Raw genomic sequence first — 72089 nt, 5'->3', positions numbered from 1 at the left:
ACTCAGACACTGGTGGTCTCTGCTCCTCAAGCCGTCTCCCAGGGCTCCTGAGAGTGACTGGCAGGGAGCAGAGCCATCCTGTGGGACCTGCAAGGACCTTACTTGTCCCCAGGCACAAGTCCCACTAGCAGCTCCTGAGTGTTGGCTCTTGGCTCGCCAGCAGCAAGTTCAATTCATCAGCAGTTTGGGTTCAATGCCAGCTGGAGAGATTCAGAGGGCCACCAAGGGACCAAAGGATCACGCTGATGAAATGACATGCGTCAGAAAGGAAATCAAAATGAATGAGTGCTGCAGAATGGTGAGATCTTGGCTTGAGAAAGAAAGAAATGGACAGGATGCTCCTGCAGGTGAGAGGCTTGCATGTTTTGAATAAAGGGAAACAGGAATGGACTCCCACCTCCAGATGGCTAGTAAGGTCATCACACAGCCTGCGTGCTCTGGCAGTGGTCCCTGCCCCAGGATTGCTGATTAAGACTTACCAGTAGATACAGGCACTGCTAGAGTAAGATAGAAATGCCAGAAAGACTCCAGTTTCTGCAGAAAAGTTAAAAGCTCAGCTAAGAATTTGCAAGCAAGGGAGCTAGGATAAGGAAGGTGAGCCTGGAAGGGATTCAGAAACAAGTCAGGAATGCCCGGCCTGGCTTGAGCTGAGTGAGCAGAAGAGCAGGAAGAGAGAACATAGAGAAGGCAAGGCCCTGAGTCCTGGGACAGGGAAGTTCCCAGGGCGGGAGACAACTCACTTACTGACTGAGAACCAAATGCCCACCTGACCGCGGCCTTGCCCTGGTATGGAGCTTTACAGTTGGCCAAAGCCTCCACAAGTGCACAGTCACTGGGTCTGGTCTTCACAGTCACCCTGTGACGTAGGAATGTAGTGGTCTCCCCTCTACATGGGCGACAGCAAGAGAAACGCTCCCATAGCAGCAGCGATGAGCCCCCCTGAAAAATCAAGTGTAGTTGGAAGCGTTGGAGAGGTCACTGCCCACCGTGGCCAGCATCATGTCAGCCCCTCCTCTTCCATTACACTGTGACAGTGGCTTGTCCCAGCTGCCTGAATTTTCCATTCTCGTCTGCAAAAGCTTCAAAAATCCACCCTACCCTGCCCCTTATCCTTAAAGTAAAAACATAATCACTGAAGTATAGATTGCTCAGATTCGTGGGAGAACTTGGGGACAGTGTGACTAAAATGAAGAAAAAGAGGTTGACTTCAGCCTAAAAATCGTTAGGGGCCTTGAAGCCTAGCAGAGGATGCACTTTTGGCTTTTCTTGTCAACAGATTTCTACAGACTGACTGGACACCTGCTACAAGCCAGACCCTGGAGAGACACGGAAATGAGTAAGACGCACATCATAGCTGCAGGAGTCTTCCTGTCCAGAGGGGAGGCAGACACATGATAGACAGAGTCACAGTAAGGACTAATACCGTATTTATGGGCAGTTGGCCGACGTGTGTGCCGACGCTGCGCAAGCAGTGTGTCATCTCATTTAACTCTCCCCACAACCTGATGAGAAGGTGCTGTGATCAATGAAGCCCTGGGCTTGGGCGACCATGAGCAGTTGATCAGTGCTAGCTAGAGTTTAAAATAACCATCAGGGGACGGCCCCCTGGCGTAGTGGTTAAGTGCGCGCGCTCCGCTGCTGGCGGCCCAGGGTTCGGATCCGCGGCGCACACCGACGCACTGCTTGTCAGGCCGTGCTGTGGCAGTGTCCCATTTAAAGTGGAAGAAGATGGGCACAGATGTTAGCCCAGGGTCAGTCTTCCTCAGGAAAAAGAGGAGGATTGGAATGGATGTTAGCTCAGGGCTGATCTTCCTCACAAAAAAATAAATAAATAAATAACCATCAATCCTGTTTTAGAGAAGAAAGAAACGAGGCTTAACGGGGTTAAATGATATACTCACGATCCCCCACTCTGTGCTGTTTGATTCCAAAGTCCCTTCATCTTGACCACTGATATCAGTGGTTCTTAAACGAATGTGTTTGTTTAAAACGCAGCTTCTTGGGCACTGCTGTTGGAGATTTAGATTTCGTCAGTTTGGTAGCTAGGCTGTGACGATGAGAAGGAGGTATAACTAGTGTTGAAGAGCAAGGGCTTTGGAGTCCAACAGCTTTGGTTTGAGATCCAACTCTGGTCCTTACTTGCCTTGTGACCTTGCTTCATCTCACCAAGACTCAGTTTCTTGACCTGTAAAATGGGGTAATAACATTATCCGTTATGTTGATACACACTAAAGGCAGTCCAATAAAATGGTTGAGAACATGAACTCCGGAGTCAGACCACCCAAGTTCACATCTGGTTCCACTGCTTACCAGCTCTATGACCCTGTGCTTAACCTCTGTGCGCCTCAGTTTCTTCCTCTATAAAACGAGAGTGACACTAGGACCTCCCCCAAAGGGCTGTTAGGTTTTCAAGTGCTCATACTTGTAACGTTGAGAATAGGGCCTGATGAGGGGGAATGGCTCAATTAGCGTCAGCTTCTGCTATTATTGATATTGTTATCACCATCCTGGCAAGATGGCTTTGACGAAGGCAGTGGTACTAGGAACACAGCTACAAAATCGAAAAGCTGAATTCTGAGAGACAGCAAGAATGAGAAAGAGAGAGCGTCTTGACCTTCATCCAAAAGCTGGTGGTGAGGGCGGGTGGGGGGACTTGGGGCTGGTCATGGTTGTGCCACTGGCTTGTGGGTTGACCCAGAGCAAGGCCCTCCCCTCTCTTGACTTTGGTCTTATCATCTGTAAAATGAGAGGCTCAGATCAGCTCAGTTTGTCGATCTCCTCTCATTTTAACACACTGAGATTCTAAGAGATTTCATGCTGATGTTTTTTAAAAATTCCCTTGTTTGCTGGTGAGTTAGGGCATCCTCCTGTATTTCCAAGTTGTCATATTTTAGGCTTTCTGAAGGATGGGTTGATTTTCAACACCACACTGGCACAGATCTATGGAGCCTGGGCACAGGAGGGTGTTTCCGTGGCTGAAAGAGAAGCCCAAAGGCTACTGGTTGACACACCCTGCAGATCCTATGTTGGCAACCCAGACCAGAAAGCTCATCTGACCTTCCTTTCAAGAAATGTCAGTGTGGCCTCTGAGAAGCTGTGAAAGAAAACCAAGTGCAAGAAGTTTGGCCTTTTCCCCATCTCCTGCCACCTAAATGGGGACCAAGTATCTAGGACTGAGGGATCCCAGCCCATTGGAGATGGCCATCTCGAGTTGGCTGCATGCTCAGTTAGCTCCTGCAGAGCTGAACAAGGATGGGAGGAACTACAGCCCACTGTAGCAGAGACAGATCCAGAATCCTGCCTCCTGACTCCCAGTCATTCCTTCAAAGCAAGAACACAGAGGGGTCGGCCTGGTGGTGCAAGCGGTTAAGTGCGCACGCTCCACTTCCGCGGCCCGGGGTTCACCGGTTCGGATCCCGGGCGCGCACCGACGCACCACATGTTAAGCCATGCTGTGGCGGCGTCCCATATAAGGTAGAGGAAGATAGGCACGGATGTTAGCCCAGGGCCAGTCTTCCTCAGCAAAAAAGAGGAGGATTGGTATCGGATGTTAGCTCAGGGCTGGTCTTCTTCACACACACAAAAAAGCAAGAACACAGAGATGTTCATAGCAGCCAGCATTCAGCAATGAACGCTCACTCTGCAGTGAACACTGCCTTTGCTCCTGAGTGGGCTAATTTAGCATTAGACTTCCAGCTGACACTGAGAGATAGTGAAATCTCTCACTCCTGCTACAGCTGCTGATGCCACTGGGAGACCGGGCCCTCCCTGTGTCCTGGGACATGCTCCACAGAGAAGGAAAATTCTCTTTCCATGGTGGGAAATCTCCCTTGCCTAAAAAATTTATATTAAAAACAAAGCAAAACAAAATCTACAGAGTCAAAGCTTATTGCCAGTTCTTTGTGAGGCTAAATGTAGATCCTGAGGAGACTGACACATGTTTCTCAGAGCCTCTTTATGCATTTTGAACTGTGAAAATGGATCCAGAGCTTGATGTAGAATTGGGTTGGAGAGCTGGAAATGACTAGAATTTTGGGTTGAAATCTGGCATCTAGAGAGGAAAGAGTTGTGAAGTGGATGTGGAGGGTCCAAGAAGATGGTAGTAAGCTGAGGCCAAAGAGAACAGTGAGCAAGAAGCCCCTTGGTGAGAAATGGCAAGTGAATTTTAGGACTGTGTGTCTTAGAGTTTGTCAAGAACTTACTCATTGTCAAGAACTTACTTATTGTTAAGAACTTACTTTCAAAACAAATGTGTGTAGCTGAGTCCACTTTTATCAGAGTCCACTGTATTACTGGGAGTTCTCAAAATTAAATTCTATGTAGCACATACTATTTATTAAAAGATAAGTACAGTCAGCACTCTGGTTCTGGTGGTTCGCATCCCCAGATTCAACCAACTGCAAATCAAAAGGCCTACGCTAGTGGTGTCTGTACTGAACACATACAGACTTTTTCTTCTTGTCACCATTCCCTAAACAATACAGTATAGCAACTATTTACATAGTATTTGTATTGTATTAGGTATTATAATTACTCTAGAGATGATTTAAAGTATATGGTAAGATATCCATAGGTTATATGCAAATACTCCACCATTTTATATAAAGGACTTGAGCATTCATGGATTTCGGTATCCTTGGGAGGGGGGAGTCCTGGAATCAATCCCCCGTGGATCCCGAGGGACAACTGTAATACAAAAGTGATAATTTGGAGCTTATGTATACAATATTAAAACTCAACAAAGCCACAGCAATTGCTTAGAACTTGGACTCACAGAGATTTTTTTGTGGGGAAAGGAATATTTCATGTCGAGCAAACACAAGAGAAGGCAAAGTCAAGGTCGAGGCTAAGTGATTCCACCAGCACAAATATGGAGAGCTGGGGCTGGCTCGGTGGTGTAGTGGTTGGGTTCACACACACTGCTTTGGAGGCCCAGGGTTCACAAGTTTGGATCCTGGGCGTGGACCCACACACCTCTTATCAAGCCATGCTGTGGCAGGCATCCCACGTATAAAGTAGAGGAAGATGGGCACAGATGTTAGCTCAGGGCTAATCTTCCTCACCAGAAAAAAAAAAAAATACGGAGAGCCACTTTTAGATTCAGACAGTTCATCACTTACACGGATAGTGAGAGAATAGACAGAGGTGCCAGCTGCCCCATGATCCTTGCCCTGAGCACCAAAAAGGATGACACTAAAATAAAGGGGCCAGATGACTAGAACATGAGTTGCAGGGTATACTGTTGCTGAGGAGCCAATTCTAGACTGCCGCTAAGAAAGTCTTATACTCTCTGCAGGTCTGTTCTGAGAGGGGCAGGGCAGAAAGCCCCACACCTCATCAGAATCTGAAGGTAGTGAGAAACTGTCTCATGACAGCCTTCCAGGGGAGACGAGGAGGATAGTGGGAGATGCCTCAAGGCAGCTCCCCATGCCTCTCATTCTCCTGTGTTCCAGGAGGATCACAAAACTTTCTTTCAATACTTAGAGTAGCTGCTGAGGCCTTTGCCTGCATGGCCTATGTGGATACTTGCAAGGTTGCCAGGCTGTCGTGGCGGAGCATGGTGCACTTTATCATCGATAGTGTGTAGAATGGCTCGTGTGTGGTGATAAGGAGAAGCGGACCACCTTTTACCTGGTTTTATTACCATCTGGGGTCGCAGCTCCTCTCCACAAAGCACTCTCTGTCTCCAGGTTCTGGTAAATGCTCCTTCCCCTTCCCTTTCTAGGCTAAGGGAAATAATGGTGTCCCTGCTGTTACTTGCCCTGGTACACTGCACTCTTCTTTGTGGTTTCCCTGCCCATATCTTTGTAAAAGTTTCTTTATTAACTCTTCTCAAATTATCTAAATTGAGAGTACCATCTGTTTCCCTGAGTGGTATGGAATATGGCCCCAAGGAACAGACCCTCAAAGTGGGATTCCAGGATTGGATTGCTCACACATTTGAGGAGCACAAGATATACTCCCTGCCTGGGAGAGGCGGTGAAGCAGTAATCCATGGCATATGGTGGCATCATAAGTACTCACATTATCACGGATGTGGCACAGTGTACATCAGAAGGTGCTGTCATGCTACTTCCTTTCAGCCCATCTCTGATGTCAGCCTCCCATCTCAGATACCTGCCTTGTTCTCACCACTCTTCTCTCAAGGCTTTCTCCTAAACTGGCAGAGCGTGCTCAGCCCACAGGGAATGCACAGCCTGGAATTGCAAGGGAGCTGCCCTCCACAGATGGGGGACAAGCATGGTTGTAAAAGACTCTGCCACTCCTCCTCCAGGGGCACAATTCTGAGGAGCATACCTCATGACTTGTCAGAGGGTTCCCAGAGTTATTCAACCCCAGTTGCTCAGAGATACTAGCTCAAAAATACTTATACATTTCCTGTTTTTCTCTCCAAACTCCTTCATCCTTGCTCTCTCAAATCACTTTCCAAATAAACTTCCTGCATCCATGTCTTTGTCATAGACTCTGCTATCTGGGGGAAGCCAAATGAACATACCTGCTGCCAGGAATGGCCCTAGAAAGGAGTCCCCTTGGCAGGAGATTCTGGAACTGGATCATTCAGTCAGATGGCAGCAAGCACCTCATTGCTGGTAGTAACTGGGGTGGTTGCAATCCCTGGAATGCTGAAGCTTCATAATTGTTAAGACTTTCCTGTGTGGTGGGTTAGGAGGAGGTATAAGAGGCAGGGGAAGTACTGGGATATGCAAGAGCTCTACACTTGAATGGTGTGAGGCCATCACAGCTGGGCCAGGACTCGGGTGAGGCAAGTAAGATGCCTGGCACAGCATTCAAGGAGGTACTCACTCTCAGGGTCGTGTGAATGCAGGGTTGGCATCTAAGCATGTTTCCTTGAAATCTGCACCGTAGATCCTGGCCCTGTATCACGGCTCCTGGTTAGAGTGGGGATTCAAGGAGGCCAGATGATAAACTGAGTCCCCACTCACGTCTGTTTCATGGTGGCTCCAAAGGGTCTGTACATCACCCTCTGGTTATTTCGTCATCCTTGAGTGCATAATTGAGACAGGTTTTCTTAGCAGCTTCTAGTCCTCACGTTGTTTTCCTGACCTGCAGAATCATAATGACGATATGGAAGGGCAAGTGAAAGCTCCTGAATTAAAACCCTCCCCCCACAACCAAGATGGCAAATCAATAGAAATAATGAATCTTTGTATATTTGCTGAGTGAGCCACTCTCGAAAATTTAAAGGATGCTGAGGTGGTAATCCCCATCATATCCCCCATTCAACTCACTTGTATGGACCCTGCAAAAACCGAACAGATTATGGCGGATAACGGTGGGCTACTGAAAACTCAACCAAGTGGTAGGTCCAATTATAGCCACTGTGCCAGGTGTTACAGGTTTACTACCACAGATCTAATACTTGTATGTGACTAATGTTTTGGCAAACGCAATATTTTCAATCTCCATCAATGAAGAAGAGCAAATGAGGATCATATTTACATGGAAATGACAGAAGTACACGCTTATTGTCTTGCCCCAGGGTTATGTCCTGTGTCATAGTACAGTCCATGGGGACTTTGATCATTTTAATATTCTACAGAATATCCTCCTGGTCCACTACAAAACGTCATGTTAATCAAATTAGGTGAAAAACAAGTGAGACATTCTAAGGAAATGTACCAGAGGGTAGGAGACAAACCCTACCAAGATTCGGAGACCTGTCATACCAGTGAATAGTCTGGCTGTGCCAGCTCATCCTTTCACAAGATCAATTTTTTGTACCTCTCATCTCTTATCACTAAGAAAGAGATGCAGCACCTGATGGGTCTCTGGATTTGGGGGACAACATATACTTCATTTGGGAATATTGCTTCAACATATTTATTAGGTAACTCAGACTGCTATCAATTTTGAGTGGGGCCCAGAGTAAGAGAGGGCTCTATTGCAGGTCCAGGCTGTGAGCAGTGCTGACATTTAGACCATATGACTCAGCTTATCTGAGATGCTAGAGATATCCATGGTAGATGAATACACTGTGAGGAGTCCCTGGCAAGCTCTGACGAGAAACCCATGATTCAGACCTCTAGGGTTCTGAAGCAAAGCCATGCCTTCTGCAGAAAACAACTTTCCGTTTGAAAAGGAGGCCTTGAATGAACCTTAATAGAGCCTGAGCACCTGACCACGGAACATCAAGTGACTGTGAAGCTGGAGCTGCCCATCGTGAGGTGTATACTGTCAGATCCACCATGTCAAAAGATGGGCAGATGCACAGTAATCCATCGTATGGTGGAAATGATGTATGCAGGATTGGGTTCAATAGGCACAGAAGGCACAGAGAAGCTATATAAACAAGGGATCCAAACCTCCAAGACTCCCACATCTGTTGCAGAAACACCTCACTGCAAACTTTGTGGGGGTTCCCTACAACAAGATAAAGGAAGAAGAAAAAACTTAGGTCTAATTCATGATTGTCCAGCTTGGTACATTGGTGTGAACCAGTAAGGACTGCTGCTTCAGGACATGCCCACTCAGGAGGGTACCTACAGGATGGTGTGGGGTGATGGCAGGGAACCCTCTCAGTGGGTAGAGCTATGAGAAGAACACTTAGTCGTCAGTTTTGTATGGAGGAAGGAATGACATAAAGTAAAGATATACATGGGTGCCTGCATAGTGACAAATGGAAAGGAGAAAGAGTGGGGACTAGGAGCTCTGGGAAAGAGACATGTAGATGACCTATGAAGGGTGGGCGTAAGTGTGTGCAACTTTGCCTCTCAATCAATGCCTACTGAGGGGATCACTTCAAAGGGGCACTGAGAAACCCACTGAATAGGATGATTCATCCAGTGCATGTCAGCTAGCCTCTGTCTCTGGCTACCTCAGTGTTTGCAAAATGACTCGATGAGAAGCATAGCCGTCATGGCAGGGGCAAGGCCATGTGTCGACCCAACAGTATAAGCTCCATTTCACTAAGGCTGATCTTGTTATTGCCACTGCTGACTGCCTGATTGTAGAGCAGCATAGATTGAACCAAAGTGGTCAAATAGGGTACCGTCTCTTGAATAGAACAGCCAGCTAATTACATCGAACCCCTTCATCATGGAGGAGGCAGTTATTCATCCTTCCTGGGACTGGCATCTTTTTGGATAAGGGCTTTTCTTTCCTGCCCACGGTATCTCTGCCAACACTGCCATCTGAGGGCTTACAGAATGCCTGCTTTACAAAAATGGGATCCTGTCTAACATCACCTTGGACTAAGGCACCTACTTTATGGTGAAGGAGGGGTGACAATGGGCCCACGACCATAGGACACACTGGTCCTAACATATCCCTGGAAACAACTGAATTCATTGACTTGAGTGCACTCACCCAAGATTTAGGACTTAATGTGGTAGCTTAAGCCCTCTGTGGTGGCATTAATAGTCTGCTAGATTGTCTAAATGAAGCCTGACCTCAACAGTGGCCAGTACTGCCCTTAGACCTGCTCCTCTTCCGGGCCCTCACCCATGGAGCAGGACCACCATGCTCCTGAGTGGAATTTCAAAGAGTCTTGGAAAATTCTAAATCTTTACCTTCTAGATTATTGTATTTTTTGAGGTAGGAAGACAAAATTTATTTAACTTTTTTTAGCTTGATTTACAAATATTTGTATATATTAAATATTTAGACATAATGTATGTGGCCTCCATCTTTACCCCTTTCCTGGTCTTCACAAATGTTAGAGGCAAGTTTAATAGTGGCCTGTAGTTAATGAGAAGTCTCCTGGCATACACAAGGGGTCCAAAGATTCAGAATGGATCTGCGATTGGCACCCTGTGTAGTGTCCCCTGTTCCCCATAAACTGCATCCTCTGGGATAGCCTAGAACACATTCCTTTCACCGAGGCATTAGGATATACCTTGAGGAGGGAGGTACCAGCATCCTTGAAGTGTTTTGCCTTGGCTGTACTCTCCAGGCTGCTAATGTTAGTGGGAGATATACCACAGTGGAATTAGATTCTCTGTTCATGGTGGGTATAGTGGGATTCTGAAGTAGCGGAGGCCAGGTGGCAGCTTAACTATCGCTGACCAGGTGGGCACAATTACCACAATAAGCATGGGGATGGACTGGTAAACAGAGGGCTCTGTCCTACATAGATCTGTGGCAATGCAGAATTTATCACAAGATCCCAAAAAGTGAACCAGACAGGCAGTCTGCTAAAAGGCTGTTTGACACGTATAGGCAGGAAAACCCCTGGTGGGCAGATATCCGACTTGAGTCACTGTATGGGGATTTATAGCCTCTTATTCAGGTCCCAGACCTAAGCTCCTTGGCTGAGGGACAGACCATGCCTTTTTGAGAAAAGACCCTGCAACGTGAGCATAGATGTATTCCATGAATCTCCTCCAGGTCTTCTCCAGAGGGGCCTGTAGCCATTTCCCAGGGTGACTGTGGAAAATTTTCTTTTTCCATTTTCTTTTATGGAAAAGAAAATGCCCTCTTTTTCTTTTTCCATTTTCTTTTATGGAAAAGAAAATGCCCACCGCTTCTAAGATTTTTTAGAGACTGGCCCTGAGTGATGCCAGTCCCCAGACACCTAAAATGCCACTGTGATCTGCCTGTCAGAGTGAGACTTAAGTAGAGCTAGGAAGGGCCAGATGGAAGCCTCATAATTGTAACCCACACCAAGACAGTAAACTAATAACAATACCATATCCCTAGAATTCCAGAGATTAGTGCCACCATCAGAAACTTGAAAGATGTAGGGATAGTGGTTGCTAACGTACCCCCATTTGGTCAGTGTAAAACGCCAGATGGGTTGTGGAAGATGACCATAGATCATCACACACTTTATCAGACGGTGATGCCACTTACAGCTGGAAGTCCAGGTACAGTATGTTTACCAGAGCAAATCAACACAGCCCCTACTTTCCTAGTGGTCTTGACCAAGCAAATGGATTTTCCCCCTTCTCTATTAGTTAAGAAAAACTCAGAAGCAGTTTGCCTTCACATAGCAGAGACTATGGCACATTGTAATAATAGAGCCCAGAAGGATCCTGACCATCTTGATATCCCAGAGGACAGCATGCTGGCCCATTACTCTGGTGACAGAATGCTCAGTGGACCTGTGAGCGGAGGGTAGCAAGAACTCTGGATGTCTTAGTATGACATGTGTGCACCAGCAGGTGGAAATAAACTCTCCCAAAGTTCAGGGGCCTGTCACATCAGTGAAGTCTCCAGGAGGCCTGGCGTATATTGGGATATTGCCTTTAAAGTAAGACAGAGTTGCACGGCCATCATAAAGGACACAGCACAAAATGTGGTGGCCTCTTTGGACTTTGGAGGCCAACCTATATCACCCTTGGGCCTGCTGCTGCAGCCGATTTAGTGGGTAAAAGAAAGGCTGCCCCACGTCATGACAAAGAAAATCCCAAGGAATCTCCAAAATCCTCCTAGAACTAATAAGTGAGCACAGTAAGCTCACAAGATACAAGATCAACATACAAAAATCAATCACATTTCTATATACTGACAACGAACAAATGGAAACCAAAACTAAAAACTCAATACTACTTAAAATTCCTTCAAAGAAAAAATATGTAGGCACGAATCTAACAAAACATGTACAGCATCTGTGTGATAAAAATTACAAAACGCTGATGAAAGAAATCAAAGACTTAAATACTTGGAGAGACATACTGTGTTCATGGATTGGAAGACTCACATAGTAAAGATGTCAATTTTCCCCAAATTAATCTATATGTTTAATGCAAATTATATCAAAGTCTCAGCAAGATTTTTTTTGTACACCTAGACAAGCTCATTCTAAAATTTATATGGGAAGGATACAACTCTAGAATAGCCCAAACAATATTGATAAGGAAGAAGAAAGTGGGAGGAATCACCCTTCCCAGTGTTATGGCTTATTATGTAGCTACAACAATCGAGACAGCGTGGTACTTGCCATGGGATAAATACATAGACCAATGGAGAACCCAGAATTGGATGTACACAATACATCCAATTAATGTTTTACAAAGGAGTAAAGCATTTCAATGGAGGAGGGATAGAGTTTTCAATAAATAGTGCTGGAGCAAATGAACACCCATAGGTTAAAAAACAAACAAGCGGGCCACCCCCGTGGCCTAGTAGTTAAGTTCGGCATGCTCTGCTTCGGCTGCCTGAGTTTGCAGGTACAGATCCTGGGTGCGGACCTATATCACTCGTCAGCCATGCTGTGGCGGCGACCCACATATGAAATAGAGGAAGATTGGTACAGATCTTAGCTCAGGGCTAATTTTCCTCAGCAAAAACAAACAAACGAAACAAAACCTTGACGTAAATCTCACATCTTATACAAATATTAACTTAAATTGATCATGGACTTAAATATAAAATATAAAACTCCAAAACTTTTAGAAAAATATGATAGGAGAAATCTTCAGGATCTAAGACTAGGTAAAGAGTTCTTAGACTTAACACCAAAAGCACAATCCATAAAAGAAAAAAATTGACAAGTTGGCCTTCACCAAAATTAAAAACTTTTGCTCTGCAAAAGGTCCTGTTAAGAAAAAGAAAAGACAATTACAAACTGGGAGAAAATATTTGAAAATCTCACAACCTACAAAGGACATACATAGAAAAAAAAAAAAAGAAAAGAGGATTCTAAAATTCAACATTAAAAAAACAAACAACACAATTGGAAAGTGAGCAAAAGACATACACAAACATTTCACCAAAGAAGATACACAGGAGTAAAATAAGCCTATGAAAATATGTTCAACATCATTAGCCATAGAGAAACGCAAACTAAGGCTGCAATGAGCTATCACCACACAGCTATCAGAATGAGTAAAAGAAAAATAATGACAACACCAAATGCTACCAAGGATGCAGAGAAACTGGATCACTCATACATTGCTGGTGGGATGTAAAATGGCACAGCAACTGAGGAAAACAGTCTGGCAGTTTCTTATAAAACTAAACACGCAACTACCATACAATCCAGCAATTGCAGTCTTGGGCATTTATCCCAGAGAAATGAAAAAACACTTACATTCACACAAAAACCTTCACACAAGTGTTCATAGCAGTTTTATTTATAATAGCTAAAAAATAGAAATTATCCAAATGTCCTTCAGACAGCGAATGGTTAAACAAACTGGTAATTCCATACCATGGAATACTACACAACAATAAAAAGGAACAAGCTATTGACACATGTGGCAACTCAGATGAATCTGAAAGAAATTATGCGGAGTGGAAAAAAAGCCAACCTCAGAAAGATACATACTGCAAGCTTCCATCACATGGCACTCATGAAATAATAGAATTATAGAGATGAAAAACAGGTTAGTGGTTGCCAGGGGTTAAGGATGGGGCAGGGGAGGAGGTGGCTGTGGCTGTAAAGAAGCAGCACGAGGGAGTTTTGTGGTGATGAAACAGTGAAGCATCTTGATTGTGGTGGTGGTTATATGAAGCTACACATGTGATAGAACTGCATAGAGCTACACAGACACGCTCAAATGAGTTCATGTATAATGTGAAATCTGAATACAAACTCTGTGGATTGTACCAATGTCAATTTCTTATTTTGATATTGTACTATAATTATGCCAGACATCAACATTCGGGGAGGTTGGATGAAAGGTTTCACAGAAATTCTCTTTACATTTCTTGACAACTTCCTGTGAACCTATAATTATTTCAAAATTTAAAAATAAAAGTAAAAAAAAAGTAACAGTTTTGAGTGGGGCCTGGAATAAGCAAGGATTCTGTAGCAGGTCCAAAAAACCTCTTTTACCTTTTAACTCAGCAGACCCAATGATATTGGAAGTGTCTGTGGAGACAGAGATGCTATATAGAGACTTGGGCAAACCCATTAAGAAGCACAGAGCAGACCACACAAGTCATGGAGCAAGGCCACACCCTTCTCTGCCAACAGTATCCTCCATTTGAAGAGCAGAACCTGGCTTATGACTGGGCCCTGGTAGGGACTAAAGGACTGACCACAGGACACCAAGTGATGATGTGATCTGAACCATTCATCGTGGTTATGATCTAAAAATCATAAAATTGGATGTGCATAGCAGCGTCCCATTACAAAATGGAAATAGTTTACACAAGACCCAGCCCAAGCAGGTCTGAAATGCATAAGTAAACTCCATGAGCAGGTGGCTCAGACTTCCCTATGGTATCTGCTTCTACCTTTGGTGGGCAATTACTTAAGATCAATTAATGAAGGAAGAAAAACATGGGTCTGTTTTACAACTCTGTGTGCTGGCACCAGCCAGAAGTAGGCAGCCACTATACTGTTATGGGTTGAATTGTGTCCTCAAAAAAGCTACACTGGAGTCCTAACCCCTGGTACCTCAGAAGAGGTCCTTGTTTGGAGATAGGGTCTTTACAGAGGTAATCAAGTTAAAATGAGGTCATTAGGGTGGGCGCTAATCCAATATGACTGGTCTCCTTATAAAAAGGGGAAATTTGGACACACACACAGGGAGAACACCATGTGAAGCTGAAGGCACAGATTGGGGTGACGCTTCTATAAGCCAAGGAATGCCAAAGATTGCCAGTAAACTATCAGAAGCTAGGAGGGAGGTATAGAACAGGTTCTCCCTCACAGCCCTCAGAAGGAACTAGCCCTGCTGACACCTTAATTTTGGACTTTTAGCCTCCGGAACTGTGAGACAAATTTCTGTTGTTGAAGCCACCCAGTTTGTAGTGCTTTGTTACGACAGCCCTAGCTAACTAATACAAATCCCCTCCAGGATGGTCCTAAAAAGTAGTGGTGAAGGGAAATCCTCTCAGTGGGCAGAACTTTGAACAGCACATATGGTAATCCATTTTGTGCAGAAGGAGAGTGGCCTGAGGCTTGGATCTATACATAATCATCAGCAGTGACTCCCCATTAGGGATGGTTTTTAAAAAATGTTTTAATAAGATACGACCAAAGATAGAATCCTTTGCTTTTATCTTCACACATAATTCTAATTCACTCTGTTATCTGGGTTTCCTAGCCCAGCCCAGCCAACAGAGAGGTGGTCGGAGGTATGCATTACATGATGTGGAGGGAGAAAATAAACAAACAAAAATATCAACAAATAGTTTCAAAAAGTAAAGCATAATGCAGCCACTTAGCATGGTGATAAGCATCCTTTACATCTTACTAGCTCCAGATCCTGCTAGCTTTATAATCCCATATAATACATTGTTCAAGATAAGTTTTGAGAGCTCATTGTTCAGAACTGAGTTCTGAGTCAGGGAAAGATCAACTTCCGCTCAGCATACTTTTTTTAAGGAAGAGGAGTGTTTAATATACTTTGCTCATGAGTAAAATGCCTTTAAAATGGTCCAAATAAAAAAAAAAAACATGTGCTTAAAGGCATAGACTTTGGTTATCTGGAAAATTAAATTTTGATGGGACAGTCCAAAAAGCTTAATAAATGAGGCATAACTTTTTTTAGTTTTGCCACGAATCTCCAAATAAATTTACCTAGCTAAATTACAGTATAAGTTGAGAGATAGATGAATTAACATTTCATATTATTTATATGTTGTTTTAAATTCTCTTACTATTCCAGTCTTGAAATTGCTATCTTAACCAAGAATTTTTAAGTTTAAAAAATCAGAATACTATTGGAGATTTAATGATGTTCTTTTAACTTTATTTGGGATAGCTTTTGCTGTTACACACACTAATATGTTTATGAAACTAACTACAGTTATCCATCTAAAAGAACTACTCATATGTGAAGAAACACACCTTGTCTTTCACTTGTCAAAATTCTTACTCTTCATTGAATTAAGAAAACTTCTAGTTTTTTTTTCTTCTCTCAGCAACTTCACTGTTTGAGTAAGTTTTCAGAAATGCATAATAAAGCCTATTTGCTTCAGTTAGCTACTTCTATCTTATCTAGATTTTATTTTTGGAAGAAAAAGAGAACCATAGCAGAACATCAGTTGCTGACATTTTAACAACAGTCTATGATCTATGCATCTATGTATCTATCTTCCTTCCTTCTTTTCTTTTAAAAATATGACACATGTACATGTTTCCAGGTAAGGAAGCCTAAGTTCACTTTGTTCTATACATTACCTGTGAATGAAAGTTTGAAAACGGTTATCATAGTACAAAGATCAACAGTGAAAATGTAAAAATTAAATGGGTTATTTTCTGTGTATTTTTAAAATATTCTGTATTCTGCTATACTGTTGTCGTTGTCATAAAAAAGGAAAATAAGACTAGGAGATCTTAAACCTTATTAGCAGCAGGGATGGTAGAATTTTTGCTAGTGGAAAGGCTATTGGTACAACCTAATTGGAAAATAACTTGGAAAAGCATATTAATGGTCATGAGTTAATCTTTCTCCAGAGATTTGATCCTGAGAAATTATTTTTAAAAATTAAGAACTCAAACTATTAAAATTATTCAATATAGCTCTATCTATTGCTTTTAAAATTAGAAACAACCTAAATTTTTAATAATTAGAGCTTGGTTAAGTATATAATGATGTATAAACTCAATTGAGAATTATGCAAACATTAAAAATGATTACAAATATCTAGGTAGCAACACAAAAATTTGTAGTTGATGGAAAAAACAGCATTGCAATAATATGAGCAATGTAATTTGGTTTTGCAATAATGTACACATATAAGCAAGGACTAGGAGAAAGTAAAAATATTTTTATTGAGGTGGTAGGATCATTGTGAATTTTTCCTTATTAAATTTTCTTTAATGTTTTTATACTATGAATAAAAATTGAGGAATAGGAAATCTATTTTAGGAAAATAAGGGACTTTAAATCTAGATAGAAGAAAGAATGCTAGACTGGAAGTCATGACCTGTAGATTATCATCTTATCTCTACCATCACTTAGATTTGTGCCTTTGGATGAGTCACTTTAATTCCTTGAAACTTAGTTTTCCCTAACTACAAAATAAGGAGTTGGATTAGATCATTTCTCAGCTCCTTTTCAGTTTTCATATTCTCTGAACTTTTGATTTTAATCTGTATGCCTTAAAAGGGTATTGATCATTAACATTTACAAAATCTTTAAAAATCCTTGAATGTATATAATTCCAGAAGGATAAATACCTTGCTCTTCTTAACATTAAAAATGAATATGTTTGTTGTCAGCAAAATGGTGGAATAGGCACCTCCAAACTCCCATCACTCCACAGAAATATCAAAAAACAAGCAGAATTAACTTTGTCAGAACACCAGGAAATAGTCAAAGGTTTACAGCAACCAAGCAACTGCCAAATCAAGAAAAAGGCAACTTTAAAGTGGTAGGAAAGCTTTATGATGTTTTTATTTGCTCTTGTCCCACCCGCTCCCCAGCTCAGCCATGGTCTTGAAGACAGCAACACACATTTCCAGTGAGGGACTCTGGTTCCTGATTCCAGAGAGGGCAGAGCAGACCTTATTCACAAATTATTGTGTTTTTCTGTTCTAACCTATTTGGGGACTATCTGAAGGAGTGCTCTGCTCTACCTGAGAAAGCTCTTCTTTGCTTTGTTTAACTCAAAACTCATTCAGGGCAGAAGAGTGGTAAGCACTGCTCAAAAACATTGTAAGATAAATTAAAAATCTGACACTACCTGGGGCAAACAACATAACATAGGTCATCTAAAGCCTAAGAGGAAAAGATGAAAAGAATTTCTTTGGGAAATTAGGATATTCAAAAGTTTCTGTGTGTGTTGGGGAATTTAGAAAACCACACACGTGCTCAGAAAAGATCTGAGAAGATCCTAAGCCTTCACTTCTGGCAGATCTCTAGGCTTGGTACAAGCAAGACGTGAAGGCTAAGGCAGAGTTGTAAACAGCGTGGCTAAGCGTTGACGAAGTGCCCCAGCACAGAGTTAATCTGCAAAGACTAGGAGAGGTGGTTTTTTGTTTGTTTGTTTTTAGCTCCTGACAGTCAAGGAAATCTCTGTCAAAACACGAGATGAACATAAGCAAAAGGAACATAGACTTCAATGACCAAACATAACAAGGAATACAATCTTTGTAAAATCATTTGGAAAAGTCACTAAACAACAGATGACTGAAGGCTTCAACGATCAAAACTGGCAGATCTTGGGGAAGGAGAGATCTTATTTCCAGAGTTACCATGTTATAATATCCAAATGTCCAGTTCTCAACAAAAATCACAAGACATATAAAGAAACAGTAAATTCAGGCATTGGACATAAAGACAGACTTTATATCAATTATCTTAAATATGCTCAAAGAGCTAAAGGAAACCATGGGCAAACAACTAGGAAAAGAAAGTAAGAACAAAATGAGAATACCAATAAAGAGATACAAATTATGAAAAGGAACCAAATAGAAATTCTGGAGCTGAAAAGTACAATAACTTAAATGAGAAATTCATTAGAGGGGTTCAACAGCAGACCGGAGCAAGCAGAAGAAAGAATTAGTGAACTTGAAGACAGGATTATTAAAATTATGAGAGTCTGAGAAGTAGAAAGGAAAAGAATGAAGGAAAGTGAACAGAACCAAAGGGACACCATCAAGTGTACCAACATATGCATTTTGAGAGTCCTAGCAGGAAATGGGAGAGAGAAAGGAGTAGAAAGAATATTTGAAAAAATAATGGCTGAACACTCTCCAAATTTGATTAAAGATATAATCTTCATATCCAAGAAGCTCAATGACCTCCAAGTAGGATAAACTGAAAGAAATCCACACTCAGTGCTATAGATTGAATGTTTGCATCCCCCCCTCAAATTCATATGTTGAAATCCTAACCCCTAATGTGATGGTATTAGGATGTGGGGCCTATGGTAGGTGATTAAGTCGGGAGGGCAGAGCCCTCATGTATGGAATAAATGCCCTTATAAAAGAGACACCCAAGAGAACCCTCACCTCTTCCACCATGTGAGGGCACAGTGAGATGACGGCTAACTATGAACCAGGAAGCAGGCCCTCACCAGACACCAAATCTGCCAGCACCTTGATCTTGGACTTCCCAACCTCTATAACTGTGAGAAGTAAATTTCTGTTGTTTATAAGCCATACAATCTATGGTATTCTGCTACAGCAGCCCAAACAGACTAAGACACTGAGATACATTATAATCAAACTGTTGAAAGACAAAGAGAGAATGTTAAAAGCAGCAAAAGAGAAGTGACTTATTATGTGTAAGAGATCCTCAATAAGATTAGCAGCCTATTTCTCATAAGAAACCATGGAACCAAAGGCAGTGGGATGACATTTAAATTCTGAAAGAAAAAAACCTGTCAACCAAGAATTCTAAATGTGGCAAAACTATTCTTCAAAAATGAGGGAGAAATTGAGAAATTCACAGATAAACAAAAGCTGAGGGAGTTCATTATCAGTAGATGTTACCAACAAGAAATGCTACAGGGAGTCTTTCAGGGTGAAACAAAGGGATACTAGGTAGTTACACAAAGCTGTATGAAAACATATAGGTCTCCAGTAAAGTTAATTACATAGGTAAACATAAAAGCCAACATTATTTTATTTTTAGTTTCTAGCTCCACTTTTTACTTCTTATATGATTAGAAGACAATGCATTTAAAAATTATAAATCTCTTACTGGGCACACAATGTATAAAGATATAATTTGTGACAGCAACAACATAAAGTGGTGGGGACAGAGCTACACAGAAGCAGAGTTTTTAATATGTTATTGAATTTAAGTTGGTGACAATTCAAACTAGATCATTATAAATTTAAGATATATGTAATCCCTCTTGTAATTACTAAGAAAATATCTAAAAAGCATACACAAAGAGAAATAAGAAAGAAATCAAAATGGTTCACTACAAAAAATCAACTAAACACAAAAGGAGAGAGTAATAGAGGAATTGAGAGACAGAAAAGGTATTAGACATACAGAAAACAGCAAAATGGCATTAAGTAAGTCCTTCCTTATCAGTAATTATTTTAAATGTAAGTGGATTAAATTCTCCAACAAAAAGCAAAGATTAGTAAAATGAATAAAAACAAACAAACATGATCCAATTATATGCTGTCAAAAAAGATTCATTTTAGATCTAAAGACACAAATAGGTCAAAAGTAAAGAATATAAAAAGGTATTCCATGCAAAGAGTAACCAAAAGAGAGCTGGGTGACTGTACTAATATCAGACAAAATGAACTTTAAGTACAAACTGTTACAAGAGAAAAAGAAGAACATTACATATTCACAAAAGGGTCAATTAATCAAGAAGATACAACAATTATAAATATCATTCCAAATATCAGAGCCCCAAAATATATGAAGCAAATGTTGAAAGAATAGAAGGGATAAATAGTTCTATAATAGCAGACAGAGACTTCAACACCCCATTTTCAATAATGGATTAAGCATCTAAATAGAAGACCAACAAGGAAATAGAACAAAAAGGAAATTGAACAGCACTATAAACAAATTAGACCTAAGAGACATATATAAGACATTCCACCCAACAACAGCAAAATACACATTCTTCTCAAGGGCACATAGAACATTTACCAAAATAGACTATATGTTAGGCCACAAAAAAAGTCTCAGTAAATTTTAAAAGATTGAAATCATTTGAAGTATCCTCTCCAAATACAATGGAAAAACCTAGAAATCAGCAACAGAAGGAAAACTGGAAAATTCACAAATATGTGGAAATTAAACAATACACTATCAAACAACCAATGGGTCAAAGAAGAAATCACAGAGAAATTAGAAAATACTTAGAGACAAATGAAAATGAAAACACATGTACCAAAATGTATTGGATGCAGCAAAAGCAGTGCACAGAGGGAAATTTATAGCAGTTAATGTCTACATTAAAAAAGAAGAAATATCTTAAATAAATCATCTAACTACATCTTAAGGAAATAGACAAAGAAGAGCAAACTAAACACAAAGCTAGAAAAAGAAAGGAAATAAGGAAGATTAGAGTGGAGGTAAATGAAATACAGAATAGAAAGACAATAGAGAGAATCAATAAAAACAAAATTTGGTTCTTTGAAAAGATGAAGAAAATTGACAAATTTTTAGCTAGAATGACAAAGAAAAAGAATGAGAAGATTCAAATAACTAAAATCAGAAATTAAAATGAGAACATTACTACCTACTTTACAGAAATAAAAAAGGTCATAAGAGAATACTATGAACCATTGTATGCCAACAATGTAGACCTAGATGAAATGGACAAGTTCCTAGAAACACAGATACTAAAACCCACTCAAGAAGAAATAAAAAAATCTCGACAGATCTGTAACAAAGATATTGAATCAGTAATCATAAACTTCTCAAGAAAGAAAAGTGCAGAACCAGATGGCTTCACTGGTGAATTCTATCAAACATTTGAAGAAAAATTAACCAATCCTTCACAAACTCTTCCAAAAAATAGAAGAGGAGAGAATACTTTCTAACTTATTCTATGAGGTCACTATTACCCTGATAGCAAAGCCAGATAAATACATTACAAGAAAAGAAAATTTCAGCTCAATATCCCTTATGAACATAGACGCAAAAATTCTCAACAAAATACTAAAATACTTTAGATGTAAAATGAATCCAGCAGCATATTAAAAGGATTATACTCCATGACCATGTAGGATTTATCCCAGGAACGCATGGGTGTATCAACTTAAGAAAATCAATCAGTGTAATACATCACATTAATAGAATGAAGCGAAAAAACACATAATCATCTCAACTGCCACAAAAAAAGCATTTGACAAAATTCAATACCCTTTCATGATAAAACACTCAGAAAACTAGAAATAGAAGGGAACTTTCTCAACATGACAAAGGCTATTTATGAAAAACCTACAAGTAGCATCATACTCAATGGTGAAAGACGGAAATCTTTCCGCCTAAGATCAGGAACTAGATAAAGATGCTCACTGTCACTGTTGCTATTAAACATTGTACTGAAAGTTCTAGCCAGAGCAATTAGGCAAGAAAAAGAAATTAAATGCATCAAAAATGAAAGGGAGAAGTAAACTTCTCTCTATTTGCAGATGACATGATCCTATATATAGAAATTCCAAATAATCCACAAAAAAGCTACTAGAACTAACAAACAAATTCAGGAAAGTTGCACAGTACAAGATCAACACAAAAAAAATCAGTTGTGTTTTTATACAAACCAGCAATGAACAAGCTGAAAACAATTCCATTTACAAAAGCATCCAAAAAAAAAATAAAGTACCTAGGGACAAATTTAACCAAGGAGGTGAAAGGCTTATACACTGAAAAATACAAAACATTGTTGGAAGACATTAAAGAAGACCTAAATAAACAGAAAAATATCCTGTGTTCATGAAATATTGCTGTTTTAAGATAACAATACTACCCAAAGAAATCTACAGAATCAATGCAATCCCTATCAAAATTCCAATGGCATTTTTCACAGAAAGGGAAAAAACAATTCTTAAATTCATATTGGAACCACAAAAGACCCTGAATAGCTAAAGCAATCTTGAGCAAGAAGAGCAAAGCTGAAAGTACCACACTTCCTGATTTCAAACTATATTACAAAGCTAAAGTAATCAAAACAGTATGGTATTGACATAAAAACACATAGATCAATGGAACAGAATAGAGAGCCCAGAAATAAACCTATGCCTATATAGTCATTTAATTTTTGACAAAGGTGCCAAAAATACACAATGGGGAAAGGATAGTGTCTTCAATAAATGGTGTTGGGAAAACTGGACAGTCACATACAAAAGAATGAAATTTGAACCTTATCTTACATCATACATGAAAATCAACTCAAAATGATTAAAGTCTTGAACATAAGACCTGAAACTGTTAAGACTCCTAGAAGAAAACATAGAGGGTAGCTTCCTTGACATTGGTCTTGGCAATGACTTTTTATTTGACACCAAAAGCAAAGGCAACAAAAGTAAAAATAAAAATGGAACTACATCAAACTAAAAAGCTTCTGCACAGCACAGGAAACCATCAACAAAATGAAAAGGCAATCTATGGAATGGGAGAAAATACTTGTAAACCACATATCTGATAAGTGGTTAATATCCAAAATATATGAGGAACTCATATAACTCAATAGAAAACAAAAATAACCCAATTTAAAAATGGGCAAAGGACTTGAATAGACATTTTCCCAAAGAAGACATACAGATGGCCAATAGGCATATGAAAAGATGCTCAACACCGCTAATCGTCAGGGAAATGCAAATCAAAACCACAATGAGACATCATCTCACACCTGTTAGGATGTCTATTAATAAGAAGAAAAGAGATAACAAATGCTGGCAAGGATATGGAGAAAAGAGAACCCTTGTATATTATGTGGAAATGTAAACTGGTGCAGTCACTATGGAAAACAGTATGAAGGTTCCTCAAAAAATTAAAAATAGAACTACCATATGATTTTACAATATCCCACTTCTGGATATATATCCAAAGTAAACAAAATCATGATCTTGAAGAGATTCTGTACATTCATGTTCACTGCAGCATTATTCACTATAGCCAAAATATGGAAACAACCTAAGTGTCTGTCAATGGATGAACGGATAAAGAAAATGTGACGTATACATATACAATGGAGTATTATTCAGCCTTTAAAAAGAAGGAAATCGTCCCATTTGCAACAACATGAATGAATCTGGAGGGCATTATGCTAAGTGAAATAAGCCAGACAAAGACAAATACTGCACAGTATCACTTATAGGTGGAGTTTAAAAGGAGAGTCAAACTCATAGAAACAGAGAGTAGAATGGTGGTTGGTTGCCAGGGGATGGGGGATGGAGGAGACGAGAAGAGGTTGGTAAAAGGGTACAAACTTTCTGTTATAAGATGTATAAGGTCTGAGAATCTAATATATAGCATAGTGCCTATAATTGATAATACTGTATTGTATAATTGAAATTTGTGAAGAAAGTAGATCTTAAGTGTTCCTACCAAAAAAAAAAAGGGGGGGTAACTGTGTGAGCCGATGGATGTGTTAATTAACTTGATTGTGGAAATCCTTTCATAATGTGCACATATATCAAATCATCACGTTGTACGCTTTAAATATATTACAATTTTATTCATCAATTATACCTTAATAAAGCTGGGAAAATTTAAAAACAAGAAATATGACAACAAAAATAAATAATAATACAAAACAATTTATAGAAAACGAAATTCCATTTTGTAAAAGAAATGCTAGCAAATTCTTGTAGAAAATGTTAGCAAAGTCATTAGTGTATTTTTTCTACAGAATACATTTCGTTGTTTTTATACTGTGTTTGACTCAGAAATTACCATTTTTATGGCTAGTGTCTATTACAAAGCAAAATACAAAGTACTGCCCAATAGATGTCTATTAAAAGCAGCTTTTTAAAAAACAATAAACACGTGTGGCCGGCCCCCTGGCACAAGCGGTTAAGTGCGTGCACTCTGCTGTGGTGGCCCGGGGTTCGCCGGTTCGGATCCCAGGCGTGCACTGACGCACAGCTTGTCAAGCCATGCTGTGGTGGCGTCCCATATAAAGTGGAGGAAGATGGGCATGGATGTTAGCCCAGGGCCAGTCTTCCTCAGCAAAAAGAGGAGGATTGGCAGATGTTAGCTCAGGGCAGATCTTCCTCAAAAACAAAACAAAACAAAACAAAACAATAAACACTTGTTGGATTATTAATTTAATGGGACTTATATATCTAATTTGTGGCTTTATTCTTTGAGGAGAATTAAGACATATGTAGATTTTTGTCTGTCAAACCTCTGACTACATAATACAGCTTTCCTAATTCTACATGAGAGCAAATAGGATTGATCAGGCTGGCAGGAACAAATACTAGACTCAATTCACAAAGACATGGTGGGCAATGAGGGTAGGATACAACTATCCACACTGAAAATGTAATCTATCAGGAAGAGCACGTGGAGAGAAAATAGATGTACTCTCAGTGATTTAACCTAGTGTACTTGGATGCCCCAGAAAGCAGCAGGTGGTTGTGGTGTAGTGCTTCTCAAACTTTAACATGCATCAGAATCACCTGGAGCGCTCATTATAATACAGATTCTGGGCTCCCCTCCCAGAACCACTGAATCAGAAACTCTGGGTGTAGGGCTCAATGATGTACATTTCTAGTAACTTCCTAGGTGATGTTGATGCTGCTAGTTTGCGGAGCACAGTTTGAGAACCAATGATGTAGAAGAAGAGAATTTCATGGAGACTCAGGTAACTAACAAGGCTCAAGCTTGTTAGTTAGTGCCAACCCACTGGGCTAGGATACAGCAGAATTCTAGTCCCCTAGCAGGGGTTGGTCTAGAGCAGTACAAAGGGAATGACAGATTACTAAATCAGGGACTCAGGCACAAGGTCCTGGCTATTAAAACAGAGGCATGAGGTGGGTATGAAGTCTAAGGAATACGGAAGAAATATGGAACTAGTGCACAAGATCAAGGCTAGTCTAGTAATCAAGGTGACTTGATGATAAGTCCAAAAGTGTTGAGCTGGTGCATCTTACATTCTTCCTGCTTAAAGTCAGAGCTGGTCCTAAGGTTAAGGCTCAATCTACAGGCAGCATCAAAAGAGATTTAAGTAGGAATTAATAACAGTTTGAAATCAAGTAGAAGTTGGCTTCAATTTAAAATAATGTATCCCACCAAAACATGTACACAAAAAAACAGTTAAAGCAGTATCTTAAAATGCTTTAATCCAATGGAAACATTTTCTCAAAGTAGAGTTTTCAACACTATAGAAGAGATATTTTGAATGTTCTCAAATCACATTATACTATACTGGTCTTATATAATCATACAAAACCTCTCTAAAGATAACAAAGTAACATGAAGCTACCATTTATTAAGTACCTCCTGTTTATTAGGCCCTTCATATATGCTATCCCTTTTAAACCCTTTAACTCATTCAATCTCAAAAGATAGTCTCAATTTCTACATCACTGAAAAAAAAAATAGAAGCTACAATCTGGAATTCCCTCAATTTTTTGCTACCAAACCTACAAGTTTACCTTTATCTGAATCCATTCTTTCTCCTTCCCTACTATTGCAATAAAGGAGATGATAATCTTCCCATCTAAAAATCCTCTGCCAGTGCTGTGGATCTCACTTCCTCCATTGACTATTCCACCCTCTCACCTCACCTTCAACCTCTCCTTTTCTACTGTCTCCTTAGCAGCAGCTGCTAAACATGGTCTAGTCTCACGTATCTGAAAATAACAAGCAGACTAATATTTTCCCTGGGCTTTACTTTCCCTTCCAGATATCATCTTTTTCTCTCATTCTAGTCAGTTAAATATTTCAAGAATTGTCTATCTTTTCTGTTTTCATTTTCCTATCTCAACTTATTCTTCCAATATGCCTTCCTCACCAACCCCTCTCCCAAAGCCATTTTTGCACTAATTCAGTGGATGATTTTCAGTCTTTATCTTGTTTGATTTCTCAAATATAAAAGTGTTAACTGCTCCTTCTTTCTTTAAACACCTTTCCTTTGGTTTCTCTTTAAGTATACTTTTCCTGGTATACCTCCTACTTCTCTAACTGTTCTTACCCAGTTGCTTTAGGAGCTCTTTTTCCTTATTTGTCTCTTTAAAGGAGTCCCTTAAGTCTTAGTTCTAGGCCTTCTTCTCTTCTCTATATACTCTATGGAGAATCTCTCTACCTCAATGTCCTAAATTTCCATTTATATGCAGATAGTTCCCAAATCCCTCTTTACAGCTATCTCTTAAGCTCCAGACCAATTATCTAACTGGGACATGTCTCATAGGCACCTGAAATTTAATATATTCAAAAACAATATTTCCAAAATCATCTTCCCCACAAACATGTTTCCTCCTTTAAACATACTGTAATGTATCAATATTTATTGAGCATATAATTACAGGCTATACATTGTGCTAGGTGCTAGGATTATAGCAGTGAACAAAACTCTCATGGCCCCTGCTCTCCTAGACTTAGTCTGGTGAGAGGAGACAAATATTAAACAAATAACTATAAAATTATAATTGTGATAAATACTATCAAAAAACAAGGTACACTCCCACCCACCCAGTAGCTCAAGTGAGAAAAATAGAAGTCATTCCTGACTCCTTTCTTTGTCTTGGACATCAAATAATCACCAAGTTCTATGATTCTTAATTCCTAAAAATCTCTCAAACTCACCGATTTATTTCCATTTCCCCTCTTACCACAAGTCTAGGACATCATCTTTCACCAAATTCCTATAACAGTCTCCTAACTGGCCTCTACTTCCAGTCTTGCTCCCTCCTATCCTTCATTTACACTGCAGCAAACCAGAATGAATTATTAAAAATGCTTAACATCTTTCAAAATATTCTGTCTTTAGGATAAAAAATAAACTCCTAAATGCAGATAAAAACCCTGGACATTATATATAAAACAAACATAAGTAGACTCTAAAAGGTGGAAAAAAGAAAGCATACTGGCTAGAGATCTCTGAACCCAAGAAATGACATGGTGGTACATTTTCCAGATTTTTTTTTTTCGCCTCATATATCCCAGACTTGGAGCTAAAAAAGCTGAAGACCCAGAAACATGAGCAGGCACAGGCACGAAAACCCCAACAAAAGCCATTCTCTCTAGTCAAAGGATCTGGAAAGGGGTAGCCTAGCAACATAGAAAACTTTTAGACAGTAACCACTCTATTCCAGCCAAATATTACAGAAAGACTGTGACCTCCAACCCAATCCACATCCTCACCAGCAAAAGCCAAGTAGGGACCCTCCCCTCACTAGCATGGTGTCAGAGAAGGCAGAGTGGGGAACCCGGATCTTTATCCCTGATGGGTGTATTGAATTCCCACTTCATGTTAGTGAAGACCATGTGGACAGCCTGGACTTCCACCAGGAAGTCATCCCTGAGTCATCCCTTCTCCTCACCACTAGAGTGGTGTCAGAGGAGGCCTAGTGGAGAGTCAGGACTTACACCACTACCCAACAGAAATGATAATCAATAGATGTCAACACCAAGATAACAGAGATGTTAGAATTATATGACAAAGATATTAAAGCAGCCATCATAAAAATGCTTCAATGAACATTACAAACATGCTTGATACAAATGAAAAAGTACAATCTCACCAAAAGAAACAGTCTTAGCAAAAATTTAGAAGATATAAAGGAGTACCAAATGGAAATTTTAAAACTGAAAAATAACTGAAACAAAAAGCTCAGTGGATGGGCTCAACAGAATAATAGAGAGAACAGAGGAAAGAATAAGCAAACTTGAAGATAGAATAATAGAAATTACCCAATCTGAAAAATATAGAGAAAGTAGACTGAAAAAATAAGTGAACAGAGCGCCAGGGACCCATGGGACTATAATAAAAGATCTAGCATTCATGTCATTAAAGTCTCATAAAAAGAGAGAAAGAAGGTAGGGCTGAAAAAGTACTCAAAGAAATAATGGATGAAAAGTTTCCAAATTTGGCAAAAAGCATAAACCTATAGATTCAAGAAGCTGAACACATTCTAAACAGAATAAATCCAAAATAATCCACAGCAAGACATATTACAGTCCACATTCTGAAAATTAAAGTCAAAGAATAACCTGTAAAAGCAGCGAAATAGAAATGACATCTTACCAATAAGAAAAAACAATATAAATGACAGTGGATTTCTCATCAAAAACCACAGAGGCAGGAAGGAAATAGCACAGCATTTTTCAAGTGATGAAAGGAAAGAACTATCAACCCAGAAGCCTATATCCACTAAAAATATCCTTCAGGAATGAAGGGGAAATGAAGATATTTTCAGACAAGGTAAAACTAATGGTACACAGGAGAATTCTACCAAACGTTGAAAGAAGAATTAATGCCAATTTACACAATCTCTTCCAGAAAATAGAAGCAAGAGGGACACTCCCCAATTCATTTGTTGAAGCTAATATTATCCTGATTCCAAAACCAGACAAGGATAGTCCAAAAAAAAATTATAGACCAATATTCCCATTAATATAGATTCAAAAATCCTTAATAAATATTAGCATATAGAATTAAGTAATATATAAAAATAATTAAATGCCATGACCATTTTAGTTTCCTAGGGCTGCCATAACAAAATATCACAAACTGGATGGCTTTAAACAACAGAAATTTATTCTTTCATGGTTTTTAAGGTTAGAATTCCAGAATCAAGGTGTCAGCAGGGCTATTCTCCTTTTGAGACTCTGAGTAGAATCCTTCCTTTCCTTTTCCTAGCGTCCAGTGGTGGCTGTTGATCCTTTGTGTTCCAATCTCTGCCTCTGTCATCACATAGTGTTCTCTCTGTGTGTCTCCGTCTTCACATGGCATTTTAATCTTCTTATAAGGACATTAGTCATACTGAATCAGGGACCTCACATTTGGCAATTGTTTCTTAGACCTGACACCAAAGCATAAGTAACAAAAGGAAACATAAACTGGACTGTATCAAAATTAAAAACTTTCGTGCTGCAGACAATACTATTAAGAAAGTGAAAAGACAACTGATAGAATGGAAGAAAATATTTTCAAATTATATATCTAATAGGGAGCCAGTATCCAGAATATACAAAGAATTCTTACAACTCAATAAAAAAAAGACAACCAAATTTAAAAGTGGCAAAGGATCTGAATAGACTTTCCTCAAAAGAAGATACACAAATGGCCAATAGGCACATGAAAAGGTGCTCAACATCATTAGCCATTAGAGAAATACAAGTCAAAACCACAATAAGATACCACTTCACTCCCACAAGGATAGTTACAATAAAAGAAGACAGACACTGACAAGTGTTGGGGAGGATGTGGAGAAATTCAAACCCTCATACGTTGGTAGTGGGAATGTAAAATGATTCAGCCCCTTTGGAAAATAGTTTGGCAGTCCCCCAAAGAACTTATACATCAAGTTACCATATGACCCAGCAATTCGGCTCCTAGGTATATATCCAAGAGAATTTAAAACATATGCCTGCACAAAAACATGTACCTGAATGTCTGTAGCAGCATTATTCCTAATAGCCAAAAGGTGGAAACAACCCAAATGTCCATCAATTAATGAATACATAAACAAAAATGTGGTATATCCATATAATGGAATATTATTCAGCCATAAAAAGTAGTGAAGTACTGATACACGGTACAATTCGATGAACTTTGAAAACATTGTTATGTGAAAGAAGCCAGTCACAAAAGAATACATATTGTATGATTACATCATACGAAGTGTCTAGAATGGGAAAATCCATACAGGTGGAACACAGATTAGTGGTTGCCAGTGGCTGGGGGAGACAGGAATGGGGAGTGACTGCTAATTGGTATGGGGTTTCTTTTCGGGGTGATGAATTTCTAGAATTAGATAGTTATGATGGTTGTCAAACTTTATGAATATACTAAAACCATTTAATTTTACACTTTAAAATAATAAATGTTAAAAAAAGAGTGATAACACCAAATGCTGGTGAGGTTTCAGAGAAACTCATATGTTGCTGGTGGTTATATGAAGCAGTACAGCCAATCCGGAAAACAGTGGACAGTTTCCTGTAAAACTGAATTTGCAACTACCATACAACACAGCAATTTCACTCCTGGGCATTTATCCCAGAGAAATGAAAACTTATGTTCACACAAAAACCTATAAATAAATGTTCATAGGAACTTTGTTTGGAACAGCCAAAAACTGGAAACAACTCAGAGGTTCCTAAACAGGTAAATAGTTAAATAAGCTGTGGAGTACTACTCAGCAATAAAAAGCAATGAATTGATACATGCAACAACCTTGATAAATCTCCAGAGGATTAAGCTGAGTGGAAAAAGCCAATCCCAAAATATTACATAATGTATGGTTCTATTTATACAACATTCTTAAAATGACAAAACTATGGAAATGGAGAACAGAATAATGGTTACCAGTGGTTAGGGAGGGGTGAAGGCAGGAGGGAAGTAGGTGTGGCTTTAAAAGGGCAACACGAGGGATACTTGTGGTGATATAAATGTTCTGTATCTTATAACAACATCTATATCTTGGTTGCAATATTGTACTATAGTTTTTAAAGATATTACCATCAGGTGAAAGGAGTATAGAGTACATTAACTAGATTTATTTGTATTATTTGTATTAACTGCATGTTTATCTATAATTATCACAAAATAAAAAGTTTAATTAAAAGATAATAGGCAACAACAATGAGACCACTACACACCTATTTGAATGGTAAAAATCCAGAACACCGACAACACCAAATGTTGGTGAGGATGTGGAGGAACTGGAACTCTCATTCATTGCTGGAGGCAAATGATACATGCAAGGTGATAAGCACAAAACGATATAGCCACTTTGGAAGACAGTCTGATGATTTCTATAAAACTAAGCATACTCTTACCATACGATCCAGCAATTGTGCTCCTTGGTATTTACCTAAAGGAATTGAAAACTTATGTCCACACAAACCCCTGCACACGGATGTTTATAGAATCTTTGTTCATAATTGCCAAAACTTGGAAGCAACCAAAATGTCCTTCAATAGACGAATGAATAAATAAACTGTGCTACATTCAGACAATGGAATATTATTTAGAGCTAAAAATAAATGAGCTAGCAAGCCATGAAAAGACACGGAGGAACTTTAAATGCATATTACTCAGCAACAAAAGCCAATATTAAAAGGCTACATACTATATGATTCCAACCACACAACATTCTGGAAAAGGAAAAACTATGGAGACAGTAAAAAGATCAGTGGTTGCCAGGGGTTGCGGGGAGAGAGGGATGAATAAGCACAGAACAAACAATTTTTAGGACAGTGAAACCACTCTTTATTATACTGTAATGTTGGATACATGTCATTATACCCTTATCCAAATCCACAGAATGTACAACACCAAGAGTGAACCCTAATGTAAACTATAGACTTTGGATTATAATGATGTGTCAATGTAGGTACATCAATTGTAACAAATGTACCACTCTGGTAGGGGATGTTGATAATGGGGGAGGCTACGCATGTGTGGGGGCAGGGGGTACATGGGAAATCTCTGTACCTTCTGCTTAATTTTGCCTAAAACTGCTCTAAAAAATAAAGTCTATTTTTAAAAAAAGAGAAAACCATTAAAGCACTAGAATAAACTAGGGGAATTTTGTAAAATCTGAGTGGGAAAGGCAAGACACAAAACATAAAGGACCCCAAAGAAAAAAACGTATAAATTTGATTTATAAATGTCTTAAATTTCTACATGGAAAAATCGAAAGACAATAACACAGACAAAATATTTGTAAAAATATGACACAAAATTCCAATTTCCTTATTATACCAAAAGGTTGTGTCACTAAGAAAAAGCAAACCAATAGAGAAATAAACATAGACCATTTCCAGAGATAAAAACATAAATATAAAAAGATGTCCAACTTCACTCATAATTAAAGAAATATACTTTAAAACAACTAGATAGCATTTTTCATCTATCAGATCAGCCAAAATGTAAAAGTTTGCTAAAATATTTCATTTTCAAAGGTGTGAAAAAACTAGCACAAATGAAAATTTATGTCTACACAAAAACCTGCATGCCAATGTTTATAGCAGCTTTATTCATAATCGCCAAATCTTGGAAGCAACCAAGATATCCTTCAATAGGTGAATAGATAAACTGTGGTACATCCATACAGTGGAATATTATTTAGCACTAAAATAAATGAGCTGTCGGGGCCAGCCCGGTGGCATAGTGGTTAAGTTTGTGCGCTCTACTTTGGAGGCCCAGGGTTTGCAGGTTTGGATCGCAGGCATGGACCTACACACTGCTCATCAAGCCATGCTAGGGCGGCATCCCACATACAAATAGAGGAAGGTTGGCACAGATGTTAGCTCAGGGACAATCTCCCTCAAGAAAAAAAAAAAAAGAGTAAGACTGGCAACAGATGTTAGCTCAGGCCCAAACTTCCTTACCAAAAAAAAAAAAAAAAAAAAGAGAGAGAGAGAAATGAGCTGTCAAGCCACAAAAAGACATGGAGGGATCTTAAAAGTATATTACTAAGTGAAAGAAGCCAATCTGAAAAGGCTATATCCTATATGATTCTAACTATGTGACATTCTGGAAAGGGCAAAAGTACAGAGACATTAAAAATATCAGTGTTGGGGCTGGCCCAGTGGCGTAGTGGTCAAGTCTGTGCGCTCCACTTGGGTGGCCCAGGGTTTGCCGGTTTGCATCCCAGGCATGGACCTACGTACTGCTCATCAAGCCATGCTGTGGCAGCGTCCCATATACAAAAAAGTAGAGGAAGATTGGCACAGGTGTTAGCTCAGGGACCATCTTCCTCAAAAAAAAAATAAAATAGAATATCAGTGTTGCCAGGGGTTGGAAGGGTGGGGAAGGGAGAGGGAGGGATGAACATTTGGAGCACAGGGGATTTTTAGGGCAGTGAAACTGTCATGTATGATATTACAATGATGGATACATGTCACTATACATTTGTCAAAACCATAACAAATGTACAACACAAAGAGTGAACCTTAATGTAAACTATGGACTTCAGTTAATAATAATATATCAACATTTGTTCATCAGTTGTCCCAAATGTACCACACTAATAGAAGATGTAAATAATAGGTGATACTATGGGGGAGGAGAGGGAGGTATATGGGAACTCTGTACTTTCTGATCAATTTTTCTGTAAGCCTACAACTGCTCTAAAAGAATAGAGAACTAATTTTTAAAAAATAGGTCACCATTGGTGGATTCTGTGAACTAATTATTTTGAAAATTGTTAAACAAAGAGAAAGATTCAAGCATTTGATGTCTTTCTAATACACACCGGACCACTGGGGAATCGAATAATAGAAGAGAGGAAGTTTCTCTTTATGGACATATTCTAGCTAATAAAGGAAGAAATATCTCCATTTTGCAACATCTGACCAATTAATCTATCTAGGTAATGATCATCAAAGGCTGCTAAAAACACAAAAGGAGACACAACCAGATAGAAGAATGCAACACCGTCTTGAAAAAAAAAAGACAAACCTGAGTCTGATAAAGCCTCTCTAGAGCCAACTACCCATTGACAGAAAATACAGAGGACAGAAAAACATCCTAAATGGCGTTATGGGGATGCAATCAACAGAATCCGTATTATGTAAACCCATAGGTCAAACGACCATTTTTTTTGGTAAATAAATTTCAAAGGGGGAAAAAAAGGTGGAAGAAAATCTTTAGATTAAAAAAGACTTACAAGTCAAATCAACCAATCTCAATGTGTGTACTTTATTTGGATCTTGATTCATTCAAACAAACTCTAAATTTAAAAAATTATTAGACAATTAGAAATTTGAACATTGACTGGATATTTGATGATATTAAAGAATCATTAAATTTTTGTGTGTGATGATATTGTGGTAATGGTTTTTTTAAAAGCTTACTGAGCTTCACACTGTTACATTTACAGATGAGCTGAAAAAGTATCTGGGATTTAATTCAATATAAGATAGGAAAAAGGGAAAGGGGTGGGGGTTTAGGTGAAGACTGGTCATTAGTAGATAATTGTTGAAACTGTATGACGAGTACATGGTTTTATTATATTAATCTGTTTACTTTTGCACGTTTGAAATTTTCCATAGTAAAATTATTTGTAAAAATAAGCAACAACAGTAAAGAGTGTTATTACGAAATGAAACCTATGTAGTCATTTTTATAATATAGCTAATTGTGTGGGAATTATTTTTGATCCCTGAAACTTCCTCAGTCCCCATATCCATTCAATCACCAAATCCTGTTGATTCTACTGTTAATTGACACTTCTTTTCCATCTAATCCAAGCTAAATTCGGCCTGTGCGTAATGCACTTCCACTTTAGCCTACATCCAAAACTGTACCCCAAGTGTTTCATTGATCATAGGATAAAGGCTAAAATCTTCAATATGCACTTTAAGGCCTCACAGGATCTATTCCGACCCTGTGTACCTTGGCAGCTCCATCTTGAGATGCTCTCCCTTGTCTTTCTATACTCCAGCTGTTTCTTGACCTAGCCATACTCATTCTCAACTCAGAGCATTCATACATGCTGTTCCCACTGCCTGGAATGCCCCCTTCCCCCTTACACACACCCTCATCCTTCAGATCTCACCTTAAGTGCTACTTTCTCAGGGTAGCTTTCCCGTTATTCTTGATCTAGGTTAGGTCAAATTTCCTACAACTTCATAACAACTTGTCACAACTGAAATTTAAAAATTGTTGAAGTTATTTGTTTAATGTCTGTCTTTCCTGCTAAAATATAATCTTAAAGAGAGAAGGAGCTAGGTCTTGTTATCGTATCCCCAAAGCCTAGCATTTTGCCCTGCACATAGTAAAAGGTCAATAAATCTTTATTAAACTATAAATGACTGACTTGATAAATGAGAAAATAAATTTAAATATAATACTGGTCAAATCATGAAACAGAATTACCTATACCATAATTACAATATTACATAGTTAATCTAAAGGTGTTAGTCATACTCCCAAATAAAAGATTTTCAAAGCTTCAACGTACATGTACATAAACAAACAAAAAGAGGAAATAAGTGAGAACGACTTCATTACAAGCCCAGGTTACAGTCCCTCACTGATACTCTAAAAGTACTTAACAACAAAAGAACAGGGATGTATCTTAATATATCATCCACTTTTCAAAGGAGGCACACATATCTCCAAATAAAAGTAGTTCTGATACAAGCTCCAACTATGCTATTCAGAGAGAAAACTCAGATTCTCTGAAAGATTAATAAAGACTATATATCCTAAAATTTTACATTTATATTCAATTATTTAAAACCAGCTACGTATATAGACTGCATACAGTCTCAACTCAAGTAAAACCAAAGCTTAAACATTTTAAAGATTAGATCTTCGTAACTTTTAAAATTAATTAATGAGAAAAAACTATAAACTCCTGAACCAAAATTTTATTTTAAATTATTAGGCTTTTAGTGCATATGAAAATTTTCCATAACACATGACATGTAAAGATGTTAGCATATTGAACTACAATAGAAAATATTTTTTATACAACTTTTGAATCACTAATATGCTTATTTCTCCCATGAATGAAAGCACATTTTGCTTAAATTAACTTTGTCATGGAATATCAAGCAGGTTTAAAATTTTTATGTTATTGTTTAATAACTTCTTAATAAGCTGTTGAGTTTCCACTCGACTTACACATAATATTTTTTTCAATGTATTGAATACTGTAGTAGCTTTTTCTTTCATCTCTGGTGGAACATATCTAATATCTAAATATTCATATAATTTAGATCTAGAATTATACAGCATGTTAATAACAGTTTCAATGTCATCAATTTCACTACTGCTTCGTCCTAGTGGTGATAGCTGGGATTTATACATTTTTTTTAATCTATGTTCTGCTGCTGCTGCTAGAGCGAGGCTTCGTTTTAGGTGATCTCTAGAGGCTTGAATGTCCTCTCTATATTCTGGCTTGAGGCTCTCAGCAAGAGGTACCCGTTGCACCTCTGAGTTAATATCCGAAATTTTTTTCAAAATGTCATCATTATTCAAATGTTTTCCAAATGTTAGTGCTTCAGGTTTTTCCATTTCATATTCGCCCAAGAGCTGAGGAACATCTTCTGTTTCTGTGGCGGTATCCCAGTCAGTGCTCCTACTTGAAGGGGTGACAAACGGTCTGCCTGAGGCGACATCTCGACTTGTAGAAAATTCAGTAACATCTGGCAATGGCTTTGACGCCTCGTTTTCTTTTAAAACTGGCTCTGGCTCTGGCTCTGGCTCTTCTTTTTCAATATAAGGTTCTTTTGCATGTAAAACAATAGAAACGTTGTTTGGTTTAATCGACCAGAATGCTGTACTTTTACTATGTTTTTTCCTCCCTATTTCCATTGTGAAGCCTCTAGTAGGGAAAGTTGTAGTTTCTTCACTGACAGGATTGATTAAAACATCCTTCTCAGTTGAAGCTTCTCCAGGTGTAATTATCTCCTTAAATTGTGATACCTTCGATCCTCTAGAATAATTATCATTTGGAGACTTCGATTTTCTCCCACGAACTGGCTCCCTAGTGGGAACACTGAGCATTAGATTCTGTAAAACTTGTACATAATGATTCAAGTTTTGTTCTTCGTCAGGCGTCACAGTCATGCCTCAAGGGAAAAAAAGAATTCAAACAATAAGTAACCTTTATTATTATATATTACATGTTGACTGAATCTACTGACCTAAATTTACTTCATATGCTATCACTTAAAAGTTGAGATGAACTAAGAAATAAAGCACCTTTGACACAGTCAACTCTCAGTTAAATGAACAAAATTATTTCTTCAGATTCTTGTTAAAACAGATAAGCAAGATTAGTGCAAAAGTTACATATTAACACAATTCTGTATATCGTTTTGCTTTTACTCTCCCATATAACTTATGATTCAGTAGGCAACTTATTAAAACAAAATTCTTGATTATGTCCTCCAACACAGTGGTGTGCTAGAGTAGGCTCATACTGGCTCATCAGAGCCAATTATTAAATTTTTAGGAATTTTGTGAGCCAGATGTTAAACATAGACATCACTAAAAATTAACTTATCCGAATTTTCAGTTAAATTATATTCAAAACAAAGGTAATAAATATTCAAAGCTCATCACTTTCTTATTATTTCATTTCATTTACTATTATCTGTGCTCTTGAGGTTATTTACTTCTAGTGTATCTGTACAGTAGAAATGCTATATAATAATGTGCTACTGTATATCTCTTTCTACCTCTCTGTTCAGTGATGTCAAGTAGGTAGCTTGAAATCGACCATGGTGGGAGTATTTACACCATGTAAATGGACAAATGCTATAAATCTGGGCTTACCTGTTTCTCCAAAAAGCCAGCCGTTAAACATTTACCAATATACCACTGCCTTCAACCCAGCAAAGCCTGTGGTTTTGTTACAGCCTGTGGGTCATATCCACCCAATTGTTTTCGTAAATAAAGTTTTACTGGAACCCAGCCAGTCTTGCCCATTTGTTTATGTATTGTCTATGGCTGCTTTTGGCTGTAACAGTAAAGTTGAGTAGCTGCCACAGAGATGACATGGCCTACAAAGCTGAAAATACTCACTCTCTGGCCCTTTACAGAAAAAATCTGCCAATTCCTGGTCTAGACCATCAACATTTCACTCCAACAACAAATGGCAGTACTATTTATACTGGTATTTTGCAGCATCTGAGTGGTGAAGCCTCTCATTTCCAATGTGGAAAACAGATAAGATTATTGAATAAGATACTCTGAAATTCTGCTCAACTCCCATACTCCTGAGTCAGGAGTTTTTAAGTGCTGAAATTTTGTATTACATGTAATTTTGAATTGATTTTGCCACTATCATGGATACAAATTGATTTAATTCAAGGAAGTAAGTCACCTTTCACCAAACTCTAATGCATAACTCCTACCTGAACTTTCTCCTTGCAGGCAAAATGAAATAGCAGACTTTCTATTCAGGAGGTGCTTTTATTCAGCTCTTTGGCAAGCACAAAATAGTCAAAAAATGCTTTATATTTACATGTGTCTCCTATTCTCCTTAACTCTTCTGTTACAACTCAGAAAGACCGGATGGAAGTTTAATCAAAATTGAAAACACATTTCTAAATTTTAAAAAATTCTTAATGAGAACAGTTTAGTGAGGCAATATAATAGTGGAAAGATACTACACTTGTCTGGAAATCTAGATTCTAAAAGTAGATTCTGCATTTTATGTCATGCTTAGAAAAGCCTTGTACACTCCAAGCTGCATACGATGATGATCAGTGACAAAAGGAAGATACAGAACATAAGGTACATTTTGATATTATCCTTACAATAATTTAAAAAAAATCACTGACATAGTATCATACATTTTGTCTATGAATCGCAGATTTTTTTTAATGGACTAGAAGGATAACATACCAAACTCATGTGGGTAGTTGCCTCTGAGGAGAGGGAATGGGACTAAGTTAGCCAATTAAAGGGGACTTGAGACTTATCTATAAAGTTTTACTCCCTAAAAACACACACAAGCACACACACCCAATCACTTACTACAATAAACCATTAAAAGTCACATTTTAAAAAGGAAAATAATTTATTTATGCATTCTCATATATATAACATGCAATGTCCTGAATCTAGAGTTTTCCTGAAGGAAAATATTAAGTAAAATGAATATGTAGCATAGTGTAGTGAAAAAAACCTTTGATTCTGGTCCTGGCTCTACCTTCTAGCATCATGATCATAGGTAATTACTTAATTTCTCTGAACATTGACTTAACTATAAAATTAACATACGATATCTGTCCTTTTATCTCTTAGAACCAAACAAATCAGATATTTGAAAGTACTTTAAAAGCTACAGAGCACTATATATTATTCTCTATAAAGGTAACTGCTTACATTTCTCATTTTTAAATATAAATTTAAATCCCTAAAAAGAACAATAAAATATGCTTTGGATCCTATTTAGTAAAAAACACTAGAAGCTTTCCTGCTAAAAACAGGAACAAGATCAGGATACTAATATGTCCATTACTATTTAACATCATGGTAGAGGTATTAGTCAATGTAATTAGAGAAGAGAAAATAATTGGAAGCATGAGAATTGGGAAGAAAAAGGTAAAACTATCCTTATGTGCAGATAATATAATTATACATCTAGACAACCCAAAAGAATCAATTGAAAAGCTACTGCAGAGAGTAAGAGAATTTAGTAAACTAGCAAGTTATAAAATCAATATACAAAACATATACAAATATAAACCAGTTAGAAGATAAAATGAGAAAGAAGATGCTATTTTGATAACAAAAAGTGAAAGAAAATATCTAATCATAAATTTAAAAAGACATGCCCAAAATCTATATAAGGAATTATACTAAGCTGAATATAGATATCCAGAGATCAGGTCCTAATCCCTGGAACCTGTAAATGTTACTTTGTAAGAGAAAAGGATCTTGGCAAATGTGATTAAATTAAGGATCTTGCCAAGGGGTTTATCCTGGATTATCTGGGTGGGCTCTAATTCCAATCACAAATGTTTTTATAAGAGAGAAACAGAGAGAGATTTGATATATACACGGAAGAGGAGGAGGTAATAAGGAGGAGGAGGCAGAGATTAGAGGGAAGTGGCCACAAGACAAGGAATGCTGGCAGCCACCAGAAGCTGGAAGAGGCAAAGAAAATATTGACTCCTTGAGCTTCCAGAGGGAGCACAGCTCTGCTCTACACCTTGATTTTGGCTCAGTGAAACGGACTTCAGACTTCTGGCCTCTAGGACTGTGAGAGAATAAATTTCTGTTGTTTTGAGATACCAAGTTGGTGGTAATTTGTTATAGCAGCCACAGAAAATGGATACAGGAATATAATAAAATCTTCTGAAAGATATAATGTAAACTTCAATAAATGGAAAGATATACCATGTTCTCAGACAAGAAGATTCAACATCATAAAGATGCTTAGATGTCAAGTTCTCTGTTAATTTACACATTTAATATGCTCCTAATAAAATATCATTAATTGTTTTATGGAGTTAGAAAAATGGATTATAAAGTTCATTTGCAGAGCAAATGAGCAAGAATAGCCAGAAAAACAGGGGCTAGCCCTACCAGATATCAAAAAATATTATAAAGCCTCTATTATAAAAATAGTATAGCATTGCACATGAATATACAGATGAATGGAACAGAACAGAAAATACAGAAATAGACTCAATTGCATATGGAAAAATAGCCCAAGGTGAGGAAAAGTTTCAATTTATAAACTATTCTAGCTAATAAATGAAGAAGCCATTTATAACTAGAATACGATCATTTTGCAATGATTATCAATATCAACGATTATTTATATCACGAAAACATACACAATTGGACATTATGTGCTTCCCGATGAAAGAACACAATACCACCTATGAAGCAGTCTTGCTGAAAAGGTCAAACCTGAATCTAACAGTTCTCTCTAGATCTAACTAACAGTATACAGAAAATACACAGGACAACAAAGGAAGACATAAACTATACCATGGGGATATAATAGCAAAATCTAGACTGTGGGAAACTACAGGACATATGATCCAACTTCTCCAACAATTACATTGCAAGGGGAAAAACAGAGATGAAGGAGGAACTATAGATTAAAAGAGAATTAACAGACATATCAACGAATTACATATATCAATCTTATTTGAACCCCAATTCAATCAAACTGGAAAAGAGAGAGAGAATCAGGAAAGTTTGAACACTGACCAGATATTTGATAATATTAAGGAATCATTATCTTTGTTAAATTGGTAACATTGTTGTTGTGTTTAGGTACTTACATTTTAGTGCTTCGTATTTGAAATATTTACTGATAAAATTATATAATGTCTGGAATTTGCTTCTAAATAATCCAAGCCTGAGAATTTGAGGAGAAGGACCAGGGAGGTGAGGGGGAAAGGAATGTGGGTGAAGATATCAATGAAACAAGATTAATTATGGCTTAATAATAGTTGAAGCTAGTTATAGATATATGGAGATTTATTATACCATTCTTTCTACTTGTGTATACATTTAAATTTTTCCATCATAAAATGTTTTTTAAAATCTGTTTTGGAAAAATTTCAATTCTGGGCAACTATTCATAAGCAAATCTAAAATCTGCAACCAAGAAAGGCTTAAATGCTTTTAAAAAGACATCGCCATTAGATGATAGTCTGCTAAACACTCAATTTTTAATCATTTAACTTCTCTCTTCTCAAAGTAGTAAACAGGATACCCAGGTTACTGTTAGGTGAATTAGATTGTCAAAGGACAGGAAAAGGAGATCCTGCTAGTTGATTCCCAAAAAAAGCCAAAGTACTCATTATCTCCCTCGCTTTTTTTTGGTGAGGAAGACTGTCCCTGAGCTAACATCTGTGCCAATCTTCCTCTATTTTGTATGTGAGTTGCTACCACAGCATGCCTTGATGAGTGGTGTGTAGGTTCCCACCTGGGATCCCAGCCACGAACCCCAGGCCACTGAAGCAGAGTATGCCAACTTAACCACTACGCCACTGGGCCGGCCTCCTCATTATCTCTTTATACTGTTACTCAGGCAACACTAAAAAACCTGTTCATAGCTGCCTAACAACAGAGCACCCTACATTCTACCTTGCTTTTCCTCTCTTTTTCATGTACCCTTGGTTTCTACATTGTTCTATTGTTAAATCCATCGTCTCCCCACACACTTCCCACCTCCTGCTTTTCTCCCCCCTAAAAGATCTACATATTTCATATTGATCTTCTCAGTTCTACTAAGCAGGACTGCTCTTGCAAATCAATTTGATCTTTATAAAAATGTTTGCAGCAAGGTAGTTAAAGACAGTCAAACCTCAAACATCCCTACAAATGGCCCTGGCCACTGTGAAAACCTGCTTTTCCTCATTCTTCAGGAGGTGCTAGAAAGATGAACAAAATTCAAATTCTTACAAAGATCAGATTCCTCTGCTAGAAATTGGATTATTATACTTTGGATATTTGTAGTCTACACTGGTGTACTTTATAATATCCCCTCTATTTTCACCAGTTAGTAATCCAACCTAACATAGCAACGTCCCAGAATATGGCTAAAGGAAGAATCTCTTCCACCTTGAGAATCCATAACGCCGCTTTCCAGTGCATCTAGTAAGCAGGATGGCCACCTGCTAAGCAGGCTTGAGGTTTAGCAGGAATCACAGATATGGAGGTTATAGCTGAGCTTGAGGCTGTCTGCACTTCTCGTCTTAAAATAATGCAGGGAGAATTAGTCACATGACAGAAATAACATGAAAGTAAACAAAATGGTAAAACAACTATAGGAACAAAAGTGGAATGACATCTGAAGGGGAAATTGGAAAACAGTGATTGAAAAGACCATAACAGCTCTGACTGATTAAGCGATTACTATGTGCCAGGCACTATACTAAGGGCTTTGAATGTAAGGAGTGTTTTTATAAAGAGGAAAAGAAGGATACTTAGAAAGGATAAGTAATTTGCCTAAGATTATATTCAACTTGTACGGAGTAAGAATGAGACTTGAACACAGGCTGCCTTACTTCAAAGCAGGTGCACATAACAACTACACAATGTTGTCATAAAAAGATGACACAAGGATGTTGCAAAGCAGTAGGAGTATGATGATAAAATTGTCCTGGAGGAATACAACTCTATTTTAAAATACATATGAATATTAAAATACAATAAATAAATAAACAAAATATACAAAATTTTGCTCTACTGTCAACCAGACCAAAATGCATCTCTTTCCTATATTAACATGTATTTGGAAATATTAATAATAACTGATCCAAATTTAAAATGTTTTATTACTATAAAGTATGGGTAGGAACTGACAGTAACTCACAAAAGAGCAAATTCACCTCACATGGAGGTAAAAGGCAAGTTAATTAGTTTTGAGTTTATGCTGGGGAAAATAATAAAATCATGATTTAAAATGAGCAATGAAATATAAAACTTCAATCAACAAACAATACATTCAAAATATATATTTCTTTCTCATAGAATGGCCAATTAAAGGAGGAAGAAAAGGATATAAGGAATAACATAAAAGCCACTTAGCATGAAAACTTGCTAAAATTCACCGTTCATAAAAGAAATGCAAGTTAAAGACAATTTTTATTTAGCCAGTCAAATAGGCAATTTTTTTTTAAAATAATAAAACCTAGGATTGTCATGTGTATATGTTACTTCCTTAGTAAAAGAAGTAACTTCCTTACTTCCCTTATGGTCCCCAGATCCTTCATTAGTCTCTCTCTAGCACACTGATCTTAGGATAATTTTAACTATACATATTTGTTTAATATTTGTTAACTGTACATATTGTGAGCTGTTTGAGAGCTGTGACCACGTCTCCTTTTTCTCTATATCCCTGTTCTATCCAGTGTCTGGAGTCATAGCAGACAGTCAAAAAGCATTTGTTAAGTGAATAATTGAATAAATGAACCAAATGCTGGCAAGTACGTAAATTAATTGTACCTCCATTAATTTATCTTAAGGAACTAATCACAGGTAAAAAAATTTCTATAGAAGAATGCTGTAGAGGAAAACTAAACTTCATGTTATGTTTAAAATAAATCTGCTGGTCTAAAGACTATTTTTCTTTTGTTTTGGGGGGTTTTATTTTGGCTGAGAGTCCAATAATTATTAGGGAGAAAATCTGGGCAATAAAAAAAATTCTCTTATTTTAAGCAAAACAGGCAGTCTTTTATAATAATAAAACATATAGCTTTAACCATATTTTTCTAAATTTCTAAGTTTGAAGTTTATCTAAAACAACATCATAAACATTGTAGTTAAACAGCTCCAATGTTCAGAAAGCCCCTACACTTCTTCTAACTGGCCCTTACTAAATGGCCTAATGTAAGTTTAGATCACATAAATTTAACTAAATTTGTTTAAGTTCTATCAGTTTTCTTTTATTGGATTTTATCAACCTCTAAAGTCATATTGCATTGACATAATTTTAAGTAAATTACAATCTTAAGCAATGTTAAAATATCTTCATGATTTATCTATTACAAATTTTAAAGTATTCAATTCAATGGTTTTTAGTATGTTCACAGTTGTGCAACCATCACCACAACCTAAATTTAAAACAGTTTTATCTCCCCAAAAAGAAACCCATTCCTCATTGCCCCTACCCCTCAGTGCTAGGCAACCACTAATCTGCTTTCTGTCTCTATGGATTTGTCTATTCTAGACAATTCATATAAATGAAATCATACAATATGTGTTCTTTTGTGAGTGGCTTCTTTCACTTAGCATAATGTTTTCAAGGTCATCCATGTTGTAACATGTATCAGTATTTCATTCCGTTTTATGGTTAAATAATATTCCATTGTATGGAGATACCACATTTTGTTTATGCATTCATCAGTTGATGGACATTTGGGTTGTTTCCACTTTTTAGTGGTTATGAGTAATGCTGCTATGAACATTCACGTACAAGTTTTTGTGTGGATGTATGTTTTCATTTCTCTTCAGTATATGCCCAGGGGTGGAACTGCTAGGTCATGTGGTAATACTATGTTTAACATTTTGAGGAACTGCCGAAGCAGCTACATTCCCACCAGCAGCACATGAGGGTCTAATTTCTCTATATCATCCCAATACTTATTGTCTGTCCTTTTGATTATAGCCATCCTCGTGGGTGTGAAGTCATATTTCATTGTGGTTTTGACTTGTATTTCTATAATGGCTAATGATATTGAGCATCTTTTCATGTGCCTGTTGGCCACTTGTATATCTTCATTGGAGAAATGTCTATTCTGATACTTTTCCCATTTTTCAATTGGATTGTCTTTTTCTTGTTGAGTTGTAAGAATTCTTTATATATTCTGGAGACCAGTCCCTTACCATATAGATGACTTGAAAATATTTTCTCCTACTCTGTAAGTTGTCTTTTCACTTTCTTAAGGATATCATTGCAGCACAAAAGTTTTTAATTTTGATGTAGTTGAATTTATCTATTTTTATTTTTGTTGCTTGTGCTTTTGGTTTTATATCTAAAAAACCCTTGCCAAATCCAAGGACACGAAGATTTACACCTAATTTTCATCTAAGAGTTTAATAGTTTTAGCTCTTACATTTAGATCTATGATCTAGCTTAAGTTAATTTTTATATATGGTTTGAGGTAAAGGTTCAACTTCATTCCTTTGCCTGGTGTCCCAGAACCAACTGCTGAAAAGACTGTTCTTTTCCCCACTGAATCATCTTGGCTTACTTCACTGATCCTTGTTGAAAATCAATTGACCATAAATGTAAGAGTTCCTTTCTGGACTCTCAATTTAATTTCATTAATCTATATGTCTATTTTTATGTCAGTACTACACTGTCTTGATTACTGCAGTTGTAATGGTAAGTTTTGAAATCAGAAGGTATGAGTCTTCAAACTTTCTTTTTTTTCAGGATTGTTATGGCTATTCTGGGTCCCTCACAATTCCATATCAATTTTAGTATCAGCTTGTTAATTTCTGCAAAAAAAGCAAGCTAGGGGGCTGGCCCTGTGGCATAGTTAAGTTCGCGTGATCTGCTTCAGCAGCCTGGGGTTCGTCGGTTCGCATCCTGGGCACGCACCACTTATCAAGCCATGCTGAGACGGCATCCCACATAGAAGAACTAGAAGGACCTACAACTAGGATATATAACTATGTACTGGGGCTTTGGGGAGAAAAAAGAGAAAGATTTGCAACAGATGTTAGCTCAGGGCCATCTTCCTCAAAAAAAAAAGAAAGGCCTCCACATTTTAAAAAAAAGCACACGGGGATTTTGATAGGGATTGTGTTCAATCTGTAGATCAATTTGGGGAGTATTTCCATCTTACACATTTTTAACAGCCTTCAAGATTACATATATTTACATAACTAGAATTTACTATACATACTATTATATTTGATCAGCATTTAAAATTTTTTTAATTGAAAAATGCCTCATATACATTTTTTAAGTCATTAAATTTTCCTGGCCTTGAAGCCACATATCCAAAGAATCTGGAACATTAGATATTTTTCATCTGAAGAGTAAGCAACACAAATAAACTACTTCTCATTTCATCTCCCAGGACTAAATGGTACAAACGGGATTTACAAAGCAAGATTATTTTGCACCAGGAAAGCAGAAAACCTGGTGTGTAAGTCCTTGGCTTCTAACATCATCTTTGGGAACATTTTTATCCACTCTATTCCCTTCAAGAACCACACAGGACAGGGAGAGAAGTTAAGGTAGCAACCAGCAACAACTGGTGAACCCATCAACAAGCAAATAAATTTAAGGAAAATGCCTAATTCTATATATTTTAAGCACATTTAAAATGTTAAATTCACTTGGCTTTGGAGCATCAAGTTCTCTTTATTCTATTGCGGTACAGCCATCAGGATCAGTTGGGAGGGGTCCTTAGTGTGAATGGACCACCTTGACACATTTCATTAACTTCTGAAACAATATGGTAGCTTATCTTCTAATATGTGAATCTTGTTGTTGGGTCGCTTCTAGGGGAGCAGCAGAAGAATCATGAGCCTCTCCACAAATATTTTACAGAAGAAAGTACGGTCTTTTTCTGGCATTGATTTGTACTAGTTTTTGTGTATGGAAACACTTTTTGCCTATCTTGGAAACATAAATAATACTAAATGTAAACAATATCTTTAAATATTTGAATAAAATTCACCTGAGAAAAGTATTAATTATTTGAAAAGTAGTTCTTATACTTTTGAGTTTCATTATGACTCATAGGTTTTTTACAGTCTTAACTTATATTCTTATCATTTTCCTTTTTAATTCTCAAAAGGTCACAACCTAGCCAGTTGAAGCCACTGTAAGCGGTCTCTTGTGTCCTTTTGAGGGAACCTATGAATTTTTAAAGCATCCTTGCTTGCTCTCTGGCAGTTACTGCTGCCTGCCTCCCTGCCATCTCCTACCCTACTTCTACCTTTACCCTCCAGTCTGTACTTTATCTCCCTAAACATGAAAATCAGCTATCCTTTCAAGGATTCCTGGTTTCTTTTAATGGAAAACAATATTAAACACGAAAATCTGAGGGCTACAGGTGCATATCAAGACCGGCATTATGGAGTGACATTGTTCTTAGGCCAGGTTAATCAACAAAACTAGAAAATATATAAGTAAAGACATTAATTTTTACTGATCTTTTCCAATTGAGTTTTAATATTAATTTAAGGCACACCTACCTTAATTTTAAATCCCTCATCTAAATCATAATTGTGTTCCTTTTTGTAATATGATAAGCCATACAACTATCATTTTAGCTGGAAATCTTGATTAAAACTGGCACAATTATTGGTTCTGTCAACTACAATTTATTAATATTAAACCTTAGCATAAAAGTACTGACTGAATAACAAGGTTGAACACTACAATTGCCTTTGTATAATTTGACTACATTCCACTCCAATTAATGAATAGTCAAATTATCTTCTTTGGGGTTATTTGTAATTTTTAAAGCTGTTTTGTTGTTAAATACACAGTTGTCTGATTATTCTCTAATTCTTTAATTTTAATTTGAGATAGTTGATGTTTTAACTGACAATTCTTTCTTGGTAGCAGCATTACAATACTAGAGTTTAAGGGAAATCTGTTCTTTATTAGTACACTTTATGAGATGTATGAAAAATATAAGCAATTTCATCTGTCATAGTCAAGAATTTGGTTATTTGGTTAACCTAATGACTCATGTGGTTACATGAATAACCTTTCTGTATACATAAGCTCTTTCTGGATAAACCAAGTTTCATAAGTGTAAGAAATTTAGAAAATTCCAGTCACTTAAATTTCTATGCAAGATTTTAAATATTTGCATACATTAAAATATCATTCTGATAAACTAGTCTAGGCTAGTTATATTTTGTTACTTGGTTTGGGCACTGGTTATACAGGGGCATTAACTATAAAAATTCATTGAGCTGTACACTTGTGACTTGTGTATTTTATTGTATGTATATTATATATTTAAAACATCATGCTTGTAACTCTGTTTTCCATTATAGTTACTGGACATTAACACAGAGATAAAACAAAAAAAAGGCATTTTTAAAGAACTAGGTTTCATAAAAATTTAATTTTACCAATAGATGTTATTTTCGTTTTAGTTAATAGAGCTAGTTGAAGACATATATAAACTAAGAGTTATATTTCCCAATTTCATTATACTATAATTTTTACTACTTTGAACTAAGAGAAAATTAATGTTAAATTTCTTGAATTTAAGACTATGGATCTGAAAACAGAACTCATAAGATTTTTTTCTTCTACCAAAGAATTAGGAATGGTTTGGATCTCCTATCTCAGCTGAGAAACTATGGTTTCTGTGGCCAAAGATATTATAAATTTATAAAAATTAAAAAATGTGATTTTTTAGGTCTAGTCAGTCATATTAAACTACAAATAATGGTTTTAAAACGTGTAAATTAACTAGTTTATTTTATTTTTTAAAGAAACTGCATAACAAATCATGCCAAGAAAGCTTAGTGCTCTGTTATCTTTGCAAATATATTGTAAACTAATTGAGTTTTTAAAATGATATTTGGAAGTCTCAAGTTCTTAAAAATGCACTATCATATACCAATTAAAATATCTAATTTTAATATCTAAATATCTAATATACAAAACTTCAATTGGTAACAGGTGTAAAAAAATAATTTCTTCTACAATGTCTATTTAAAAGAACAAATATATATGAACGCATTTTTTGTAAAAACTCAAAAGGCTATACTTTTATCTGTTTCTGGAGAGATATCCTAATCAGTAAAGCTAAAATGCTATTATGCATTAACTGTTTTAACTAATAATTTTTTTCCAGAAAAACCTTATACTCAAAAAGGAAAAAAAATAGTTTCCATGCTCCTAAAAAGTGACAGCACATCAAAAATTACAATAAAATGTAATGACAGTCATAAAATGCTAAATCTTATACAGAAACATACCTAGTTCCTTTGAAACTAAAGATTTAAGAAAGGAAAAAACATGTCACCTTAAATCTTGGCCAAAGAACCAATAGTTTCTAAGTTAACCACTCCCATCTCTTCTTTGGTTTAAAAAAAAAAAAAAAGGAGGGGGAAATATAATTTTTAAAAAAGATATATAATCTCAAATTTGGGAAATTTATATGAAACATCTTTACTTTAAAGGGTAATAAAATATAGGGCTATAATAAAACTAGGTAATTTTAATATTTCTTTGAGGAGTTCCTTATTTAATGCTACAATTTAAAATTTCAGAAGAATATTGGTGAAATTTAGGTCTTTTTAAAAACTTTACTTTTTTTAAAGTATTAAAAACTTTACTTTTTAAAAATTTTTTGATGTGTTTCATTTGTGTAGTGATTGTGTAGTTATCACAGAATACAAAACTGGAAAGTAAATAGGGCATGTCCAAATCTATGCAGAATTTGGATTTCTGCACTTCATCTAATACAAACTTTTTGAGAACTGTATTGAAAAACGTGTGAATATAATGTGAATATGGGATTTCACTGGAAATGTGTTACAAACCAAATACTTGGTGTCTTAAAAACTGGTTATTATAAAACCCACACAATATTGTAAAATCATAAGGACCAACAGAATTTTTCCATTAAAATGTTCTATGTATAGCTTTTAAGTGTTATAATTCTCTGATAACATTTAATATGAATTATATTTTATTTTGACATTAACTTGGTTATATTTCCTGACATTCTTAATTATGGACCTGTAAATAAAAACAATTTAAATTTAATAACACATGTATTTATCTAAAGACTTTTAAAAGAAAAAACTTGAGGTTTGGCATCAAACAGCTTGTAAAGTAAAAAGAATGTTGCTAGTAAAGTAATGTATACTGGTTAATTGCCTGTAAAAATGAAAAGTTAAAGGAGAATTTTAGACAAACTCTCAAAATATGAATTTATTTACATTCTCTCTTTCTAAATTATTTAGAGTACTATGAATCACTACTCAGATAAAATTCTATCTAAATAATTTAGATGTCTGATAGTCAATTAAGACTTCTCTCTCCTTTCCAATAACTAGTACTTTATACAAAAACTGGAAAATAATATAGATGAAAGCACTGTAAACCTAATTCCAACATATTTTGACCAAAATGAAGAATAAAAACAGGTCATTATGTAATTCCCATGTATGCTCTACTTAAGTATACTTGTTTACTTATAAAACACATTGTCTCTTCCACAAGCCCCAAATAACATGTTTTAAAACAATGTATCTGGACTGCCACTTCCAAAAAGATAGAGAACATGTGCTTTTTCCCTATTTTTCCTACTAAGCACAGTTAAAACACCTGAACATTATATATAAAAGAAGTATGAGAAGACTCTAAAAGGTGGAGAGAAGAAGGAAAGCCAACTAGGGACTTCGGGACCTGAGGAACGACACAGCAGTGAGTTCGTGGGTTTTCTTTTTGCCACATATACCCCAGACTGGGGGCTGAGAAGCTGGCAACCCAAAAACACCAATGGATACAGACAAAAAAGGCTCCAAGAAAAGACGGCTGGCTTCATAGCCAAAGGACCAGGAAAGGGGTAGCCTAGCAAAACAGAAAAATTTTAGACAATAACCACTCTACTCCAGCCAAACACCACAGAAAACATTGTAGCGCTACTCTTACCAGCAAAGGCTGAGTGGAGAACCTAGACTTCCAACTGCATCAAGCTTCAGTGAGGTAGGTATCCCAACCCCTCTACCCTTATCTCACAGAAGTGCTGCTACCACGTATGCATTAATACTTTGGCTTCCAGTCGAGAAGACTGAATGAGGAGTGGACTTTTATCTCCACCCTGTGGTAACAAGGCAACATTACTCTTCCACCACAGAAGTGGTGTCAGAGGCCTATTTAAATCTCTAATAGAAGATTTAAATAAGATCCAGAGGTACAACATAATACCCCAAATGCCTAGGTTTTAATCAAAAGCCATTGGTCACAACAAGAACGAGGAAAATCTCAATTTGAATGAGAAAAAAACAGTCAATAGATGCCAACACTGAGAATGACACAGATGTTAGAATTATCTGAGAGGGATTTAAAAGTTGCCATCATAAAACGCTTCAACAAGCAATTCTGAACAAGCTTGAAACAAATGAAAAATAGAAAGTCTCAGCAAAGAAACAGAATATATAAAGAAGAACCAAATTGAAATTTTAGAACTGAAAAATACAATAACTAAAATGAAAAAGCTCAATGGATAGGTTCAACAGCAGAACAGAGGGGACAGAGAAAAGAATCAATGAACTAGAAGACAGAACAACAGCAATTACCAATTTGAACAACAGAAAGAAAGTGGACTGAAAAAAAAATGAACAGAGCCTCAAGGACTTGTGAGACTATAACAAAAAACTCTAACATTCATGTCTTCCGAGTCTTGGAAGGAAAAAAGAAAGGATGAGTCTGAAAAAGTATTCAAAGACATAATAACGGCTGAAAATTTCCTAAATTTGGCAAAAGACATAACTTAGAAGCTGAGCGAACCCCAAAGAAAATAAATCCAAAGAAACCCATGCCAAGATATGTCATGATCAAACTTCAGGAAATTACAAAGAAAAAAATCTTGGAAGAAGCAAGAGAGAAACAAGACCTTATCTATAGGGGAAAAACAATTTGAATGACAATTTGAATTCTCAAATTGAGAAACCATGAGGTCAGAAGGAAATGGCATAATATTTTTCAAGTGCTGAAAGGAAAAAAACGGACTAACAACTCAGAATTCCCTATCATGAGAAAATACCCTTCAGGAATGAAAGGATAATCAAGACCTCTCAGAAGAAGAAAAATTAAGAGAAGTTGTTGCCAGAAGACCTACCCTAAAAGAATGGCTAAATGAAGTTCATTAAACAGAAAGGAAATGATAAAAGAAGGAATCCTGGAACACTGGGAAGGAAGAAAGAAGAATGGAAAGTGCAAAAACATGGGTAAAATGCAATAGACTTTCCTTCTCCTCTTGAGGTTTCCAAATTATGTTTGACAGTTGAAGCAAAAATTATAATATTGTCTGATGTGGTTCTCAAAGTATATAAAGGAAATATTTAAGATAATTATATTATGAATGGGAGAGGGCAAAAGGACATAAAGGGAGGTAAGGTTTCCACATTTCACTCAAACTGGTAAAATGCTGAAACCAATAGATTGTAGTAAGTTATGAACGCATAATATAATACCTACGCTATACAAAGAGATTCACTCGAAAACCCTATAAGTCAAGATAGAATTCTAAAAAAAAAAAATCTCTCTCTCTCAATATAAGATGGGTGCTATCTGATTAGGTGCTTAAAATACAATTTATGTTTTAAAAAACTAAGGCTTTGAAACCCAATAATATTGTTAATTTAAACATGTTATTTGGTATAAGAATAAATACCTGGTAAGTTAAAGGTAGCAGCAAAACGTTCCATATAATTGGGGGAAACCTGGTAGTCCAGTAAAGAGGGAAAGATAAATTTTAAGACTGTCACATAAAGACAAAAAAGTTAAAGTTCAATGGAATATATATCTGGTTTGTGCTTTAAGAACTCATACGTTTTTACTTTGCCCTTGGCCTGTAACTTAACATGGCAACCAGCGAGCGATTGCACCTAAAATTTAACCAAGAATCATGGATGCTCATTTTTCAAAAGATTCAAATATAACTAGTATTTTTATTACCACAAGAGTGAAAAACAGAACGGCTTTATCGATAAAGAACTCGTGTATATAAAGCTTAACATAACAAGCTTAACCAAGCATTGAATCATTTATAGGCAGACCAGTCTCTGGATGAATGTCCTTAACTTTGGAGAACAAACTGCTTGTATATTCCATCCATGTCATGAAGTAGGCTCACAAAGAATAGACTTCCCTTACTCTACAGAAGTTAAGTGATGCAAGTAAAAATTAATACCTGAAAGCTGCCATCATGTAAGAACTGCCAGCTAAAACACCAACACCTTCAAATAAAAACGAACTTAAAGATACGAGCCGAAGTACTTTCAATTCAAATCAAATTTGTAATAACTGTGCTTCATTAGTGGGGTGTACTCAAAGAATGGTCACAAAAGAAAACATTGTATCTTGTTATTCACCCAGCAGTTTTCCTATAATTTGTTAATTCAAATTTTAATTTTCACTGACAGATAAAATAAACAAGTAATTATATTCATATTAATTAAATGTTCCAGTTAAAGAAATGTACCTTTAAGATTGGAGGGGTGGGGGAACTACAGAGAGAAGCTGGTAAAAGGATACAAACTTTCAGTTATAAGATGAATAAGGCCTGAGGATCTAATGTATAACATGGTGACTACAGTTGATGATACACACAAAAGGTAAATATGTGAGGTGATGTGTGTTAATTAACTCAATGGTGGGAATCCTTTCATAATGTATACATATATTAAATCATCACATTGTACATTTTAAATACATTAGAATTCTATTTGTCAACTATACATCAATAAAGCTGAAAAAAAAAAAGAAATGTGACTTTATGGCTTTGCACTTCTTGGTATTTATGTTCTTGAGTAGCGTCTTCCCACACTGAATACGGGCTTGCCCTATGTGATTGCCTTGGCCTATAGGACATTAGCAAGTCTGACACAGCATAGGCTTGATAAGAGCTTGCATACTGGGAGCTTGTAAAGCTCCCTCTTAGAAGCAAGCTGCCATGGTATAGACTCTTGGGTTAGACAACTGAAAGAAGTCATGTAGAGAAAGACCCTGGAAGATGAGAGTCCATGTTGGATGTTCTCACCCCAGTTGAGCTTCCAGCTGAATACAGCTGTATGAGTGACCTCAGCTCTACCATATGAAGCAGAAGAACTGCCCAGCTGAGCCCAGTCAATCTATAGAACCATGAGAAATAATAAATTTGGGGGTGGTCTTTTATGCTGCAACAGATAACCAAAACAGCCTCATAAAATTATGTTTTCAAAAAGGAATACAAATTTAGTTTGGGTAAAGAGTTAAAAGTCAAAAAGTTACGCCCTATGAGTAACGTTAAGATTTAATTGGAACCAAAAGAAACTCATGACTTTGAAATATATCTCTTCTAGCTCTGTTCAGTAAAATGATCTAAATAACAATACCACCCCAGCACATAAGTCTGATATGTATCCCAGGTACTTTAGTCTAATACCATGTTCTACTATGTCTCCTTATAAAAAGATGCTGATCCCATTCAGAGCAGGGTAGATATAGAGAGGTCTTGGGACAACCAGTTACTACCAGAAAACAATAAGTCTTTAAAAACATGAGATCCTATAAAAAGAATACAGAAGGCAACTCAAAGAAGAGAAAGACAGGACTTTTTTTTCCCATAAAACATTAATGGACAGGCTAATAAAACTACTACTACTCCCTCAAAGGCCACCCTCTGGACATTCACATATTAGATGACATGCTCCTCATTATCTAAAACATTAATAAAGTATGTCATGACATTCCATTCACAGGTTTGAGAGACCCTCCCAAGTGCCATAGCCTTGGGCCTTGAAATAGTGTAAAGTGAACTTACAGCACCAGAACCAGAATTTTACCTTTTGAATGTACTTGAAATAAAAGGAATCTGCTTTTCTTTTGAATTTATTTGCCAATAGATTTGAACAATTATTGCTTTTTGCTGCCTTCCTACTTCCCTTGCCTTCTGTGGTCCATTAGGACAAAGGCCTTCCTAAGGACAAAGATAGATGCCAAAGACTCACAAATTGAGCCTTCTTTTAACACCAGTCTAGAGAAGCAAGTTTAGAGGTTTTGTTATCCTAGCTTAAAACAATCCTGTATCATTAACTCTGCTGTTGGTGATCTATCCAAAGAGATGACCAGGAAAAACAGTTTACTCATGAAATATTAAAAAAAAAAAAAAAAGCCCAGAAACAATATCTCACATTCGTGTGTTTGTAGCTTCAGGCCCATGAATATTTCATAACTTAAAACTATAAAAGGCAAATTATATAATTTACTTTAATAGTATTTAAACATATAACTATTATGTTAATGTTACTTTAGAAATCATACATATTTTTAAAAAGCAAAAAGAATTCTCATTAAGAAGAAAAGCCAGTTGCACATTCAACAGGCATGATTTTACAGGTTGAAAAATATTTAAAACTAAAACTATGGAAAAATAAGATATAAGGAAATTAAATGAATATATATAAATATAAGTATATAGTAAAAAGGTGTTTATCCAGCACCATCAGGACGTGTGTGTATGTAGAGGAGTACAGACCGCTGTACACCCAAGTCTTATTCGTGTCAAGCTGAATTTAGATTAAACTGGTACTAGCTACACTTGGGTAGGGCCTATTAGAAAGGTATGGGCAGTTACAAGTGCTGAGGTTTTCAGCAAATGTAATTACTTAATACGATACCCGTGATGACTGTATAAGATAACCTCAAAACTGTCTTAGTATTCTAGAAAAAAACTGTCAAAGCTGCACTTTTCATTATAAAAATCTATGTGCCTTTTCTTCGGCATGAGAGAGCATTTTTCATATGACCCTCTCGCCAACAATTGCTGGAATAGTGGCCATATAAAAGAAATAATACATAACTGAATTAAATCAAACACAGTCAGCCTGGGTTTTTTTGGTATACTTATTCCAAAACAAATAAACAAAATTAAAATTACTTAGACAAAAAGAATGAGAGAGACAGAGACAGAGAAAGTAGCCATGTTAACATTGCCCTACATATCTCAATCCGTTTCTGTGGAAAAGAGGTAATTTACATTTTCTAAGATATCTTCTATGATCCATGAGCTGCATATGTTTTCCTTATGTCTTACATCATCTACCTATCTTCAACACAAAATCATTCCTTTTTCTGAGAGGTATCTTTTCATTTCCTACAAGCCTTAAGAAAGCTTAGGGAAGATGGTACAAACAAAAAGAGTAGGCTATGAAATTATGGAGTTAGGCAGGAGACTGCACTCAGTTAAGTGAGTATCCAGGGACTGCCATTCAGCAGTCTCAGAGTGTACTGTGTGACAGTATTAATGTCACGTCAACTAAAGTCTCCATTTACGTTAGTCAGTGGTGACCTACTGATCTCCAACTACCAAAACGCAATAACTTGTGTTAGTAATAATGACCATCCGACATCAAGAAAAGACATCATCTTCAGCACATTCTGTTCCTTTACAGCAAAGAAGAAAAACTTTACGAAGATTTTTGTTTAAAATAGCTAACAATCCTAAGTGCTAGTATTTAAAGGGCTAACTTTAGTTATCTAGGGACACTTTATCCAGAACTTTTCCCACTACTATTCACGTTTTAGGTTGTGTTCTATTTTCATTTTTAAAATCTAACTTTTAACCAAGATCATTTAACAATTCTGAAATATAGCTCTACATAACTACCACGCACTTTAGTACTTTTTGCACACCCAACTGTTAAATTTTATTTATTTGGTTAAACCAAACCCCGACATTACTAAATGCTACAACGAACTATAGTTAGACTAGATGGACAAGCCTCACAGTCATACCTGGAACATCAGATATCAGACACTCGACTTAAATACCTCAAAGTGTCCACATGATGTTAATATAGGAGTCTTAGCCCCCTTAATTTGAACTTGCCAGTTTTCAGCTATTGGGGAGAGACAAGTGGCAAGTTACAATGCTGCTTGACTAAGGTTTTGAAGCCTGCGCACCCCAGGATGCTCTGGGGGAGAGGACGGGGTGAGTGAGTGTCCTAGACAGCTGCCCACAGTCCACAGCTCTCCCTGTCTTACCACAGGGACAAACTTTCTGCAAAGGGCCAGACAGTGCACATCTTAGGCTTTGCAGGCCACCCTGTCTCTGCGGCAACTACTGAACTCTGCTGCTATAACAGGGAAAGCAGCCACGGACAATGCATAAAGGAATGAGCGCGGCTGTGTTCCAATAAAACTTTATTTACGAAAAATGAAATTGGAATTTCACACTTTTCCACATATCACGAAAGACGACATTTCATATTCACATTTAAAAATGTAAAAACCATTCTTAGCCAGCCAGCTATACAAAAACACGAAGCCGCCTTGGCCCGCGGGCTGCAGTCTGCGGCCCCCTGCTTTATCACACGTGGTCAAGGGGGGCAAGGTCAACATCGAGGAGGTCACCCCGCGAGCCCAGCGCGCCCAGCCCGGCGCATCCCGGTCACCTCTGGGACGCTGCCCGGATCAGCGCCCCGCGGCGGGCAGGTGAGGGGGAAAGAGGTCGCGAGTGGGAAGGAGAGGGACACATCCCCTGGAGGCCAGGACCCGGGACAGTGGGGTTTGGGAGACGTGTAGGTCCAGGGAAAAGGAAGAGCCGGGTCTCGGGCGGCCCCGGAAGCCGGGAGGTTCCCCCAGAGTGTCCCTGGGTCGCCGCCGCCTCAGGCCGGCCACTCACTCGGATACGCCGGCACGGACGAAGGCCATAGCAACAGCGCAACTAGAAGGACTAAGGACTTCATGGGCATCGTCCGCAGCACTCCGCCATGCGACGGGAACGTCCTGGGGCCACCGGGCCAGGTACCTCAGGGCCGCAAGAGGACGGCGTCGGCGGCCGACTGTGCTACCTCAGGGCCCCGGGAGCCCCGCAACGGTTGTCCCCAGCGCGCAAGCGCAGCGGGGGTGGGGGAGGGGAGCGCGAGCGGTGCGCAGGCTCGCTCGGCCGTCGAAGCTCTGCGCTCGCCGCGGGCCTCGGAACCTGTCCACGCCGGGCTGAGCGCGGGCGCTGTGCGGGCTCTGGGGCGGCGGGGCTCGGCCCGTCCAGGAAAGCGGGGCGTGTAGCCAGGCCTCAAACACGGCCCCTGCGCGGAAGGAACCGTATGATGGAAGAGACCGACGAACAACCTGGCAATCACAACAGCGTGGAAGTGCTGTCCTGGAGGAAGCGCCAGGCGTTGTGGAGCACAGAGGAGGGCCCCTATCCAAAAGGGCGGGGAGGAGGTTGCCTAGGTGGAAGGAAGAAAGCTTGGAGCTCCCCAAGAACTGAAACTAGTTCAGTCTAATTGAGGGGGAGAGGAGGCATGCAGAGGCATTAAAGCCACTTTAAGGGGCTTGGGTTTGTTTTGTCTTTTCAAAAGATTACATACCTTTTTTTTTTTCCCGAAAAAACGAACTATGGCTATGGAGAATAGATTGGTGATTGTTTAGGGTTGGGGTTGGGGGGAAGCTTGACTATAAAGGGATAGCATGAGGGAGTGGTTTGGAGTGTTGGATAGTTGTCGTGGCCTCAAAATCTATACATGTGTTAAAATGCATAGAACTACACACCGCAAGGAATCAATTTTACTGTATGGTAATTTTAAAAATTCGTAATCTCTGCCTTGGGAAGCAAGGGGCTTGGATTTTATTCCGAGGCAATGGAGAGATACTGCAGGGTTTTGAGCTGGGAAAGGTGTAAATGGATTTGCATTTCAGAAAGCTTGTTCTCCGTGCAGTGTCAAGAATGGGTTGGAGGAAAGGAAGCAAGATTAGAGGCAGGGATCCAAGTTAGGAGGCGGTTCTAGTAATCCAAGCATGGTTGATAGGGACTTGGACTCCGTAGCAGAGGACACGGGACATGTGGACAGATTTGAGATACGTTTAGAGTTAGAAGCAACAGGACTGGGAAATTGATTGAATGTGAGGAATGAGGGAGGAGGAGATGAGGCTGCTATTGCTGGCTTGGGCACCTCAGCATGTGGTGTGAGATGGGGAATACAGGATAGAGGGGGTGGAGGAAAGTAAGTTCGGTTTCAACATTGTTCTGTTGAGATGGGCTTGGGATCTCCTACTGAAGTGGCCTGTCCAGGAGCAGATGGATGATGGCCGGAGAGCTGAGATGGAGATGAAGGTTTTAGGAGGCATCAGCATCTGGAAGTGGGGATGTATGAGATTGCCTGAGGAGAGTTTTTAGAGTTAGAAGATCATTGAGCATTAGATCCCTGGGAAACATGGGCAGGCTAGAAAGAGGAGGATGGACCTGCAAAAGAAGCTAAAAGTGAGGTGAGGAAAACCAGGAAAGCATAAAAGCTTCATGGAAGAGGAGGAGTCCAAGACTGTCAAGTGCTTCTGAGAAGTCAAACAAGAGAAAGACGCAGATTTAGCACAAGCTCCTTGGCAGAAGCAGTTTCAGTGGAGTGGTTTGGGCAGAAGGCAGACCACAATGAGCTGAGGAAGGAGTAAGAGGTGAGGAAGTGGTGACAGCTAGTACAGACAACTTTTTCAAGGTTGGTACAGGACTCCTGAAGGTGCTCTACCAGTGCTTATTCCATATGTAGCAGCCTTCTAGAATCAAACAGTTACAGCTATTTGAAAAGCAATCTGGAATATGTAACAAAATCCGTAAATAATTAAATACTATGATATAAATTATATAATGTAAATTCCGGGGGGGAATATGTCCCAAGATAATCATAATGGATAATCTACAATATAATAAAAAACAAACAAAAATACAAAATAAGAGAATGGTAAATTATATTTGTTGGTTAGAATACTGGGCAACTATGAAAATTATGCTCATAAACTATATCTAATTTGGGGAAATGTTCCCATTGTAATGGATCATATTTGAGATATTAACTGAAGTCCCACCCTCCCTGAGCTTCCGTGTCTCATTACTTTTGATTCCACCATTGAGATGTCAGTGATCACCTTAATGCACTTGCCTCAGTGAAGGACAGCTAGAATCCTCGAGGGAGATGCGGAGATGTTAAAAGAGGGGCTGGAGTTTGTTTCAGTTCACGGTGGGGTCCAGAGTCAAAGCACTTTTGTAGGAGCTGCTGCTTAGATGAAAAGTTCTGTTTGTTTTGTTGGTGTTTTTAGTAAACATGCTTGGCTTTGAATATCAAAAGCCAAGGAAACTGGAGGACAGGAGAGCGTAAACCATAGATTGGGAGCTGATTCAGGAGATGTAAGGCCTGTTTCCCCAATGCAGGATGAAGTTTCTGGGAGCAGAAGAGGGGAGTTGCAGTTTACAGACAAAACCCCCAACAGATTTTGGGGGTTGCAAAGATTGCTTGTGTCTCCCTATCAGGATAGAGTTCAAGGGAATTGAGTGAGGTGTTGTGAGTGAGAGGTTCAAATAAGATGTTTGTTAGGCCCAGAGCTAGGGTTGTTTTTCCCTTGCTTGTTTGTTTATACAAATCAGGTAAGACCTTAGTGGCTTTCATTTGATGGACCATCAAGATGGACATAGTGAAACAGCCAAGGTATATCCCTACTCTGGAATTCTAGTTAAGAAGAATGGGTTTTAACTCTACGTACTCTTATGATCTATGTGCTAACATAGAAAAATCTCCAAAATATGGTATGGAGTTTTAAAAAAAAGAGTACAGAAAAACACATAGATCCACTTACGTAAAATCACAGCACAGTTATATATTTACGTGAATACACCAGAAATTATTCTGGAAGGAAACACACCATGCTGACAGCAGTGCTTGCATATAGGAAGAGAAATGAGATTGAGGGGAAATGGGATGGGAGATTTTGAAGGAAGAATTTTACTTTTTATTCTAAATATTTTTCTTATCCTTTGAATTTTTCCAAACATGCATTGCTCATGTAATTAAAAATAAAAACAATAACTTTTTACAAAATCTAGAAGCTTGGAGAAGGGGGCCAGTAATAGTAATGTATTTTGTCTCATGCTTTCTCCTACTGACTTCACTGAAACATTTTTAAAGTGGCTGATTCACTACCACCCCCCCCCCCCCCCCGCAAAAGTATTTATCCTGCATCTCTACTTCACCTCTGGATTCTGTAGCCTGTTTGATACCTAATCACACAGTATCATTTAATATTATGTGAATTTTTCTCAGCGATGTATTTTATCTCCCCTTTGTAGTAGTTCTTATGCTTCTCTGTTTCACATAGCACCTTGTTTGTGCTGCAGTAAAGACTTACTAAATAAACAACAGCTCATGATCTTCCAACATAAGGGAAGAGAGTCCTTCCTGGCATCCCGACCTCCCAGTCCTAACAAAATCCTGTTGTGTTTCAAAACCCAAAAAGTACATCTGCTAGGAATCTACCCCTCCCTTATCCCTCCAATTACAATGTGTTGTTTCTTCCCTATCCCATATTTCCATAATGCTGTGTTATAGCCATTATTTCATTGAATTACTGTATTTTATGTCTTTACAAGTCAATCTTCTCTAGACCAAGGTCTTTGAGGTCAAGGAACCATATCTAAGTTATGCCTGCATTGCACCCTCCCAACCCAGCCAAAGTCTTTCATTCACCGGTTGCTCAATAAGTGCATGTTTGAGTTCAATTGAAATTAAAAGGTTAGGATTTTTTTATATAGGCTTTTACAGAATCCTAACAGGAGCTAAGAGTAGTAACCCAGCTACAGAGGCAACTACCAGCACAATTTTCCACTTCAAGAAGGAATTCGTCAGCTCTAAGTGTCTGTGACTGCATTGTTTAAGCCCAAGTGAAACAAATGGCATGTTGTCTCCTCATCGGCTCTTTTTTTCATATACCCCTGCAAGTAATTCTGGACAATAAATTCCTAATTGTGGAATTGCTGTGTCCAACAGACTGCACCAATTTTCATACCCATCAGTAGTATACAGTAGTGACTTACTAACACTGGGTGTCGTCATCTGTGAGGACCAGCCATGTTAAATGTGGTATCTTGTTGTTTTAATCTGTTTCAGGTTTTCAGTGAGGCAAAGGGTTCTGCCTACTCTCTCTCCCTGTCCCCACATTGAACTTTCGCTATATTCCTTCTAGTTTATCTCTAAAGCTCACATTTACCTGCTGGGTATTCTTTCTCCTTTTAACCCAATGAATTTGAATTAAAAAGCTATGGTTTGCCAGAGATATGTTTGTCCCCCTGGGGGAAGAAGCATATTTGGGAAGTCCTGCCGCATCATCATAGGTTATTTCCCCTCTCCTTGCCACTGCCTCCGCTATTTTGGGACCACTGCACAGGCCGCTCTGACCATAGCCCTTGCCTTCTTAACGTGAATGCAGTTGTCAGATCCCAGGTCTCAAATGTCACTTCCTAACAGCACTTGGCACAGTGCCTGGAAAACTAGTTGTAAATTTGATATTTATTAAATTAATGAATAAATAAATGAATCCACTCATCTCCCTCTCCATCCATCCACTCCACTGTTGTAAAAATCACCATAACCCTTATCAGCGCAAGAGCACTACTAGCACTACTAGCTACAAACTAGCAGTTTGTCAGAGAAGGGCTTCAGCCAGCTGGGGGCGGCAGAGCCTCACCAATGGCTGGGATGGTACTTGCAGATACTTCAGAGTATCTCTCCAGCTGTGAGTCTAGGAACTGGACTCTGATTCTGTTGCACTGGAGCATGTTTTGCTATTGTGTTTTGTTTTACTCTTAAGCTTTGCATTCTAAGTGCACCAAATAGCATGTAATAATATCTAAAATGATTGGATAAAATAACCTTTGTTGTCCAAGTGAGATTTTCTTCAGTGCAGGCTGTCTAGAGTCACGTTGCACATCCAGTCTTCCTCTGACTGTTAAAGCCACTCCATGTGTAGCTACACCGCAGACAGACCTGGGCTGAAATCACTTTGTAAAATGAGACCTGGGAACGCACAGAAGAGGCAGGCTGACCCTTGGGGGTGCCCTCTTTCCACAGGTCCTGCCCCACTTGAAGTAGGCAAAATGCATTTCTTTACTCGAAACACAGGACTCTGAACTGGCTCCAGAGGGGTGTTTTTGTTTTGTGTTAATAAATGGATGGCAAGAATCCTGGAACGGGGATGGGAATTCCTGGGAAGGGGTTGGAAGCATGTGAGCCTCGGAGTGCTTTTACTTCTGTCCAGAAAAACCCTCCCTCTTTCCTTTTGGCTCCATCAAAGTTGGTGTGCAGCCCTGTGAAAGTCTGAGAACGTAGCTGGTGACTTACAGACATGTCAGAACAATGATTTATTGCCCCAAGGATTCACCTACCTAGAAGGGTCCTGGAATTCTAAAGGAGTCCTCAATACAAATTTAATTTGAATTCACTTCAGTTTGGACATGGAATATGTTCCCACTAAATAGGAAAATTCTTTAAAACAGGGACCACATCTTTGCGTTTGTGTCCTAAGGATTTTTCATAGTGCCTGGCAGAATGTGGGCTCTGTAAGCATTTGTTGAATAACGTGAAACTTTCTGTTTGGTGCCACTGAATCAAATAGAAGGTGACCCTGGGGAAGAAGGACCTCAATCTCTCTGGATCTCATTTTCCCTGTCCTCCAAATAATAACCCTTTATATTTGAATACTAGCTTGAGGCTAAACTTTTATGGGCTCTTATTTCCTTTTATACTCACAGCATACTGGAAGGGTAGGCTAAATAGGTATTAGTGTCCCAGTTCCATAGATGAGAAAACTGAGGCTCAGGCTAACAGATTAGGCCAGGTCACCCAGTCACATCCTGATGCACTAAGACTACAAAACGCAGGTCTTTTGTCTCCAAGTACAGCATGATTTTCACTGTACCCCTCTGGATTATAAGAGATCATTGTACTAGTCAGTCTCTTGGAACCTTTTTCTGGGTCCTGCAGTGGTTCCCAGTCCTTGCTGTACATTAGAATTAGTGCAGAGCTTTTAAAAAAATAGCCAGTGATCAAGACTGTGTGGTACTGACAGAGGGATAGACACATAGATCAGTGGAACAGAATAGAAAATCCAGAAATAGACCCAGACATATATGCCCAACTGATTTTTTTACAAAATGCAAAAGCGATTCAATGGAGAAAGAATAACCTTTTCAAAAAATGGTGCTGAAGGGGCCGGCCCGGTGGCATAGTGGTTAAGTATGCATGCTCGGCTTTGGTGGCCCAGGGTTCGCAGGTTTGGATCCCGGGCGCACACCGAGCACCGCTTGTCAAGCCATGCTGAGGTGGCGTCTCATATAAGATAGAGGAAGATGGGCACGGATGTTAGCCCAGGGCCAATCTTCCTCAGCAAAAAGAGGAGGATTAGCATCGGATGTTAGCTCAGCGCTAATCTTCCCCACAAAAAAAATTTTAAAGTTAAAAAACAAAAATGGTGCTGAAGCAATTGGATGTCCACAAATTAAAAAAAATGAAACTCCGCCTAAACTTCACACCTTATACAAAAATTAAAATAAATCACAGATGTAAGTCTATAAAACTTTAAGAAAAAAATAGGAAAAAATCTTCAGGACCTAGGACTAGGCAAAAAATTCTTAGACTTGACACCAAAAACATGATCTATATAAGAAAAAATTTGATAAATTGGACTTCATCAAAATGAATAACATTTGCTCCAAGAAAGACCCTGTTAAAAGGATGAAAAGACAAGCTGTAGACTTAGAGAAAATATCTGCAAACCACAAATCTGATAAAGGACTAGTATCTAGAATATATAGAGTTCTCAAAACTCAACAGTAAAAGAAGAAATTCAATTAGAAAATGGGCAAAAGACACAGACACTTCACTGAAGAGGATATACAGATGGCAAAATAATGCACATGAAAAGCTGTTAAACATCATTAGCCATTAGAGAATTGCAAAGTCAGATCAGCATGAAATAACACTACATACATATCAGAATGACTAAAATAAAAATAGTGACAACAACAAATGCTGCCGAGGATGCAGAAAAACAGGATCACTTGTAAATTGCTAGTGGGATGAAAAATGGTATAGCCATTATGGAAGACAGTTTGGCATTTTCTTATGAAACTAAACATGAAACACCTGTATGACTCAGCAATTGCAATCTTGGGCACTTATCCAAGAGAATTGAAAACTTATGTTTACTCAAAAACCTGGACATGAATTTTCTTAGTGACTATTCATAATAACCAAAAAAGTTGGAAACAACTTAGCTGTCATTCAGTGCATAAATGGTTAAACAAACTGTGGTACGTCCATACCATGGAATATTACTTGGCACAAAAAAGGAATGAGCTATTGATACATGAAACAACTTGGATGAATCTTTAAGGAATTATGCTGAGTGGAAAAAGCCAATCCCCACTTGGTTATGGTGTATAATCCTTTTAATATGCTGTTAAATTCAGTTTGCTATTATTTTGCTGAGAATTTTTATACCTATATTTATATATTGGTCTGTAGTTTTCTTTCTTGTGGTGTCTTTGTCTGGATTTGATATCAAGGTAATACTGGCTTTATAGAATGAGTTAGGAAGTGTTCCCTCCTCTTCTTTTTTTGGAAAAATTTGAGCTGAATTGGTATTAATTCTTCTTTAGTGTTTCATAGAATTTACCAGTAAAGCTATTTTGTTCTGGACTTTTCTTTATTGGGAGATTTTTGTTTTTACTGATTCAATCTCTTTTACTTGTTCATGATTGTGAGATTTTGTATTTCTTCTTGAGTCTGTCTTGGTAATTTGTATATTTCTAGGAGTTCATCCATTTCATCCAAGTTATCCTATTTGTTGGCATATGGTTGTTCATGGTATTCTTATAATATTTTTTATTTAGGTGAGGTCAGTATTAATGTCCCCACCCATTTCTGATTTTAGTCATATGTCTTCTCTTTTTTTTTTTTTTTAGTAATTCTAGCTAAAGGTTTATCAATTTTGTTGATCTTTTTAAAGAACCAACTTTTGATTTCATTGATAATCTCAATTGCTCTCTCTTCTCTATTTTGCTTATCTCTGCTCTTATCTTTATTACTTATTTCATTCTGCTTGCCTTAGGTTTAATTTTCTATACTTTTTCTAGTTCCTTAAGTTGTAGATTTAGGTTGTTGATTTGAGATCTTTCTTCTTTTTTAATGTAAGCATTTATGGCTATAGATTTTACCTCTTAGCACTGCTCTCACTGCTTCTCGTAAGTGTTAGTATGTTGTGTTTTCATTTTTATTTATCTCTAAATATTTTGTAATATCTCTTGTGATTTCTTCTTTGACCCATTGGTTGTTTAAGAGCATGTTGTTTAATTTCCACACATTTTTTAGTTTTCCAGTTTTTCTTCAGTTACTTGATTCTAGCTTCATTTTATTGTAGTTGAAGAAGATACTTTGTATGATTTCAATCTTTTTAAACTTATTAAGATTTTTCTGTGGCCTAATATTAGCTCTATTCTGGAGAATATTCCATGTGTACTTGAGTGGAATGTGTATTGTGCTGCTGTTGGATGGAATGTCCTATATAAGTCTGTTAGGCCTAGTTGGTTTATAGTGCTGTTCTATTTCCTTATGGTTCTATTTCCTTACTGTTCTTCTGTTTAGATGTGCTATTCATTATTAAAAGTAGGGTATTGAAGTCTCCAACTATTATTGCAGAACTGTCTGTTTTCCTCTTCTATTCTGTCACTGTTTGCTTCATATATTTTGGGGCTCTGTTGTTTGGTGTGTATGGTTTATAAATGTTGTAACTTCTTGATGAATTGACCTTCTGTGAATATATAATGTCCTCGTTTGTCTCCTATAATAATTTTTGACTTAAAGTCTATTTTTTTCTGATTTTAGTATAGTCGCTACAATTCCCTTTTGGTTACTATTTGCGTGGAATATCTTCTTACATCCTTTCACTTTCGATTTATTCATGTCCTTAGATCTAAAGTGACTCTCTTATAGACAACATATATTCGGATCATGTTTTTTTGTCCATTCTGCCAATCTCTGCCTTTTATTGGAGAATCTAATCCATTTGCATTTAAAGTGACTACTGATAAAGAAAGACTTACTTCTTCCATTTGCTATTTTCTACATGTCTTTTACCTTTTCTGTTCCTCATTTTCTGCATTACTGCCTTCTTTTGTGCTTGATTAATTTTTATGTAGTGTACCATTTTGTTTCCTTTCTTGTTCCCTTTTGTGTATAATTCTTAGATATTTTCTTAATGGTTACCAGGGAGATTACAATTAACATCCTAAATTTATAGCAATCTAGTTTGAATTGATTCCAGCTTAACTTCAATAGCATACAAAACTCTGCTCCTATACAGCTCCATTTCCTCCTTTAGGTTGTTGTTTTCACAAATTACACTTTTATATGTTGTGCATTCATTGACATAGATTTATAATGATTTTTTTGTGTGTGTGAGGAAGATCAGCCCTGAGCTAACATCCATGCTAATCCTCCTCTTTTTGCTGAGGAAGACCGGCTCTGAGCTAACATCTATTGCCAATCTTCCTCCTTTCCCCCCACCCCAAAAAAAGTAGATAGTTGTATGTCATAGTTGCACATCCTTCTAGTTGCTGTATGTGGGACACAGCCTCAGCATGGCTGGAGAAGCAGTCCGTTGGTGCGCGCCCAGGATCCAAACCCAGGCCGCCAGTAGCGGAATGTGTGCACTTAACCACTAAGCCACGGGGCTGGCCCTATAATGATTTTTTAATGCATTTGTCTTTTAATCGTGTAGGATATAAAAAGTGGAGTTAAAAACCGAAAATACAATAATGCTAGCTTTTATATTTACTTGTGTAGTTACTTTAACTGGAGATCTGTATTTTTTCATATGACTTTGAGTTACTGCTTAGTGTCCTTTCATTCCAACCTAAAGAACACCTTTAGCACTTCTTGTATGGCAGTTCTACTAGCAAAAAATTCCTTTAGCTTTTGTCTATCTAGGAGTGTCCTAATTTCTCCTCGTTTTTGAAGTATAATCTTGCCATATACACAGTTCTCAGCTGCCAGTGTTTTTCCTCCAGAGCATTAAAACATGTCATCCCACTGCCTTCTGGCCTCCACGTGTCTGATGATAAGTCTTCTGTTAATCTTACAGAAGATCCGTTTTTCATGCTTAGTCACTTGTATCTTGCTACTTTCAAGATTCTCTCTTTGTCCTTGGCTGTTGACAATTTGATTATGTGTTTCAGTGTGGATCTCTTTGTGTTTATCCTTCTTGGAATTTGTTGAGCTTCTTGAATGTGTAGATTCATGTCTTTTATCAAATTTGGGGAGTTTTTGGCCATTATTTCTTCAAATATTCTTTGTGCACCTTTCTCTCTCTTCTCTCCTTCTGGGTTCCCCATTGTGCGTATGTTGGTATGATGGATGGTATCCTGCACATCCCTTAGGCTCTGTTGAGTTTTCTTCATTTTTTTTTTTTCCTATTCATCAAACTGGATATTTTCAATCATCTTCAAGTTCACCATTTTTTTCTTCCTCTTGCTCAAATCTGCTATTAAAACCTTCTAGTGAGTTTTTCATTCAATTATGATATTTTCAGCTTCAGAATTTCTGTTTAGTTCTTTTTTTAATCATTTATATCAATATATTAATATTTTCTGTTTCTTCATATTAGTCTCCAGTTTTCCTCTATCTATTTTTTCATGGTTTCCTTTAGCTCTTTGAGAATAGTAAAGACAATTGATTTAAGGTCTTTGTCTAGGAAATTCAATGTCTTCCTCAGGGACAGTTTTTGTTAATATCTTCTGTGAATGGGCCATACTTTCTTGCTTCTTTTTATACTTCATGATTTTTTGAAAACTGAACATTTTGAATATTATAATGTGGCAACTCTGGAAATCAGATTGTTTCCCCCTTCAGTATTTGTTTTTGTTGCTTACTGTAGGCTTCAGCTATTTGTTTGCCTAATTAGTTTTCTAAACTATTTTTGTAAAGTCTTTAATCTTTGTGATAGTGGTCTCTGAAGTCTCTCTTTCTTTAGCTTATGTTCAGGTAGTGTTTTGACAGATTTCCTTGAATGCCAGGAACTTACTGAGAGAGAGAGAGAGAAGCCTCTCCCGGTCTTTGCACATTGGCTCAGTCCTAAGGCACTGCTTCAATGCTCCTTCAACTCATTTCAACTCCTAATTGCTCTGGCTAGAACTTCCAGTATGATTTTGAATAGCAGTGATGAAAGAGGGTATTCTTGTCTTGATTCTAATCTTGAGGGGAAAGCTTTCAGTCTTTCACTATTGAATGTGATGATAGCTGTGGGTTTTTCATAAATGCCCTTCTTGGGGTTTTTCTGTTGTTGTTTTGTTTTTTGTTTGTCTGTTTTCTTGTCAAGCCTGTACAGAACCACTGGTCTGGGAGTTACAGAAGAGAATCACTGAATGTGGGAAGTGGAGAGGACTTCAAAGTTTACAGTACAAATCTCTCATTGTGCAGAGAGAGAGGCTGAAGCCCAGAGAGGCCAAATGTCTTATCCAAGTTCACTAGGGTTGTTAAAAGCAGAGCTCGGACCAGTAATGATAATAACTATGATTTATTACCTGCTTACTGAATGTTAGTTACTACACCAAATAACACTATCTCATTTACTCTTCATATTAATCCTATGAGATAGGCACCATTATTTCTATCTTATAAATGAGGAAGCTGAAGCTTGGAGAGTTTAAGAAACTTGTTCAAGATTACATAACTAGTAAGTTGATGAGCTGGTGAGTCTGGATGATCTTGTTGTTAGAAAGTAAGGAAACTTCCAAAGGTTTATAAAAGCTTGTCAAAGGAATAAACCAGCTTGAAAGGATTCTACTGGCCAAATGTAAAACAATGTGAGCATCACAAAACACTTAAAGTTGGGGCCAGCCCCATGGCCTAGTGGTTAAGTATGGGGCTGCACTTCAGCGGCCCAGGGTTCACAGGTTTGGTTCCTAGGCATGGACCTACACCACTTGTCTGGTCATGCTGTGGTTGCCGCCCACATACAAAATAGAGGAAGATTGGGGCCGGCCCCGTGGCTTAGCGGTTAAGTGGACACACTCCACTACTGGCGGCCCAGGTTCGGATCCCGGGCGCGCACCGACGGACTGCTTCTCCGGCCATGCTGAGGCCGCGTCCCACATACAGCAGCTAGAAGGATGTGCAACTATGACATACAACTATCTACTGGGGCTTTGGGGAGAAAAAGGAAAAAAAAAAGGAGGAGGATTGGCAATAGATGTTAGCTCAGGGCCGGTCTTCCTCAGCAAAAAGAGGAGGATTGGCATGGATGTTAGCTCAGGGCTGATATTCCTCAAAAAAAAAATAAAAATAAAAAAATAAAAAATAAAAATAAATAAAAAGTAAAAAAATAAAAATAAATAAAAAAGAAAACAAAATAGAGGAAGATTGGCACAGGTGCTAGTTCAGGGTGAATCTTCCTCTAGTAAAAGGAGGAAGATTGGCAACAGATGTTATCTCAGGGCGAATCTTCCTCAGCAAAAAAAACAAAAACAAAAAAACACCACTTAATGTAATTGTTTGCAATACTTAGAATTAATAATGATGTTATATTATAAAGTCATAATGCTATTCAAATAACAATAAAACAACAAACTCATTTGTTACCAGTGGGTGGCTAGAACATTAACTTTGAAATTGGTAATTACATTTTTACTTTGAAAATAGGTTATTAAAGGAAAATAATTAAGCATTTATCCCATTTTTTCATTAGGAACTGTTATCAGGATAATCAAATAAACCTTGTTGATGAGGAGTCTTATTTATAGAAGAATACCAAATAATAAATGTAGAAGGAATAATAGAGTTAGAACATCAATTTACAACTCCTTAATGAAATAGTTGATTCATGCAAAGATCAACAAAAGATGTTAAAAGCATTAAGTGAAAGATTGATGGGGAGCTGTTGTTATAAATGTTTGCAAAATTTCGCCTCATAGTTTACTTGTTAAGCACAAGCCAGGAAAATGTAATTTTACAATTCGATGATCAAGCTATTATCATATTAACCCAAGGATCAACCTTAGCATTGCAAATATTGGGAGAACTAGATCCATGTGCCTTCTGATATGATGAAATATAAAGTATATGGTACCACCCAGAAAGTATTTTTTGCCAAAAAATATTTAACTTCTAGTTGAAAGGAAGGAAAAGGAATGGAGAAACAACTCATACTGCTCTATGAGGAAAGAAGCAAACAAATCCAGAAAGTGGGGCTTCAACAAGTGAATGGTAAGATAGTTCAAGATGGAAGAGACATACCATAAAATAACAAATGAATAAGCCAGTTATAAAAATATTTTGGGGACAGTTGGAAAATCTTGAATATTTCTGGATATTAGATTAAGTGAAGGAATTATTGTTAATATTGTTAGAGATGATAATGTTATTGTGGTCATGTAGGGAAATGTCATTACTTTTTAGAGATGCCTGCTGAAATACTTAGGATGAAATATGATGATGTCCGTATTTACTTAACAACGTCTTGACAACAAGATCAGTGTGGCAAATATGGCAAATGTTAACAATTGTTAACTTTAGTTGATTGGTACATAGATATGAACTATTCAATTTGTTCTATTTTTCTTTATGTTGAAAAATTTTATCATAGAAATTGGGAAGAAGCAATCCAGGTGAAGAAGATATCCTTGTTTGCCCTTAAGACACACCAGCGTGAAGAACAAATTTCAAGGCCAGTTCCAGGATAGGAGGTCAAATGCACAAGGAACAGCCAGCAGTACCACTCCATAGTGACCAGCAAGGAAGGATGCCGGACCAAGAGCCCTGTACCTAAGATGGAAGGCCACCAAAAGTGCTTTGCTATGGGTCATACTGAAAATTCTTAGTGGAGGATCTGAAGAAAAATTGGCACGAGATGATGGAGTATGTCCTGTGGAGGGAGGAAGATCAAACACCTGCAGTGACTGGGATGATAAAATGGGAGTAGTGGCTGGAAAACTGGAGGCTCCACATGGCAACTTTACTCACCCCACGAAGCCAAGGAGCACATCCACGTCCTTCCTGGAGGATATGGTGAAGAAGGTCATCACCCTGCAGGGATCCTCAGAAGCCCCAAAGAAATTGATGAACTTAGTCCCTTCCTGATTTTCCTGCATTTCCCAGGGAGGCTGTTGAATTATAAAGCTACCTTTTGTAAGGGATATACCATGTTCATAGATTGGAGAACTCAA

General features: G+C 37.7%; 1 protein-coding gene across 1 annotated transcript; it reads right to left on the bottom strand.

Annotated features, from left to right (window-relative positions):
* Positions 1-35932: 35932 nt before the first annotated feature.
* SPESP1 (sperm equatorial segment protein 1) lies at positions 35933-57866 on the bottom strand. The gene is made up of 2 exons (XM_058540466.1): positions 57735-57866; positions 35933-36995 (listed from the first exon to the last, which is right to left on the bottom strand). Exons 1-2 carry the CDS (start codon positions 57802-57804, stop codon positions 35962-35964), a joined length of 1104 nt encoding a protein of 367 aa, XP_058396449.1. The 5' UTR covers positions 57805-57866; the 3' UTR covers positions 35933-35961.
* Positions 57867-72089: the final 14223 nt, after the last annotated feature.

This window comes from Diceros bicornis, chromosome 5 (genome assembly GCF_020826845.1).
Source record: "Diceros bicornis minor isolate mBicDic1 chromosome 5, mDicBic1.mat.cur, whole genome shotgun sequence".
NCBI lineage: Eukaryota > Metazoa > Chordata > Mammalia > Perissodactyla > Rhinocerotidae > Diceros > Diceros bicornis.
Note: the sequence above shows the minus strand (reverse complement) of the source record. Positions and strands in the feature narration are given on the sequence as shown.

Coding starts and splice junctions, on each gene's coding strand:
- SPESP1 (XM_058540466.1), bottom strand. CDS start 57,804: ATGCCCATGAAGTCCTTAGTCCTTCTAGTTGCGCTGTTGCTATGGCCT. Junction 36,996..57,734: donor GTCCGTGCCGGCGTATCCGA/GTGAGTGGCCGG, acceptor TTTTCCCTTGAG/GCATGACTGTGACGCCTGAC.